This window comes from Schistocerca cancellata, chromosome 9, assembly GCF_023864275.1.
Source record: "Schistocerca cancellata isolate TAMUIC-IGC-003103 chromosome 9, iqSchCanc2.1, whole genome shotgun sequence".
NCBI lineage: Eukaryota > Metazoa > Arthropoda > Insecta > Orthoptera > Acrididae > Schistocerca > Schistocerca cancellata.
In genome coordinates this window covers 31,979,692-32,051,780 of record NC_064634.1, presented here as the reverse complement: position 1 = coordinate 32,051,780, position 72,089 = coordinate 31,979,692, and positions in this window count along the sequence as shown.

Below are 72,089 nucleotides of genomic sequence, written 5' to 3'. Positions count from 1 at the left end.
AATCGATAGCATAAGACAGGACTTTTTCCGATAGCCTCACCTTGTTTCCTCAAAGCAGACAATTAGAAACATTACGTAGCGTTTAGTGTCACGCCTTAATATTTTAAATTACTTTAGAAAGGTACTGTTATCACACTCATATCACAGAACACACGAGTATCTTTGAAGCTATTGTCTAATGATTTCAGTACATTCTAGCTGTATATTCAGATAGTGCTATCAATATCGTAACCCTTTAGATGTGCAACCTGTGACTTTGACAGTGTATTATTTGTAATGAGATGGGTAATAAGACTTTTGTCAGCTGGTCCCGGTGGAGGTTCGAGTCCTCCCTCGGGCATGTGTGTGTATGTGTGTGTTTGTCCTTAGGATAATTTAAGTTAGGTAGTGTGTAAGCTTAGGGACTGATGACCTTAGCAGTTAAGTCCTATAAGATTTTACACACATTTGAACAAGACTTTTATAAATAATCTAAAATTTCGGAGGACGCTGACAAACGTGAAACTACAATGAAATGATCATCTTTAGTTGCTTACAGGCGTTGACATACGTCAACGGGGACAGATGAAAATGTGTGCCCCGACCGGGACTCGAACCCGGGATCTCCTGCTTACATGGCAGACGCTCTATCCATCTTTTTTTTTTAATCTCTTTTTTTCGTTATAGTTTGCGGCAATTGTTCGTGGAGGACGTCCCCAGACGCCCTTTGAAGTTCGTTATTGATCCATTCACTCAGTTTTTTTTATTACAGATGGTTGCTAACCCTTTGACCGAACAGCTAAGCTACCGTGCCGGCATCCATCTGATCCACCGAGGACACAAAGGATTTCGCGACTGCAGGGATTTATCTCTGTCACGCCTCCCGCAAAACCCACATTCTCAACGTATTGTCCCGCACTACATTCGTAGTGCCCCCGCCCTTTATACTCATTACTCGCGGCGCGTTGCCGATTCCCGTAAGAGTTCGGGCACTGTTAGTGTATTCGCACAGAAGCAGAAGATGGTCAAGTGGCCGGTGAGCCTTAACTATATATACTAAGATGGTATCTGTTCTTTCGGACATGTCCGAAACGTGAAACTGGTATAAACGTGAAACTGGTCGGAAGTTTGATGACATTTCTTTATCGATTTCCTTTCGATAGCCACTTCACTCCAGTATATTTTAGCCAATCGGGGAGTGTTCCAGTGACAAACCATTGGGTACCCACATAACTTCGTAAGTTAGTAAGCTCAGAAGAACACACTTCAATATTATAACTGTAGCTTTTTATAGTACCCTGCTAGAATATTACGACTGTGTAGGTTGTACGAAGGAGATTACTTCTCCTGATATAATTAGGTACATTCTTATGCTTCTAAAATTCTTTCCTTTTAGCATTTTATTGACATAAAACGCCTAAAAATCCTTCGGATGACTTATTTTGGCACAAAGTATTGGCAAAGTATTTTGGCAAGGTACTGTGCATTATGATACAACTCTATTGAACTTGCCGCTCGTTAAATAAATTCTAGATCGATGCGACCACTATATCTGTTGAATTGCTTCAGCACCAAACTTCTCGATGTGAGCACTGTATCTGTGGAATTACTTCAGCACCAAACTTACTTGTGTCTGTAAAATATGATCTTCAATGTTTTTCACATTAAAAACACGTTTATTGGCAGTGAATGTTAGATTGATGGAAAGGCTGGATTTCCAGATCTTTTTCGACATAATCACCGTTTGAAAATTTGCATGTCCTGTGGCAGTGTTTGTATACCCTTAGGACATTCCTGCCACGTTGCGCAGGTAGCACTCTACCATGATTTTCAACACATCGTCAGTCTAAAAATGCGACCCACCCAGGTCTGACTTCAACTCTGGAAGCAGTTGAAGTTCACTGTTTTAAGTCTGGGCTGTAGTGGTGACGGACGTGGATGTCCCATCCGAATTGCCCACAAGATCGGCTGTCACACTGGCGGTATGGGGACAAGCGTTGCTGTGATGTAAACGCATTCTCTTGGTCAGCATCCCCATCCTTAGATTTTGAATTGCAAGGCGCAGTTGTCTAAAAGTCTCACAGTACCGAGCTGTGTCGGTAGGCTCAAACGCGCATAGCAACACACTTCTTTTCTTCCAAAACACACAGACCACCACTTGCCGGCAGACAATGTTTGTTTAAATTTTCAAGGATTCAGCGAATTGGAATTCAGACACTAACGAGACTTTTCCTTAGATTCAGGTGTCGTGTAGTGTCACCACCGCTTCGCCATCAGTGACAACTGAATCCAAAAATTAATCGCCCCCACAAAATGTTGGAGGATGCTGTGCTGTATTCTGTAAGCATTTTGGGATCCACATCTCACACATCTTGCGACAGTGCCGATGTGTAGTCAAACTATTGTCACTCATACTCTTACTGACTTTCCGAACTGTCACACACCGATCTTCAAGTATTCATTTCTCTAGTTTCGAAAATGTTTCAGCCAAAACCGAAGGCCAACTCAGGGCCAGTTTCTGTATCATTCATACCGATCGATGCAATAGGTTAGCCTTGTTAGTGACGTCATTTTCCGTTCTTTATCCGAAGTTGCTATTCTGTAAGCTTCTCAGACTTGTTACCGATCGGTCCTCCTAATTTTTGACAACTATACCGAGAGGCGTTTAGGTTGCAGTGTGGCCCATTCGTTCGGTTTGGTGTGACTTATTTACACCTATAATTTGTTATTTTAGACATTGAGTCGCTTTAACTTCGGATGTAGTAAACGTGTTACTGAAGAATCACCAGGACTCATCTGGGCGGAAGGTGAGTTTATATTAGACTTTTTTCCTTTGTTAGGAATAGGGCTTGAAAGTTGTTACTATGAATGACTGTAACATCAAAGAAAACAGTTTCTGTCAATATTCTCACAAAATGATTGTTAATTTTACGTAATTAAGAGTTTAAAAAATCGGCTCTGCTTAAGTATATCACACAAGTGTTAGCTGAAATTACTAGTGACTTCGCGTACTTTTGCCGCAAATGGTTTCCTTATTAACTATTGAAAGACGTTTAAGACTTATAAGTAACAATTAAAAGGAATTTTGTGCAGCCTGGTAGACGAAACCTTCCAAAACTTAATGCATTACGGTTTACGCCCGCATCATTCGGCAGCGGAATCAGCCTGTGTAGCTCTCGACTGGAATTGTGGAATAAAGCACTGAGTGTATGCGAGTTGTAATTGCCAAGAAGGTAAGTCTGCAGTGCCAGAGCACGTAGGTTCGCATACTGCTGGGTACGAAGATATTATACATTTTTCCTCTTAGTGTTTATAACATATTCTGAGGCGTCGTTAATAGTCAAAGTTAAGTATTTTTCTGAAATATTCGTTATTATTTAAACGAAAGAGCGAACTTTCTCAGTAACGAGTATCTTCGATTTCGTAACGTCCGTATGCTTAAGAAATGAAAGATTAAAATGCTGTGGGTTAAACAACTGACAGTGATATTTATATTTCCCTTCTCACAAAATATCACCATTTTTTTCTGAATACGTAGCGATTTCCGACTGCGTGGTCAGAGAGGAATCTAAGAACACAAAATACTGCGAATGAAATTAGCAGCAATCAGCTTTGTACTCTTGTCTGCGGTCGATGCCTTAACAATGACAGACAGAGATGAAAGACCCCACCACAACATTTTTCGATTACACCACCATATATGAAACATACTGATTCATCATACACGTGTTATGAACTACGACGAACTTCGATACCAGCACTCGCCACACGCTCTCGAAAAGGTGTTTTTTAAATTTTAAGAACGAAATCAGTGATGAATTGTATAGGGAATAGGGTAGTTCACTTGGATGTCAAGGAGTGAGTTACAAGCACATTCCTTGCATCTCTTTATTCTTCGACACTCTCTTAATCAATTTTTAGGGTTCACGGAGGTACGTTCCGTCTGTGCAACTAATTGAAGGCAGTTTGTTTATTGCCTACACGCGTTTCGCTTCTTTTATTTGTGAAGCATCTTCACCCATATGCCAATAAACTAACAGCCTTCAATTAGTTTATAGATGGAACTTAACTCCATGAATTTTGAAACAACTAAGAAACGACTGAACAAAGAAAAAAATGAAGAATTTTTACATGTTTTTATAGATGTGTTTATACAATGTGGTACTGCACTCCATTTCTAAATCATATTCCGAAGCGTAAAATCCGAAAGAAGACGCCGATGTGAATGAGAATAAAATGACAATGTGGCATATATGATAGATTCCAGAACACAATCAAATATCCATTCGTAGTTATGCATGTATGGAAGCACGTGGTCAGCGAAATTTGATCTGTACTACATAGTCTAACCACACTTATCGGTACTGTGAAGAATTGTGTACCTGTGTCGACTGCTAGCCGATTGGGTTCGTGCTGTCGTGATGCTGCAGTGCGCATGCGCGAATCTCAGGCAGATTGCTTTTGATTGGTTGGTGAGAGGAGAACTGACAAAAGCGTCTCGGTTCGCTAGAACCATTCGACATCGCTTCCTAAATGCTTACAGAGTAATGTAGGGGCTCTCCTCCAAAACAAACGCCGATCGATGCGCTCGCCTACCGATAAGATCGGCAGAGCGGCTGAAAGATACAGAATAGGGCCCCAGAACGCTGTTCGTCATAGACGTCCGCACGTCCGTCCTGGAATTCTCTGGCCCACTTTCACCCTCATACTGTGGCCATAGACTTCAAGTAACTGACGATGTATGTCAATGGGCGCACTCAAATAACGGATCACTGAACGCAATCGCACCTGCTCTGAGGGGCGATGGAAGATGCATTGCGAACGGATGGCCAGTAAAGACAGCAGGCTCGATTTGTTGGGGATCTTAAGGGTGAAGGGCGAGCCAAGCTACACATCAGTGTTGCCAGATCTTGCGTAAAAGTATTCCACAGGGCTCCAGAGCCTTGGAGCGTTGTTTTATAAACACGGCTCATGAACCTAAAAATCAGCAGAACGGAAGTAACGTTATCTCTCCCCTTATAGACCGACCTTTCTACTTTCATTTGCTTTATCAGCTTTTATCATGGGCTTGAAGTTATGGTGTTTACTGTCTCTTTTGGAATTTACTTCTGGGATTATTAATGTCTATTGGAAGTCAGAACGACCTGTTATTGGCAGTGACACAATACGTTTTCTGGGTAATGGCATCCATAATCTGGTCCTGTGAAGCATTACATGAGAGCACTGCTCACCTTAACTATGGTACTATTCTTCTGCAAAAGGCTTTTCAAGTGCCTGATGTACTCGTATTGCAGTTGAAGATCGAAGTCAAAACGTTTCAAATCTGATAATTTTAATGAAGAGAATAGTTATCAACTAAATGACACACTGATAAGATTAAATCGATTACTATTGAAATACTTCATCTCAACAAAGCCCAGTGTCAGTTCCTTATAATGTGATCGAACTGAGTCCTTCGACACACATCTCGCTGACATTCATTGTAATTTTCATTTTATCATTTTTATATTGATTTTTGCTTGTGTATATTTTAGCTCTTCCACCACCTTTCAAGCAGGTTCATGATAAAGACTGTTAGCACGTGATCGAAACAAGGAGTTTGTGAGAAGCTCCCATTGTCATTTATACGCCCAATCGCGTTAATGTGATCACCACCTATGGTCAACATCAATATGAAACAATCACTAATAGACGGCAAATGGCAGCACTCGCAGTGGACGATGCATGAAGCCTGCTGAGGGGACACAGGGAAGCGTGAAGTGGCTGTCATGGAGCGATTTGTCTGACGACCAGATGGGCATCGTTATTGGCCTTCAGACTAAGAGGGGAAGTATTTCCGAAACGGGTAACTGTATAAAGAGTTCGTGTGCAACCGAGGTTAAGGTATACTGTGGACAGCAAACAGGAACTCTCCAAAAATAACGCCGAGACGACTTCGATGCACTATTTCTTTTTCCTTTATTAAAACAATCATATAAGCACATAAGCACAGAAATAAAATAATGAAGTACTGGAACTGTTTCAACACCAACTGTATCCTACAATAGACTGAAGAACACATTTCAACCCTGTGCTATATAGTGCCATTCGTAAGCTTACAAAACAGAACAAAAATATTAAACTGACAATAGCGTCTTCAGTCCAGACAGAGACATAGAACCAAAACGGAAACATTAAAGAGAATTACAAAAATATTTGACTATCTTAACTAGAATGGCAGTTCTGTCAATTGATTCGCAATCGTCCATAATCTTCACAGAAAATCATTTGGAGCATACAAACGAATAACAAAGACATGCACAGGCAACATAAATTAAGGAAAACCTCAAATGAAGTTAGTAACACCAATGAGAAGACGGGAGTAGTCCTAGGAACAGGTGTAACCCATTATTCGTTGCGTAGTTTGTTCGCTATATAGTCTTTCATGTGATTCGTGTCCTTACCGGTGACGAGAATTAGGCTACGCCTTGTTTTTCAAAAATTATGTCTAACATGTTGCCAAACATCGTCCTGACATTTGGGTATCGTTTCATATTCCAGTGTGCCGTTCTCATATAAGCCTCGAAACTAAGGAGATTATCTTCACTATTGTGGATGATTATATATGTCACAAACTGTTCTAACAGCCACATCACGGCGTTGTTCTTGGTAGCGGGAAAATGTTCCGTGTCCGGCCAGAGCAGGATGTCGGTGCAGTGGCTGGCTGGGCTGCTGCGGGTAATCAGGCCCAGCCTCTGCTGCACCCATTTCCAGTTAATGAGCTGGCTCCCACAAGTGAAGCGATGGCGTAAGGTGTCGACCAGACCACAGGGGACGCATTTATCACTGTCACATGAGCCGATTCTATGCAACCTTTCATTAGTGGGTATAACATCGTTTACCACTTTATACCACCTCAGCAGTTTGGACGGTTAAACTTATGTTGTCCCAAACTGCCTTCCAATGAACACTCGGATATTTAAGTTCAATGGGCCTCCGGACTATGGGCCATAGGTTACAGGAGTGACCGACTGCTCCGGAGATGTTTACGGGCGAATAGACGTGCAGCTATTGAACAACTAACTGGCCAGATGAACGAAACTGCTACCAACATCGTCTCGTCAATGATTCTTCAGCGAACGTAGCTGGGAATGGACCTCCACAGGAGGTACCCATACTTATTGCTGTTCAGTGGCGACGAGGACTGGAATTTGCGTTTCAGTACTGCGTTCACTGAGTGGCGGTAGGTTACCGTTTCAGATGAATTGCGTGTCATGCTCCATAGTACAGGTGACCTTTGGTGGCTACGGCGTGAAACGTCTCAAAGGAGACACCCTGCTACTACGTTATGGTCAGGAGAATATATTCGTGGCAATCACTGGATGATCGCGTCATTCTGGTAAGCACTACGGATCAAGACCCATGCCATATACCATTTCGGAATTGCTTAGAGAATTCACAATACCATGACAGGGCCGACATTTCCAAATTCCAGGCATTACCTCTCACTACGGACAACGCAGTGGCCTTCGCTTAATGACCGAGAGCAGCTCAGACCTGGTAGTCACGGAAGGGAGGACTGTTACCATTGAGGGCGGGGCCGTAATCGGTTACTATCGGTTCCCTTTTGCAATTACACATTTATTTTAAAACAGTAATTCCAGGCTCAGCAATAAATAATCACACATAATTAATTGAGGGAATAAAGAACTGTGTAACTAATAGTGCTTTCAATGCGTTATAATTTACCAAATGAGCATAAAATACAGACACAGCAAATAATGTTTTAGAAACAAGCCAATGTGACGCCAATTAGAATTTTAAGGCGAGTAACCACAGTCACAGTTGAAGGCGTTTAACGCCAGGAACAGTAATTATAAAAAAATTTAACAACCATACCGTAAAACAGCAATGCAATAACAAGATTAATTTAAAAAGACAGGCAACTGATTACCAGACAGGTGAGACAAAATGATGGCCAACTTGGTAGCATTACCATTTAAAAGGGCTGTAACGCCAAGAATGGCAATTATATAAAAAAAAATTAAACGTACAGAAAACAGCAAATACAACAGCAAAGGTTAAATTAAAAGGACAAGCTACTGATCACCAAACAGGTCAGACAAATGATGGTAAACTTGGTAGCACGATCATTTAAACCCGCTGAAGTGCAAAGAATGGCAATTACAGAAAAAGATTAGAAACATACAATAAAACAGCAAATACAATAATGAAACACAAGGGCCAGTCACAGACGATGCACCAAGAATCGACCTCTGAGTAGGTCCACCAAAAAACACTCTTGCGAGCGATGAGATAGGCAGCCTTGAGTTGCATTCACTTCACAAGATGGTATCTCAGACTAGTGGTAGTCTAACGAATGACTAAATATAATCTTGCTGAGGCTACCTGAAGTCCAATAAACCAAAGGGAACGTTGTAAAAATGCGCCAAAGCCGGAACCGGGGGTCTGGACTTCGCCCGCAGAATATTGTGCTTAGAGCGCCCAGATCGAGAAAGGGATCACTAGCGTAGAAGAATCGCCAACCAACCTATAATCAATAAAGCTGTCAAAACTACACGTCTCACCGGACAGCAGCAGCAAGGCGAGGATACGTACACTGCCCTTACATCCACTAACCCCCAGGGCAGGTAACTGGGGCGTTAGCGGCCAAAAGGTAGGAAAAATACCGCTGGTTGAACTCAACAAATAGTAACAAACTGAACGCAATAAATAGTAATTAGAAGTCCAGAAAAGCTAAACAGATCCGCAATCCGGAAGCACTCCACTCGCCTCAGCAACTCCACGAGCAGCGACACGAAGCCAAGTCACTGGAGAATCGCAAGATCTCACACTGGTGGAGGTTTCTCCAGTTGAATGCAAATGCACTCAACTTAAACCTTGCAAGATCCGGTTTAAGACCAGGTCAAGCACCATTGAGACCACAGGCCTTTCATATGGCAGTTCATGCGCGCCGCCAGCGGTCCCTGTGTGTTTTCTTGCACCGTGTGGACCTGGCTCCTCCTAAGTCCCCCTACCGAACTGCACACTGACACGACCAGGAAGATCAACAACGTTGCCCCAAAGATAAGGCCACAATTACCACATATCGATAACCACCTCTGCTGCCACTAGCGGACAGGCAACTATTGCGAAACCAAGTGGCGCCAGTCAAAACGAGAAGAAAACAAACAACCGCAACAATGTCAACTAAACGAAATGGTCTGGCCTTCGACAGAGGACAGAAACCTACTAACAACACCAACGTGAGTCGCAGCACGGCTCAGCAGCGATGTTCAAAAAAACCACAAATATTTGTAGGATGTACGATGAAAGCATCCATTAGGATAATGCGGCGAAATTTGCCGTTAATGGGCTGTGGCGCCAGACGACCGACGGGAGTGTCTTTGCTACCAGCACACATCGCGTGGAACACCTCTCGTGCGGTCGTGACCGTACCGGTTGACCCTATACGACTGGAGAACTGTGACCTGGTCAGGTGAGTCCCAACTTCAGCTGGTCAGAGCTGATCTTAGCTCTCAAGTACGGTGCTGACCCCACGATGCCCTGGACCCAAGTTCTGAACAAGACACTGTGCAAACTGGTGGCGGCAGTGTAATACGTAGTTTCGGCTGCGTTTACACGGAATAGACTGGGTCCTCAAGCTCTACTGACTAATTATTGACTGGAAATGGTTATGTTCGTCTTCCTGAAGATCATCTGCAGCCATCGATCGATTTCGTGTTCCAAAACAAAGATGGAGTTTTAGTGGATGACTATGAGCCATGTGAAAATTGTTCGCGATAGGTTTGAAGAACATTCTGAACTATTCAAGACTATGATCTGGCCACCCATCTGCCCAAAATGCATCCCGGCCTATGTTAATAGGACATAATCGAAAGTTCGGTTCATGCAAAAAATCATGCGGCGGCGAACCATTCGCAATTACGGACGTCTATGGAGGTAGGATGGGTCAATATTTCTGCCGGGGACTTCCAACGATTTCTTGAGCCCATGCCACATCAGGTTGCAGTGCTACACCGGGCAACAGAAGATCCGACCCGATATTGCCAGGTACCACATGACTTCGTCATCTCAGAGTAGCACGCAAGTAAGCTATGCCACATATGAAAGATTTGACGAAACATTTTCGTAACACTTCAGCTCGAAGCTCAATCCAGCGGCTTCCGCCACTCACGAGGCGGACACTACGAACATCTCCTATGATCTTCTACCGAACAGTGAGTTCCTGTGGTGCAAACGGGATTCACGTTCGCCAGAACAGCTGTTCAACGAGACGCTGGTCCATCCACATTTAGGTTTTTAATAGTTTCGCTAAATCGCCTATGTCGCGTACGCTGTACGATTTCTGTCGTGAGGATCGCGTTGGTGTTCAGTCGTGAGACGAAATTTTATGGAGGAAGGGTAATTTATTCAGGGCGTTCGTACCGGCGTCATGATAGTTATGTACAGGGTTATTACAAATGATTGAAGCGATTTCACAGCTCTACAACAACTTTATTATTTGAGATATTTTCACAATGCCTTGCACATACATACAAAAACTCAAATAGTTTTTTTAGGCATTCACAAATGTTCGATATGTGCCCCTTTAGTGATTCGGCAGACAGCAAGCAGATAATCAAGTTCCTTCCACACTCGGCGCAGCATGTCCTCATCAATGAGTTCGAAAGCATCGTTGATGCGAGCCCGCAGTTCTGGCACGTTTCTTGGTGGAGGAGGTTTAAACACTGAATCTTTCACATAACCCCACAGAAAGAAATCGCACGGGGTTAAGTCGGAGAGCGTGGAGGCCATGACATGAATTGCTGATCATGATCTCCATCACGACCGATCCATCGGTTTTCCAGTCTCCTGTTTAAGAAATGCCGAACATCATGATGGAAGTGCGGTGGAGTACCATCCTGTTGAAAGATGAAGTCGGCGCTGTCGGTCTCCAGTTGTGGCATGAGCCAATTTTCCAGCATGTCCAGATACACGTGTCCTGTAACGTTTTTTTTCGCAGAAGAAAAAGGGGCCGTAAACTTTAAACCGTGAGATTACACAAAACAAGTTAACTTTTGGTGACTTGCGAATTTGCTGCACGAATGCGTGAGGATTCTCTACCGCCCAGATTCGTACATTGTGTCTGTTCACTTCACCATTAAGAAAAAAATTTTGCTTCATCACTGAAAACAAGTTTCGCACTGAACGGATCCTCTTCCATGAGCTGTTGCAACCGCGCCGAAAATTCAAAGCGTTTGACTTTGTCATCGGGTGTCAGGGCTTGCAGCAATTGTAAACGGTAAGGCTTCTGCTTTAGCCTTTTCCGTAAGATTTTCCTAACCGTCGGCTGTGGTACGTTTAGCTCCCTGCTTGCTTTATTCGTCGACTTCAGCGGGCTACGCGTGAAACTTGCCCGCACGCGTTCAACCGTTTCTTCGCTCACTGCAGGCCGACCCCTTGATTTCCCCTTACAGAGGCATCCAGAAGCTTTAAACTGCGCATACCATCGCCGAATGGAGTTAGCAATTGGTGGATCTTTGTTGAACTTCGTCCTGAAGTGTCGTTGCACTGTTATGACTGACTGATGTGAGTGCATTTCAAGCACGACGTACGCTATCTCGGCTCCTGTCGCCGTTTTGTCTCACTGCGCTCTCGAGCGCTCTGGCGGCAGAAACCTGAAGTGCGGCTTCAGCCAAACAAAACTTCATGAGTTTTTCTACGTATCTGTAGTGTGTCGTGACCATATGTCAATGAATGGAGCTACAGTGAATTTATGAAATCGCTTCAATCATTTGTAATAGCCCTGTACTCAGGCTACAGACTAACAGGTAAAGGAGAAGCTTTCCGCTTGTTTGGAAGCTCTCTGTGTAATTCTTCGAAGTCCTAGTGAGTTTGGTGGGAGCAGAACCTCTTTATACAAACCTCTACACAGAAGATAAGAATGTGGAAGTTCGTACCGATTTCCTCGGACACGCCGGTAGCACCGCACGGAAGTCCTGAATAGAAATCACTTAGTCTGAGGCAAATATTTCGCCCACACATTGCATGATGAAAATCTGTTGGTCAGCAGAGAGATAATGGCCACGAATGTCCATTTAGGCGTGCATCCTGTGCGCACCACAATCAACTGGTCGTCGGCAGCCCGTGGCGTTTAGCTGGCAATTCCGGATGAAGCCCCAGCGGCCGACCGCAAGCGACACAAGCAGGCGACCACCCGGCTGACCACCAAAGCCACGGGCTCTGACCGCCCACCTCACGGTGCCCTGCCCTTGCCCTACAGGCGACAGGCGAATCCACTGCGTTCAGACCTAACAACAAGTTTACCTCAAATGTCATTTAAGCCAGCCACTAATCCATGACTACATTGGATACAACTATCTTGTGTCTACTGGTTATCCAGAGCTTCACAAATAGAGAACAAAAATTTCGAACAGTATTGTTGGGTGAGATATCAGTAACACGAATTTGAAGCACGGAAAAATACACTGTCTAGTAACGTTGATGTCCTCGCCTGTCAAAAACCTAAATAACCAGCTCTTACAGCGCAGACGGCTGTGAGACGCGCACGTAGAGAGTAAGTGAGGTTCTAGAAGACACACATAGGGATGACGAATGAAGTGCCGTAGCCAGCTGCGCCAGGTTTCTCAGCTGAAGACCAATTGTGTGTACAGCCCTATCGAGGTGGTCCCACAGATTCTCGGTCGGGCTTAAATCCGGAGTGTCTGTCGGCCAGAGGAATACGGTGAACCGAAAAATTACTACTGGTTCACCAAAGGTTATTAATCACAATTAATACACAAAATGTAAAGTGGAAGTAGGTGCCAAGAAATAACTGGCGAAATTACACACAATTTTCAGTAACAAAAATGGTTCAAATGGCTCTGAGGACTATGGGACTTAACTTCTGAGGTCATTAGTCCCCTATAACTTCGAACTACCTAAACCTAACTAACCTAAGGACATCACACACATCCACGCCCGAGGCAGGGTTCGAACCTGCGGCCGTAGCGGTCACGCGGTTCCAGACTGAAGTGCCTAGAACCGCTCAGCCACTCCGGCCGGCCTGTCAGTAACATCCTTTATTCAAATTTGGTGCAAGACATGACGATTTCTTAAAAAAAAAAACAATCATTTAACGAATAACTCACAATTTACGATACGAAAGGCCTTTTCAATTATTAAATTATTATAAAAATTTAACGCCAGTAAAAGGCAAGTACAGGCAAGCAATTTAATATACAAATCGACGCTGTATAATATTTCAAGCTCAGCTAAATTACAGGTGAATTTCACTCCATTAATAAATGAATACGATTTGAATATATGACTCCACTTTTGTGCAGAATTCGATTTTGAGCATGCTACGAATAAAATAATACATTTTCTAGCGGTTGAGATATGCAGAAGAAAACGTAAACGTCAGTGTATATTTTACGGGAAGTCTACCATCACAGATGTTAGCGATGGCATCATGTCATTCCAGCCAACATATAATGCCTCATTACAGAGCCAATCTATGCAGTACGCCAAAACTTTGTCAACCCAACGATCAACAGAATGAAATCAATTTGGTTAAAGTAGCCAAAGAATAGTTATATTCACAGTCGTCATAACAATAAAACTCACTCTGCCAAAGAAGACAAACCTAAACATACTGGGGTCCGATATACAGGGCTTCAATAATACCAAGTAGCAAACTTATTTAAAAAAGAAGAGTAGGAACTTCAGATTGTCTGCTAACATTAAAGTGCTTCAAAAGTTTTCCGTGATACAGGGTATATCATTATGGCATTCACACACTTGAATGTATACCATAGTACAAGCAAAATGTCTCAGTGAACAAATGCCCTAGAATGCATACTTAAGAGCTGTCAGCACTCCATCATCGATATTGGAAAAATAAAACATTCTTCAACTGCCAACTCTTTCCTTTCCATACTTTGAGAGGAGTTCTGGTCCATACTACTAAGTATGAAAGATGGAAAGCAGAGAGCCTGCCACAGAAAAGGTTTGTTTCACAGTATCGAAGATGAATCAATGCCTATAGCTCTTAAGATATGCGTTCTAGAACCCATGTTTACTGAGACCTTCTTGCTTTTAGTATCGTGTACCCTCATATGTGTGTATTTACACCATTAATTATGATTTACTCTATATAAATCTTTCCAGTGCTCAATATAGTAAATCAGAAGTATACAGGCTCCAATGAAATTTGTACCCATTGATTCTACTGTGGTCAGACAGAAGATGTTACAGAAGATATACAATCATCACTGTGACAAGTAATGACGTGGTAGCTCAAAAAAAATCTGTAGTAGCAGCCGACATTGCTTAAGATAGAAACCGCTGAATAGAACAACAAAATATAGCGATTTACTTCTATGGTACTAGAGGTAAGCCGGCCGTGTTGGCCGAGCGGTTCTAGGCGCTACAGTCTGGAACCGCGCGACCACTACGATCGCAGGTTCTAATCCTGCCTCGGGCATGGATGTGTGTGATGTCCTTAGGTTAGTTAGGTTTAAGTAGTTCTAAGTAATCGGGGACTGATGACCTCAGAAGTTAAGTCCCATAGTGCTCAGAGCCATTTGAACCAACTAGAGGTAACATCAGAGTGTCACGATTTTGGAGGAAACATTAGACTTGAAACTATCCTACAACTATTGAGAACATTGGGTTTTAATTGGTACCCTGAAAGACCCAGGTGGTCATATCGAACGAGTCAGAAGAAAAGAGGTAAAAATGTACACCATCGAGAGGTAGAGGTGTATCTTGGATATCTCCTGGAGTAAGCTCCACAGGTTTTCGAGTGAGTTATTGATTTCAGACCAGAGTGGCAACCAACGGTGTCTCGTTGAGTCCGTGGCACGTCGTGCCAGCTACGTCATCAAAACGAGAGGATATTAAAAGGCGCTACACGCAATGAAGTGCGTCTGCGAAATTTATTCTGTATAATGTATTCAGTGATGTTAAAATTTAATTGCAGAACATTTTATTATTATAATAGACAATGTTTCCGAGACGTTATACATAGAATTTTAAGAACCAACTGCAACTTTTCTTTCGGGTCATGTTTGTTAAGCAGAGGAACAAAATGCGAGTGGAGCCTCCGGAATTTAATCTGCGTTGCTAGCAGAGATAACGACCCCTTTGTTCTTGCGAAATTGCAAGATCGATTTCTGGCGTCGTGCGGCAGTTCTTCCGAGCCTCGGCTGCGGCGCTTCTGGCGACTGCCTGCGGGTGTCCATTGTCCTCGAGTGGGCGGTCTCCGTCTCTGGAATATGCCTCCGCTAACGCAGGCGTTAAAGGAATTTGAATATCGCTGCACGGAAAATCTGTCGTCGCAGGCCCCACTTCGCTCGGCTTCCTCTCCCGAGCCCACTCTCTCCCTTTCCCTCTGTGTCTCTCTTCCACCCTCTACTCCCCCCACCTCCGTTGCTCCCTCCTAACACACACACTCAGCTCTCTTTCTCGCCCAAATACACTCTGCCACACACGCCCCGGGTCGGCGGTGGGGGATGTGAATGAGTGAACTCTGAATTTTTGCGGTGCGTGCGCGCCAAAGTGGTACGGAATGGGTTTATGCAAATCCTGAATGGAGCTCAAGCGAGAGCTGATAGCGTTATTATACGCGTCGCCATTGCCGGGGTCATAACGCCACATCTCTTAAGTTAATTCAATAGCTAACCTGCGGGAGCGTTCGGCAAACGGCTACGCCCAGCTGTTGCCTCCCCTCTTCAGTGTTCCGTAATAAAGTCGTTTAGCGCCCCTTTAGTGTAGGCAACCTCGCTGTACAGTAAACACGAGGGGTACACACAAACTTTTGTGAAGTTGGCGCCGTAATAGTCAGTAACTGCTCGAATACTGGATTAGTTCAACCGTACACAACTGACATCACAAACTGTAATTTATATAATAATACTCAGGCTCTTACAAGTTCTAGAAAACATTACCCATTGATATCAGAGGGGTTTTGCACGTATAATATGTAAGTAGGCTGTTTATGTTTTCTTTATGTAAGTTTGATGTTTATGTTTTCTTATTGGCAACGTTACGTAGCGCTCTCTGTATGAAAATCACTGGCTGTGCTGTGTGCAGTATGTGGCTAGTTTGCATTGTTGCCTGCCATTGTTGTCATGAACTGCTATAGCTGGATGTGAACAGCAGATTGCGTTGGGCACTTGGAGATGAGCCGCCAGCAGTGGTGGAGAGAGATGGCGGAGTTTTGTAATACTGGATGTCAGTTATGAATATTAAGGTAAATACATTGTTTGTTCTCTATTAATATCTTTCATTTGCTAACTATCCCTATCAGTAGTTAGTGCCTTCAGTAGTTTGAATCTTTTATTTAGCTGGCAGTAGTGGCGCTCGCTGTATTGCAGTAGTTCGAGCAACGAAGATTTTTGTGAGGTAAGTGATTTCTGAAAGGTATAGTTTAATGTTACTCAGGGCCATTCTTTTGCAGGGATTTTTGATAGTCAGATTGCGTTGCGCTAAAATTATTGTGTGTCAGGTTAAGCACAGTCGTGTATAAATTGTTCTAAGGGGACGTTTCATATGTCGACCCTTAGCCTAGGATACCTCACTGGAATCTTCTGATTTTTTCTTGTAGTTTGTGTATTTAGTGTAGCTTTAGCGCGTAATTGTAGAGAGAATCTCCTTGGTAGTTGCAGTCTTTCATTGTTGTACAGTAAAACAGTTGTGGCATGCATGTAGCTTTGCGCCAAGTATTTCGCTGCTGCAATTAACTAGATATTATTTTCAGTGCTATGTTAATGTGTTCTCTTGTTTTTGCTATTCAAGTTGTGCTTTTCTGTGTTGTCGTGTGAAATATTGTGACAATAATGGCGTGTGAAAAACGTAACACTAGGCTCCAAGCTAAATTGAGAAATAATAGTGACGACGAGCGTAGCTTATCAGTGCCGCCGAGTAATGAATTTACTAATGTTCAAAGTAGTAATTTGGTAACTGTGCATAGGGAAATGGAGCGGGCGTCAAACAATGGCGTAGGCAGTGAAACAGGTAGTGAACAGGGAAGCATTATCGATCGATCGGTCGGCAACAGCTCGCCTCAGGAATCCGAAATGATAGGACACAATTTTGCAAATACTGTAGATTCAGGTTTTGCGTCCTCACCGTTTTCTCAAGTAAGTCAAGACACATTTTCAGCTTGTCAAAATGTGAATGTTGCCGGTGCAAATTCACTGCCGAAAAGCACTGAGGAAAATGTTTCAGACACCAATGCATTGTTATTACAATTAATGCCACAAATGGGAGAAAAGCTTCAGAAGTTAGACACAATGGAACAACACCAGAGACAAACACAGCAACAGTTAGACGCAGTGGAACAAAATCTTAAAAAGTTAGACACGATGGAACAAAATCTTCAAAAGTTAGACTCATTGGAACAAACTCTCGAACAAACACGTGAAGATTTAACTGCTGAGTTACATAACATTGAATCGAAATGTCAAAAGGTCTGTAATGACGTAAAAACACAAATTTGTGAGCATTTTCAGCCTATTTTTTCGCGGCATGAAAATGCATTACAGAATCACGAAGCAGCCATAAAAGAGCTGCAAACCATTGTTCATGAAAATCATGAGACCTTGTGGGCTAAAATTGACTCAGTTGCATCTACCGATTCGGTTACGCAACTGGCAAAAACTCAGGAAAACTTAAAGAACACAGTAGATTCGATTTCAACACAAATGGACACTCTGAAACTTGGTTCAGAAAAACACGCTGAGGAAATGTGTTCACTATCGGAGAAAGTAGCTGAACTTTCGGATCAGGTCACTAACTTATCTACAAAGGTAGATGATGATCTGAATGACACAAGACCCGTAGCCTTCACTGACACAGAAGAGTATGAACAAATTAGAAAATTCAGACAAAATCAAAATCAAATCAATACACAGTACAAAAGAGAAATCCGGGAAGTACAAGATCAGTTGACACAGGTGATACAAAAATTACATATTTCAGAGGACACTCGCGCTCCAACACGGGAAGAGGAACTTAGAAATACGGAAAAGCCACAAAATAATAACACAGGGCATTTCGGTAATTATGAAAGAAATTGGCAAGGTACACCGAATTTTGAGATGGAACCGCCGACACGACGTAACAATGACCGATATGCTACTCGCCGACACGATGACTTTGACTATAAGCTGTTCATTACTACACGTAAATTCAAAACATTCAAGAATTCTGCCAATGACATTCATCCACAAGCGTGGCTCCATCAATTCTCTCATTGTTTTCCTCCCAACTGGTCATTAGAACACAGATTAGAATTTATGTGTGGCTACTTGGAGAATGAACCAGCTGTAAGAATGCGATCGGTCATTCACGATTGTCACAGTGAAGGAGAATTTTACCATGCGTTCCTCTCAGCATATTGGTCACAAGCTACACAAGATCGCGTAAAACATAGCATCATGATGATGAAACACTTTGAACAATCTGAATTTTCCAGTCTTGTCAAATATTTTGAAGACATGTTGCACAAGAATCAGTACCTGTCAAACCCATACAGCCCCTCAGAACTCATCCGCATTTGCTTAATCAAACTGCCTGAACATTTACGACATATTATTTTGGCAGGACGTTGCAAAGACGACATTGAAGCTTTTCAGGGACTGTTACAAGAACTGGAAATTGACACAGACAGTCGCGGGATGCGAAAACAGGAAAACAATCACTACAGGTCACATCCGTCACAATTCCGTGACGACAGAAACGATAACTGGACACGACAAGGCTATTCTTACAACGCAAATCGTGACCAAAAGAGACACCACCCGTATGACGACCACTGGCAGAGTAATAGTTACAGAAAAAGATCGCATTTCCGTAGTAATGAATATGACAGAGATTACCATAGAAACAGACAATATGGAAACCAAAACAATTATTATCAAGGGAGACAGAATAACTTCAGACGCAACAGTTCAGCACGCAGTTACGATTCCGGGAGAAATTCTCTACCACATGACCGACAAACAAGAAACTATGTAAACTACAGACATGACGACAGACGATATGATCGTAACGACAGACCTGAACTGCATCAGAACTGGCGAGTTTTAAACAGAGCTGGGCCCTCTCGGCAAGGCGAATTTGTGGAAGTTAGGCCTCCTAATCCCAGTAACGATGCGCGCCAACAAAGGAACAGACAATGTTTCCCACCGCAGGCAGCCGAGGCAGCCGCGTGCGCCCGCTGGCTCAGGGAAAAATAACATTGACGCTAACCTTGAGCAAAGTTCCAGTATTCTTTACGGACGAATACCGCATGATAATTGTATTCAAGTTGAAACTCTGCGTACTAGGAAGAGTAAAGGTTTACACCACATTTCTCATGTAAAACCATTTATTGACAGATAATCTGCTTTTTAACTTAGTCTTTGCAATTTTCGCTTCACGCTACTTGTACAATTTGTCACACTTAGAAACTGTTAACATGCAACAGTGTTTAAAGTGAAATATCCAGTCAAGAACCAAGAGAACTTATTTAAACAGAAATTACGAATGCATTGTTATTGTGAACAGGCGATACAGTGTTATTGTGTGTGTGCATTCTTGCTTGTTAGTTGCACGATTACGTAACGAATATACGGCTTACATACTTAGAACATATACCAGCACTGCTAATGAAATTTTCATGCAACATTTTGGTTTGCTTGAGAGTGGATTCTGGATTTGAGGTGCTTTCTGTGAAATGCCAGATGACACAGTGGTTAGTTTATGTGACAGCTACACGATTTTATCACGACGCTGCTAATGCGTGACAATTTACAATGTTGCTTTTGCGGTGTATCTGTTTTATATCTGCACAGTTTTTTCTGAATTCTTCTATAAAGTGAGACATGTTTTAGTGGTGACTTTTGTGGTATAGCTACAAGGAAACAGACTTTTCTGTAGCACAACAATACGTTACAGCACAGTACTTTCTTCATCACGGCAATAAGCGTAATAAGTATGATATCTATACGCAAAGCATTTCACTTTGTTTATCATGAGGTAAGTACATTGACTTCTGCAGAACTTAGCTTTCGGAGGACAATAACTACGACACTTCCCAGAGATTATCTTACAGCAAGACGCACATTTAGCGCTACAGGACATGTATTTGAGTGATTAATTTTGTACTTAAAACATTTATTTTTAGAGATTTTTGAATTACAAAGAAAGTTTTTCGTGATACATTTCATTCCATTGCTGTAAGCTGTAATACCTGAGGGTACAATTACAATAAACCTCAGGGGGGTACACGCCTACTTTGTGTACCATGTGTTTGGCAAGCACAAGGAGCCCTAGCTAATATGGTATTTGCTTATACAACTTTACACATCGGTACCATATTTCTCTAACACATAAATTACACACCTATCTGATCATTTAACAGAGAAACAAACATCCTTTTACTACGTCAGTGACACATGTTTACGCAATTACAGAGTTGGATTACTTCACACTTAAGAAATTGTACTTTGTCTGTACTTTGTGAACTGTTCATATTTTTTCGGAACCATTGTGATATTATGAAAGCTTTGAATGATGTATTTGGTATGAGATCATGATTTTTAAAGTACGTTTGAGGTAGATGACACTACTGAAATGAGCAGAGAATTTTCTTTAGGTTTTGAAACAATTGCAGAAAGCTACGACGTTTTTGAGATTTGACTGAGGTGTTATGATGTTATTATTACGACGACGATGTGTATTATGCTGTTGAGGTATGTTTATGTCAATAAGATGATGCTACCATATATGAGGAAGGTGATTACCTGTTTATATGTATATGAATAATGAATAGAAGATAGGGACTCTTGACTTGTGAAAAAGGTTGTTGGAAACCAAGAATCGTACTTTAAGAGTTATGAAATGTGTGTGTAAATGCGTGAATGAGACTGTCACTGCAGCAGAAACTGCTGTCGTAAATATTTCCGTAAGAAAGTGACCACCTGCACGTGCGTCGTCGGTACACAGCTGTGTCAGACACCTGGAGAACAAGCCATTAGAGTGAGGGCCTTTCCGGAAGCACAGGTAGAAAAACAAAAAAAGGGGTTAACCATGCTATTGACAATCCTTTGTAGAGGGCATCGCTAATGCGACACGCTCGTTACTTGAAAACATATGATTTTTGTAATGCGTTGTGGGCACACAGCTGCGTCAAACACCTGGAGAACAAGCCATTAGGGTGTGCCTTTCATCGCTAATGCGACACCCTCGTTACTAAAAAAACATATGATTACTCGCACTTTGTGCTAATTATTGAAATGCTTATGAATTGATGGGAAATATTCGTACATCTGCACACCTGATTATGACAAGTGTCTTTCTCCGAGAGTTGAGTGCTACTGACTTACGAAATGCCACATGACTATTGAATGATATTTTTATGCTTTGCTTTTCATAGTTGCTTATTTCATTTAATATCTGGTTTCCAGCTGTGTTGCAGCATTAGTTTTATAAAATAAACTGAGATGCATTTGCTAATGTGAACTCTTTCTGTCAACAGATCTATTAAATAATTATTTTATGATCCACATTCTTTAAAAAAGGAGCACTTGGAAAGGAAAGAACAATAAGAAGTAACTAGTAACAGTAACACATAATTTTCTTTTCAAGTACATGGTAATATTTTTTTACAATAAGTTGTTGTGGTGCACCACTTTAATTACATAGATATTAAGATGACCACTTTAATTACATAGATATTAAGATGTGAATAGACATTTCCCTTTTCTGCATTGTTGTCTTTACTGTAATATTTTTTCTGCTTGCGCTATGTCATGTTTAGGTATAAGTTGCTGCTGTTTGCCAGGCATAGTGTTATTGAATTTGACTTTTGCTAATTTCTTAATGCTGCTTGCTTCGCAAATCTGCGTTTTTTTTCATTGCTGTTTATATTAACTGTGTTATGTGATGCTGCATTGCCTCGTCCCTTGGTATATATATCTGAGCTCAGTAGATTTAAGTTAGCTTAAGAGGGGGTAGACTATATAAGAAACTGACTATGGAGAATAGGTAAAGAATGCAATGCGAAGTGATATGAAAAAGATTGGGCCCAAATGAGTATTGTACAATCAGAAATAATATGAATAGAATACAGGAAGGAGGTATAGATAGGACTTTTTGGGAATAATGATGAATGAAGGGAGATCTCCGAGAAGTAAATAAAGTTTTGAAAATACTGCAGTAAAACAAACCCTGTCCTTTCCTTCTATTATTCCGCTATATGTTTGGGTACCCGTGTGTATTTGTGTTTTTCCTGTCTTTATGTGTTTAGCTGATGAGAGCTATGTTGTAGAATTTTTCTAATACTCTGTTATTTTCTTTGTAATGATGCTTAGACATTATTTATTCTGTTTTGTTTTAATGCTCATGTGTGAAATTGATGTTTCGAAAGTGATTCTGATCTTTTATTTTTGTACTCATGTCATCATTCCTGTAACACTGATGTATATGTTTATTTCTATTCTTTTGTAAAGCCCCTATTACTACAAATGTTATCTGTATTGTTATGTTTTTAATGATGTATTTTGTACCTTTGTAATTGTATTCTTACGTCATAAAATTGTAATTGACACCAGTTCATCATATTATTAACTTGTAAGCATTCATTTCACTGCACACTTTTCTGTTGGTCATACTATATGGACACTATGTGAGAAGTTGGGACTGTTAGTGTTTGCACGTGTGTTACTAATTCAGCAAGGGACTGGATAACAGCATTGCTGGTTCTAAGGACAATTCCAAAAACTTTGTGAGTGCACAAGTGGTGGTTATGGACTTGCTCTATTATCCACAAGACTCTTCAATGGTGATTGTGCACCTGCACAGTCGCAACAGATGGCTGCTGGCCATCTCTACAAGGACTACAGTGGGTCTGCACCTCTGGAGGCCCACCAATACCACAATCTCTACAAGGACTACAGTGGGTCTACACCTCTGGTGGCCCACAACTACCACAATCTCTACCAGGACTACAGTGGGTCTACTCTTTGATGACCTATCTACCAATCTTCTTCAAAACGTCAAATGACTCTGCTGTGGGTTTGCTCTGTTGTGGCCCATTACCTGTCAGCATGTCAAGAGTCAGCACTGTCTTTCTGTTGGAAGGACAACACTACTTCTTCAAGACTGCATGGAAATCCACTACTTCCGTGTGCATTGCCTTTTATTGCTCAGACTTTGATAAAAGAAATGGCAGTTTTACTGTGGTGAATCATCAGGACTGTCTTTATGGACTGTGAGAAAATTTTAGCTTTTGACCAACATTGTATCAATAAGTGTGTGCATTGGATATCTTTGTTAGTGTAATTATGAAAAATTTTATCAAATCATTATTGGCCACTGGCCAAAAACATTTGTAAAATTTTTTGTGGGGAGCATGGGGGCTATGTAAGTAGGCTGTTTATGTTTTCTTTATGTAAGTTTGATGTTTATGTTTTCTTATTGGCAACGTTACGTAGCGCTCTCTGTATGAAAATCACTGGCTGTGCTGTGTGCAGTATGTGGCTAGTTTGCATTGTTGCCTGCCATTGTTGTCATGAACTGCTATAGCTGGATGTGAACAGCAGATTGCGTTGGGCACTTGGAGGTGAGCCGCCAGCAGTGGTGGAGAGAGATGGCGGAGTTTTGTAATACTGGATGTCAGTTATGAATATTAAGGTAAATACATTGTTTGTTCTCTATTAATATCTTTCATTTGCTAACTATCCCTATCAGTAGTTAGTGCCTTCAGTAGTTTGAATCTTTTATTTAGCTGGCAGTAGTGGCGCTCGCTGTATTGCAGTAGTTCGAGCAACGAAGATTTTTGTGAGGTAAGTGATTTCTGAAAGGTATAGTTTAATGTTACTCAGGGCCATTCTTTTGCAGGGATTTTTGATAGTCAGATTGCGTTGCGCTAAAATTATTGTGTGTCAGGTTAAGCACAGTCGTGTATAAATTGTTCTAAGGGGACGTTTCAAATACGCATAGCGCAGAACACGCTTCCCTCCCACTGCCACTCTGCCTTGTCTTATTGAGGAAAATCACCCGCTTGAATTTTCAATGAAAGAATTAGTACGGTTTATGCACATTTGTGGTGTACTGTTTTTAAAACTTCGAAAAATTATACGCTATTAAAGAAACTTCTTATATATATTCAACGTTCGTAGAATATGTTAGACCTATACGCTTTTTTAATGAACTGCATTATCAAATTGTCACAGGAATTTTACTTACAAGATTTCATTGTTTATTACTACTAACTTGCAACTAAATGTTCAACAGTTCTTTTCTTTACATTGTTAAAAGAAACCTAACGATCTTCTGTTGATAAACTCACACCAAACGAGGTACGCCGTTCGAGGGAAGAGTCGGACAATCAGACATCCTACTGAGTTAACAACAATGGTAATGTAGCTGATTTGGTCTTTCTTCACTGTGGTTTGTGATCTTTTCACTAGTTTTGAATTCGGACATCGCGCTTTTACAGAATTTCTCTCTGCATCTACATCTAGATCATACTCTGCAAGCCACCTAAAAGCGTGTGGCGGAAAGTAGACTGGTTTTGGTACCACTAACTGATGCTCCCTTCCCTGATCCACTCGCTAATGGTACGAGGAAAATTGATTGTCGGTAGGACTCTGTTTCCTCTCTAATTTCTTGAATTTTCTCATCTTGCTTATTAGATGTATGTGGGAGGAAGTAACAAGTTACTCTACCCTGTCCGGAAACTGCTCACTAGTAATTTCAATAGCTATCTTCTTTGTGATGCACTACTGCCTCTCCGCAACGCTCTCCTGAAGAGTAAACGAACCCGTGACGAAAGGCACCACTTTTTGTTGGATTTTCTCGATTCCTTCTAGCAGCCCTCCCTGGTACGGAAACCATACTGATGAACAATACTCAATCAACCAAACAACAGCATTGTAAGCAACTTCCTTTGTAGATGGGTTAAAAAAATGGTTCAAATGGCTCTGAGCACTATGGGACTTAACTTCCATGGTCATCAGTCCCCTAGAACTCAGAACTACTTAAACCTAACTAACCTAAGGACATCACACACATCCAAGCCCGGGGCAGGATTCGAACCGGCGATCGTAGCGGTCGCGCGGTTCCAGACTGTTGAGCATAGAACCGCTCGGCCACCCCAGCCGGCGTAGATGGCTTACATTTCCTTAAGATTCTTACTGTGAATCTCAGTCTGTCATCTGTTTCTCGTACCCTTTGTTGTTGCGCTAATTTCACTTAATGTCCCTCTGGGTAGTTATTCCTAGCTATTTTGCGATAGTTGCTGTTCCCAGCCATATGTCGTGAAGAGTGTAGTTCCAGAGTAGTGGATTTCTTTTCCTATGTATGCATAATAAATCAGACTTATTTACAAAGGGTATCTGGTCACCAGTTAAGCTAACCATGAATAACAATGTCGACCCTGCGCTGTCAAGTTATAGCGAAATAGCGAGTTAGCCGTGCATGGCTCGCTGTCCCACCATTTGGTATTTCACACGCTGTTTTAACGTATTTCCATCTCACCACGTTGATTTAAATTACTGGATTTAATATAATCCATTATGGAGTCGAGGTAGCAGTTGTCGTTATACTGGTTATCACTGTTAGCATTCATCAGCGATTCTTATACATATATTTTAACAACGCGTTCCAAGAGAATGCTCTCATAATCAGATTGTAAAGTCTATGTCACGAAATTAAACGGACTAAAAAGACAAAATACCATCACAAATAGTTGGGAAGTCCATAGAGTAAAACAGAATTAAAAGTATATTGGACTGTGGGTCCTCGTCTTACATTGAAGTTGTTGACACAAGTCAATGGCCGTCCCATAGTTACCAGATATGCTGTCGCACTGCGCCGGCTCGGGAGCTGTTGTGGACTGACGTGCCTAGGTGTTGTGGCGTGGTTACAGCCGTGTACTTGACGGTAACGCTATGCTATTGGGCGCCTGATTTCCTAATTGCATTGGTCTGCCATCGTTAGCCTCTCGCAACTCCGTCAGTGACATGCTACAAGTTTAAAGTCGCATACCTGCGCTAAAATAATTCTAAAAACCCGCTAAAAAATCTCTTTTCTTTAAAATTATCTTGTACATTTAGAATATTGCTTTGTTTCTTTTCATGGATAGCTATCTCGAATTCCTCTAGTAAATCAAGTTTCCTCCCTTTCTTTTCTACATGCAATATTTCTACGTTGTCTTCTATGCTATTAAGGGGATGGCCTGTTTGATACATATGGTTCGCAACAGCTGATTTGTCATAATTTCCTAACCTGAACGCATCTTTATGTTCTTTATACCGGATCGCGAATGATCTTCCTGTGTGCCCTATATATTTTGCATCACAAGTTCTGCACTGTATCTTATAAACTCCCGATCTTTAAACTTATTTCTCTTCTCGCCAATATCATGCTTAAGGCTATACCTCACTAGGTTATTAGTCTGAAAAGCTATTTTGACATCGTATGGCTTAAAAATATTCGCTATCTTTTGTGAGACTTTTCCGTAGTATGGCATCGTGATAATTTTCACTTTCTCTCCATCAGGTTTATTCTTTTTGCGCTTATTACTTTTCCGTAACAGTTTTTTAACCATCTCTATTCTGTAACCGTTATTCATCGCTATTCTCTTAACGGTATTAATTTCAGTCTCCCTATCTTTTTCGCTCATAGGTATATTGACTGCCCTATGCACGAGACTACGGAAAGCAGCTTCTTTATAAGCCTGCGGATGGCATGAATCATTCGGGATCACGGCATCAGTCGTAGTTTCTTTTCTATAAACGGAGAACGCGTGTTTGTTGCCCTGCTTTTTTATGTTCAGGTCCAGGAACTGTAAACAGTTGTCAGTTTCATACTCCACGGTAAATTATATTTTATTATGTGCGTCGTTGAACTTTTTTACTATTTCCTCAATGTCCTCACGGGAACCATCGACTAGTAACAGAGTGTCGTCTACATAACGTTTGTAATAAATTTTATCCATAATGTTATCGTCAGAATTTAGAACCTTATCTTCAAGGTCATTGATAAAAATGTCCTCCATAATTCCTGAAATACTGGACCCCATGGCTAACCCATCGTCCTGAATATAAAATTTGTTATTAAACGTAAAATAATTAAATCTTGTAATGAGCTGTAGGAGTTCAGTAAATTCAATTGTCTCTTGCGTTGAAATTTTACCGTATTTAAGGAAATTTCTCTGAATTATTTCTATAGTTTCGTTGACCGGAACACTGGAGTATAAGTTCTTAACATCCAACGAAACCAAACGGGAAGGCCGGCCGAGGTGGCCGAGCGGTTCTAGGCGCTACAGTCTGGAGCCGCGCGACCACTACGGTCGCAGGTTCGAATCCTGCCTCGGGCTTGGATGTGTGTGATGTCCTTAGGTTAGTTAGGTTTAAGTAGTTCTAAGTTCTAGGGGACTGATGACCTGAGCAGTTAAGTCCCATAGTGCTCAGAGCCATTTGAACCAAACGGGAAGTGTCAGTGACTGGCGTATCTTTAATTTCACCTATCATGGTCATACTATCACGCACCGAATATTTATTTTTATACACGTAAGTCTTTTTCAAAATTTGGTCCAACATTTTCGTTATTTTATATGCCACAGTCCAATATACTTTTAATTCTGTTTTACTCTATGGACTTCCCAACTATTTGTGATGGTATTTTGTCTTTTTAGTCCGTTTACTTTCATGACAGGCTTTACAACCCGATGATGAGAGCATTGTCTCTTGAAACGCGTTGTTAAAATATATGTATAAGAATCGCGGTTGAATGCCAACAGTGCTAACTAGTAAATTACTGGGGATGCTGAGATCCTGTTTTGCCTGACCGTCATCGGCGCTAGTAGCGCGTATCGATATACCCCCTCTGATAGGCTCTTTGCTCGGCTGCTTTTACTTCCCAGTTGTCTTCTGTCATGGAGTCAGCCGGAAGCCCGCCCGACCGTTGCCGCCACGCATATCTTAAGCCGCGCCTGACCTTTGGTGGATTGTTGGTCGGTCGCTTCGTTCGCGGCGTAGGCGACTGGGCCCGCTGGCGGTCTCTGCGCAGTGTCGGTGTTTGTCTGGGGCTGTCTGATCAGATCGAGCATCGTCGCTCGCCGACCCAGGATGTGAAAGTTGAGTGGTTTTGAGTATTACGTTTTTGATTCCGGAGTTGCTATTGTGTGGGTTTTCCTGTGAGCATGTAACGCTGGAGATGCATATCCTCCTATTTCCATCCATTGCACTGCAAATTTTTTCCTTATTTTGTTATCTGAAGATATAACATTTCTGTGTCTTTGTATATTGTAACTGTTTTACTATTTGTGTATATATATATATATATATATATATATATATATATATATATATATATATATGCATTTATGTCTATGTATAATTGGTTTGTTTTGTGAATATTATTTGTATTTATACGCTGGGTCTGGCCTAGCGAAACTATACTATCGAACGAATACATCGATAGGTCGTGTGAAGAATCAAAGTGTGTAGGATCTTTGGTAGTGTTAACTCTGCCGCGTGGAGCGCGGGCTGAGCAGAGAGAGAGTGGCTGGGGTAGCGAGTGGAGCAGGTGTGTTGTGTGACGCTCCCGCGAGTTGCCGCGCTTTCGGGGTTTGGCAGAATGTAATTGCGCTCGACTTGCGATGATAGTTTCTGACATGGTGTCGCGGACGGGAAGCATTAGCTGGCGCACATCAAGAGCCCGTTGCGCCTGGTGACCGTGTCGAGAAGGAGGCGCGCCAACATCCAGCTTCTGCAACAGCGACGGCCGACAATGACTGATTGTCGCCACCTCCTCGATCGACGGCTTCAAACCTTCAATCAACCAACAAGGAAGACTGGAAGCACGTAAAGTTTTAGAACAGTATGGCAGATCTCAGCTTTTAAAATTGTTCCATTTGCCTCGCAAAATTACAGCAACTTAGCATGAACCTTTGTTGCTCATTGTCCCAGTTGAATTACCAAGCAGGGTCTCTTCCTTTTCCGGAATGAACCCGAGTGTCGTTGAAATTCAAACACCAGCATTAAAGCAGCATCATCCGATTTCATTGCTTTCATTTCAAAGTTCAGTTAAGGTATTCATAGCTGGCTACAATATTTAGATTACACAAGCACGAATTAAGAGTGCGAGTTTTGTTACCGTATTTTAGCTTACCTGTGACTGCAGCTCAGCTTGGTACGTACTAAATTTTACTATTGTTAATTGTTCAGAATCATTTAATTCAAGTTCAAAGTTAAATCTCTTATTTCTAAATTGCGTAGATTCAAGTAGCTTTTGAAATGATTGTTGAGGTAGTCCAAGACTAACCGTATTTTACTGAATTTCGATGTGCTTCAGAAAGAAAGCTCACTATTAACTTCAGTCACTAAATTAACTTTCGATGTTCGGTTTTATTAATTCTTTTGCTAAATTAAGTTAGAGTGTAGCGAAATTTATGGCTTCTGACAAACTTTCAGTTTTCACACTGCACGTGTCAACCTTCAGTTGCCACGCTTCTAGTGCTAATTATATGTGTAATAACCTTTCTTTTTCAGTTACTATAGTAATTGTCCTTAGGACTGGCGACCGTAATTTCCCCCAGATCTCAAATATCTAATTACCGCTAGTGAATTGTTAACGTAACGGCCGCACATTTACTTTCTTTATTAACTTTACCCCTTTTCAAAATTAATTTCCACCTGTTTCATTAGCATTTTTCCTTTCATTTAGATGTAACCCTTTCCTCCCTCTTTACCGACAGTTTAACTTCAGTGACGATTGCTTTTCCCAAATTTCCATTAGGTACACGCGGTTTAATTTTTCACTGTCATTAAGGTCGATAAGTGAGGGGGAGGTTACAAGCAACAATGAGTGAAGTGTTCGAGATAGCCGCCGTCAGGTGGAATTGATCAAATTAATTTATCCATAGTCAAGAGCACCAGCGGAATTTTCTGCCTTGTGGCCGTTAGTGTTTTAGTTACCTGCCCTGGCCACTAATGTAGCTTTTAGTCAGTGTCTCTTCCTCACGTGTTGTTGTTGCTGCCTAACATGGTGTGTAGTTTTGACAGCTCAGTTCAGATACGCGATTGCTTGGGGATAGTGATGGTTGTAAATTTTTTTTGGGGCCTTGAATTCTCGTGTACTCCGTCGTGGCAAGCAAGCGGTTTGTTCGGTCGGTCCGTGACTGTCCCTTGGTTGGGTTCACAGGAATTAAGTGTAGCTGGACTCACCACCAGTCTCACCTTAGTGAACGAGAGCAGACCGATCCACTGGAGACTCCTGAGAGCCGTTCTCTTAATTATCCTTTTGGCCGTGTTAATGTTGTTGTAATTCAATTTTAATTCGGCAAGGTTAGTTGTTGGCCTTCAGCCCTGGAAACATGTTCTCAGAGTTTCCTTCAAGTCCACAGATTATTGCCTTCTGCTCTTGAAAGGTTATTGTAATTTCCTCTGTTATTGTGGGCCTTCCGCCGCTGGTGTTGCAAAAAGGATATTTTTAAACTTAATGTATTGATTTACGGGTTTTTGCAATATATATTTCCTTCATTTGCAGAATTTAACTTTGCGGCCTTCAGCCTTTTTTTTTTTTTTTTTTGTCATCAGTCTATCAGTCTACTGACTGGTTTGATGCGGCCTGCCACGAATTCCTTTCCTGTGCTAACCTCTTCATCTCAGAGTAGCACTTGCAGCACTTGCAACCTACGTCCTCAATTATTTGCTTGACGTATTCCAATCTCTGTCTTCCACTACAGTTTTTGCCCTCTACAGCTCCCTCTAGTACTATGGAAGTCATTCCCTCATGTCTTAGCAGATGTCCTATCATCCTGTCCCTTCTCCTTACCAGTGTTTTCCACATATTCCTTTCCTCTCCGATTCTGCGTAGCACCTACTCATTCCTTACCTTATCAGTCCACCTAATTTTCAACATTCGTCTATAGCACCACATCTCAAATGCTTCGATTCTCTTCTGTTCCGGTTTTCCCACAGTCCAGGTTTCACTACCATACAATGCTGTACTCCAGACGTACATCCTCAGAAATTTTTTCCTCAAATTAAGGCCGGTATTTGATACTAATAGACTTCTCTTGGCCAGAAATGCCTTTTTTGCCATAGCGAGTCTGCTTTTGATGTCCTCCTTGCTCCGTCCGTCATTGGTTATTTTACTGCCTAGGTAGCAGAATTCCTGAACTTCATTGACTTCGTGACCATCGATCCTGATGTTAAGTTTCTCGCTGTTCTCATTTCTACTACTTCTCATTATCTTCGTCTTTCTCCGATTTACTCTCAAACCATACTGTGTACTCAGCATCTTCGTCTTTCTCCGATTTACTCTCAAACCATACTGTGTACTTCAGCAGATCATTTAAATCTTCTTCACTTTCACTCAGGACAACAATGTCATCAGCGAATTGTATCATTGATATCCTCTCACCTTGTATTTTAATTCCACTCCTGAACCTTTGTCTTATTTCCATCGTTGCTTCCTCGATGTACAGCTTGAAGAGTAGGGGCGAAAGGGCACAGCCTTCTTAATACGAGCACTTCGTTCTTGATTGTCCGCTCTTATTATTCTCTCTTGGTTGTTGTACATTTTGTATATGACCCGTCTCTCCCTATAGCTTACCCCTACTTTTTTCAGAATCTCGAAAAGCTTGCACCATTTTATATTGTCGAACGCTTTTTCCAGGTCGACAAATTCTATGAAAGTGTCTTGATTTTTCATTAGCCTTGCTTTCATTATTAGCCGTAACGTCAGAATTTCCTCAGCCATCTTACTTGTTTGTTTATCTCTTTCTGTGCACCTTGTGGGACATCAGCCCTGTCAGCATCTTAAAACATTGTGGCCTTCTGCCTTCAGTAATCATCATAGTACATTTGGAATTTTGAAGATTTAATCCGGCGGCCTTCAACCGCTCCGCATGCTGATCTCGTATGTATACGATTTATCTTATTCGTAAATTTAACTGTGTGTCATGTCTTTTCAAAATTGAACTTATTCTAAAGCATCTGTTGGGAGGCATTCAGCCGCAAAGCAAATTTAATTCTTTCAAAAGTGTATTTGTGAAATAAATGGTAATACATCACAATTGTGAAATGAGTCCGACCGCAACTCCCTTGGCCTTTTCCACAATCCTAATTACCTGTTAGCCTTGAGTGATGTAGCGGGCGTTTCAGCGAGAGGGTTCATACACAGTTTCATATTCAAACCATTCATTGCTCATTGTTACAGCAATAGGTTGAGCCGTGCTGAGGCTCGCGTTGGTGATGTTTGTCGGTTTCCGTCCTCTGTTGGGGGCAAGTCCGTATCGCTTAGCTGACATGGTCGTTGTTGTTTGTCTTTTTCTTTTGGTGACTGGCCCCCCTTGGTTTCGCAAGCGTTGCCTGTCCGCTAGTGGTAGCAGCGGCGGTTATCGATATACAGGATGTCCCAGCTATCTTGTCCACCCAAAATATCTTTGGAACAATAACAGCGATTGGAATACGACTTTCACCGGTATCAATGTAGGGCTGGGGCCCATGAATGTACATATTTGGAAACATTCTAAAACGAAAGCATATGTGTTATAGAACACAAACTTATGTTTTTTTTTAAATGGACCTATATTTTTTCAGCAATCCATAGCATGACAAAGCACATACACAATGGCGTTGATTGCATCGCAATATTCCCATTACATCCTGAGATATTAAGACGCGAAATTGACGCATGAAACACCCGACATGTGCTGCTAGCGCACGTCCTGAGGCTCAGGCGTGAACCACATGCTGCCCTAATCGCGATGTGATTGACATGCGTAATCACACTTCCATACTTTTCAAGAGGTCCGAAACGAATAATACGGTCTGCTGCCATCCTGCATTAACGTCGTACATTCCAGCAGGCATTTATTCCATAGTCTAGGGGTGATGCGGTTCTGTAACATAACTGTGTACCGCAACGTTAGTCACAAAGTTAACTTCGCTTATCGTTAATCCGTTACTAAAATGGTAATGCCGTTCAACGTTAAAACTTTACTGTACATCTAGCGAAAGTGACAATCATTCACTCGTAATAGTAAAATTCATGATGGTTTTAGTAAAACGAGCAAGTGGACTAAAAGTTTTATCGTTGTTTAGGTAAAACTTTTTTATTTGGTAAGTTGAGGTAGGACATAGAAGATGAATGTAAACATTTTTACCAATTAGTCTTATCATCACATAATTACCAATGATACGTTCATCTAATGCGTTAAATGACAAATTGTTGCAAACAAATGTTTCTTAACATCACTGGGTAAAATGGTCCTTTGTAGAAACTTCCACTGTGATACCAGCACTACATACTAAACATAGCGTTCACATCTCATGCTCAAAGTGATGCCCATTGGCTCGCATACATAGGGTCACTCTGCGGATGAAGAATGCCCTAATTCGTGCTACTGTTTCCTCTTTGATGGCTGTACAAGCACCAATAACGCGTTCCTTCATGTCCTCTGGTGTTGTTGGTTCACGTTGGTAAACAGCAGCCCTCACTGCTCCCCAAAGAAAATAATCCAGCGGTGGGAGGTCCGGAGATCGGGCAGGCCACCTAACTGGGCCACCTCGTCCAATCCACCTACCAGGGAACTTGCGGTTCAGGAGTCGTCGTGCTCGTAAGGCGTTATGTGCAGGGCATCCGTCATGCTGATACCACATGACCATTCTCCGGTTCAGAGGTACGGTGTCCAAGAGAACAGGACGATTGTGTCGTATAAATCTGGAGTATTGTCTGCCATTTTCTATGCCATTTATAAAGAAAGGTCTGATAATGGTATCTCCAATAATCCCACACCAAACATTAACTTTCCACGGACGTTGTTGCTCTACCTGACGGAGCCATTTTGGATTGTCTGCGGACCAATAATGCATATTCCTCATACTGACAATTCCTTTGTTGGAGAATGATGCCTCGTCGGTAGAGAGAACATCTGAAAAAAATTTGGATTGGTCAGAAGTTTTTGCTGAGCCCACCGACAAAATGTTACCCCATTGAGGAAGTCATTTCCATGAAGATCCTGGTGTAAATGAACGTGGTAGGGATGAAATTTATGACGTTTAAGAATACGCTGTGCACTTTATTTCGACACACCATGTTCACGTTCAATTTGACGTGTGCTGATTTGAGGATTCACAGCTATGGTAGCGAGCACAGCAACTTGAGCACGTTCATCTGTGCGTGTTCTAGGACGATGACGAGGTCATGGATTTAGGCTTCCCGTTTCACGTAGACGAGATGTGAGACGACCAAACATCCGGCGCGAAGGCGACGGCTTGTCAGGGAATCGTCTTCTGTACAGTCATTCTGCCTGAACAGCATTTCGTCCACCTACAACAGGGTACAGTACAGGTATGTAGAGTAGGGTAGAAAACAGACATATTAACTTAATGATCATAATGTTCGGAAACAGTACTATCAGCAAACAATCAATCTCATAACGTATTTCCCGTCAACGTACATTATCCATAGGTCAGCAGCATTTCTACCATATCTTCATGTGTGTACATTATACTGTACAGTGTAAGTTCTACAACACAACGTTTATTCACAATGTGTACTATCTCCGTGCCGTCACTAGATTACTCTGATGCACGACTACACTGGCATGCGATGTACTACACGCCAAAGCAACAACAAATGGGATGCTCGGAGAGTGGTGGAGTACAGGAGTTTGCATGGGTCGCAAATCATAGACAAGGCGAGGTGGTAACTGTGTCAGTAGTGGGAACTACGTTGGACACTTTACTAGGGAGAGCCAGGCCCTGCGCGGCAGGCACAATGGGTCATATAACGCATTACATAAACCTTATTATAGGTGTGCAGGATAAATAAGACAACCTGACGGGTGTACACCGATCGGTACTGGTTCATATTGTGTACGTAGATACGTAAAACGTGCAAGAGGGAAACCATTATGTGCTTATGAGATTTGATGGCAGCAGACCGTATTATTCGTTTTGGACCTCTTGATAAGTATGGAGGTATGATTACACATGTCAATCACATCGCGATTACGGGCAGCATGGGGTTCACGCATGAGCCTCAGGACGTGCGCTAGCAGCGCATGTCGGGTGTTTCACGCGTCAACTTCGCGTCTTAATATCTCGGGATGTAATGGGAATATTACGATGCAATCAACGCCATTGTGTATGTGCTTTGTCATGCTATGGATTGCTGAAGAAAAAATATAGGAGGTCCATTTAAAAAAAACAAGTTTGTGTTAAAAACACTTGCTTTCGTTTTAGAATGTTTCCAAATATGTACATTCATGGGCCCCAGCCCTACATTGATACCGGTGAAAGTCGTTTTCCAGTAGTTGTTATTGTTCCAGAGATATTTTGGGTGGACAAGATAGCTGGGACCCCCTGTATATACACTCCTGGAAATGGAAAAAAGAACACATTGACACCGGTGTGTCAGACCCACCATACTTGCTCCGGACACTGCGAGAGGGCTGTACAAGCAATGATCACACGCACGGCACAGCGGACACACCAGGAACCGCGGTGTTGGCCGTCGAATGGCGCTAGCTGCGCAGCATTTGTGCACCGCCGCCGTCAGTGTCAGCCAGTTTGCCGTGGCATACGGAGCTCCATCGCAGTCTTTAACACTGGTAGCATGCCGCGACAGCGTGGACGTGAACCGTATGTGCAGTTGACGGACTTTGAGCGAGGGCGTATAGTGTGCATGCGGGAGGCCGGGTGGACGTACCGCCAAATTGCTCAACACGTGGGGCGTGAGGTCTCCACAGTACATCGAAGTTGTCGCCTGTGGTCGGCGGAAGGTGCACGTGCCCGTCGACCTGGGACAGGACCGCAGCGACGCACGGATGCACGCCAAGACCGTAGGATCCTACGCAGTGCCGTAGGGGACCGCACCGCCACTTCCCAGCAAATTAGGGACACTGTTGCTCCTGGGGTATCGGCGAGGACCATTCGCAACCGTCTCCATGAAGCTGGGCTACGGTCCCGCACACCGTTAGGCCCTCTTCCGCTCACGCCCCAACATCGTGCAGCCCGCCTCCAGTGGTGTCGCGACAGGCGTGAATGGAGGGACGAATGGAGACGTGTCGTCTTCAGCGATGAGAGTCGCTTCTGCCTTGGTGCCAATGATGGTCGTATGCGTGTTTGGCGCCGTGCAGGTGAGCGCCACAATCAGGACTGAATACGACCGAGGCACACAGGGCCAACACCCGGCATCATAGTGTGGGGAGCGATCTCCTACACTGGCCGTACACCACTGGTGATCGTCGAGGGGACACTGAATAGTGCACGGTACATCCAAACCGTCATCGAATCCATCGTTCTACCATTCCTAGACCGGCAAGGGAACTTGCTGTTCCAACAGGACAATGCACGTCCGCATGTATCCCGTGCCACCCAACGTGCTCTAGAAGGTGTAAGTCAACTACCCTGGCCAGCAAGATCTCCGGATCTGTCCCCCATTGAGCATGTTTGGGACTGGATGAAGTGTCGTCTCACGCGGTCTGTACGTCCAGCACGAACGCTGGTCCAACTGAGGCGCCAGGTGGAAATGGCATGGCATGCCGTTCCACAGGACTACATCCAGCATCTCTACGATCGTCTCCATGGGAGAATAGCAGCCTGCATTGCTGCGAAAGGTGAATATACACTGTACTAGTGCCGACATTGTGCATGCTCTGTTGCCTGTGACTATGTGCCTGTGGTTCTGTCAGTGTGATCATGTGATGTATCTGACCCCAGGAATGTGTCAATAAAGTTTCCCCTTCCTGGGACAATAAATTCACGGTGTTCTTTTTCCCATTTCCAGGAGTATATATATATATATATATATATATATATATATATATATATATATATATATATATATACTGTGGCCCTATCTTAGGTCCGACGTCGTTGTTCTTCCGGATCACGTCAGAGTGCAGTTCAGTTGGGAAATCAGGAGGAGCGAGGTCTGCGCAGTGTGGGAACAATCCGGAACCACTGGTGGCGCACATGGACTGCCGGATAGAAGGCCTGTGGCCACGAGGGTGTGCGACAACGTCGTAAACTGTATCCTGCAAGCTTTAAGTTTAGTACGTTAGGATTCAAGTAGAGGAACCTCCACCATTGCGAGATCTTGCGATTCTCCAGTGACCTGGATTCGTGCTGCTGCTCATAGGGTTGCCGAGGCAAAGAGCAGCGAGTGGAGTGCTTGGGGAAGGTGCATGTGATTAGCTTTCCTGGAATTCGAATTACTATTTATTGCATTCAGTTTGTAACTATTTGTTAAGTTCAACCATCGGTATTTTTCCTGCCTCATGGCCGCTAACACCCCAGTGACTTGCCCTGGGGGTCAGTGTACGTAACGGCAGATTTGGTTTCCTCGCCTTGCCGCTGCTGTCCGGTGAGGCGTGTAGTTTAGACATCTTTCTAGGTTGTAGGTTAGTTGGCGATTCTTCTACTCCGGTGTTAGTGATTTCTTTCTCGTTCTGGGCGCTCTAAGCACAGTATTCTGCGGGCAGAGTCCAGATCTCCGGTTCCAGCTTTGGGGTATTTTTAAATATTTGCATATGGTTTATTGGACGACAGGTAGCCTCAGCAACATCATCATTAGTCACTCGTTAGACTAGCAATTGTCTGAGTTACCATCTTGTGAAGTGAATGCAACTCTTAGCTGCCTATCTCATCGCTCGCGAAAGTGTTTTTTTGCCGGACCTACGCAGAGGTCGATCCGTGGAGCACAGTCTGTGACTGGCGCTTGTGTTTTATTATTATACGTTTCTGAATATTTTTTATATATGATTGCCATTCTTGGTGTTACAGCAGATTTAAGTGGTTGTGCTGCCAAGTTTACCATCATTTTGTCTCACCCGTTTGGTGATCAGTTCTCTGTCTTTTTAAATTAACCTTTGCTATCGTATTGCTGTTTTACAGTATGTTAAATTTCTTATAATTGCCGCTCTTGACGTTAAGTGTCTTCAGCCGTGACTGTGGTTACTTGCCTTAAAATTCTAATTGGGACCACAATGGCTTGTTTTTAAAACATTATTTGCTGTGTCTGTATTTTATGCTGATGAGGTAAATTGTAACGCACTGAAAGCACCATTAATTAGAAAGTTGTGTATTCCTTAATTAATAGCGTGTAATATCTTTATTGCTGAGCTTGTAATTAAAGTTTTAAAAATAAATGTTTAATTGCAAAAGGGAACCAATAGTAACTGATTACGGCCCCGTCCACAATTGTAACCGAATCCTGCCTTCCTTGACCGCCATTTTTCATAGTTTTCCAGTTTCCACCACATAGCATAACCTACATGAATGTATCTCTATCAGTTTCTAGTGATATATTTTACTTTATTGCACAGGACTATGGAGTGCGTCGTGAATATTTTCTGTATCGGAAAATCTATATTTAGTTAAATTCATAAAAGGATACGTTGCACATTCTAACATTCGCATTTATTCGTAATTAGTTTCGAGACATTTTGTCCAAGTCATCTGTTGCAACTATGGGTAACACTCTAGTTTCTAGATGGGGCAAAAATCTGAGGACACGTCTGCGTTACACTGTTTAATTAGTGCAGAAAAGGGTTGGGGAACCTCGTGTCTCTAAGTGAATTTCAGTGTAATTATGGCCTACATATGTAGCAATCCAAATGGTGATTCATTTTTGTGATGGAGGGTCACACTACACACAAATAGTAAATGTTCATTGCAGTGTGACTGAATCTAATAAGAATGAACTTTGACGGGATCCTTTAGTGACAGCATTAATGCTGATAACGTTGCCAGATAATGGGTCACAAATCAATCTTGATAGCGTCCATAAATTATAAATTAAAATTGTATGACATTACCTTCACATTTCGGATAAAGGTAAAGAAATCAAATTTGAAAAGGAAGTACAGATTGTAAAACAGGAGCATCCCAGTTCATCAGTGCTACGTGTACGGCGCCACCTTTAACCGCCCCTGATCGATGCACCTCTAGCGTTTCATACATTTTTAACACGCAGGAATAGGGATATTCTTCGAATAACAGTCCTGTTAATCTTCTGATAATATCATTCCGTTTAATCTTCGCTTTCGATCCAGTTTTAGATTGAAATCAGTAACCTCTGCACTTACGTACTCGCTGTTGTCTTCTATATCTCGGGTTTTATTTGCGACCATAATATCCTACTAACAGTGCCACAGTTTCCTTGAATGTTACCAAGTGGACTCGTACATATATTTCGTGTACACCGCGGGTTGTTATAAATATATTTCAGATCACACTAGTACATCTCCCAACGGACACTGTTCGGTATTTAATCCGATACCTCTTGTGTAAATGTGCAGCGTCCTTATACTGCAAAGATCCTCACGGTGGCCACATCATCCTGGTCTGCTATTTAACTAATGAAATTTAAGATCTTAACATATCTTTGTCCCACTTTTAAACAGTTCGCAATTAGTGTGTAACCGACACGCAATTATTATATTAACGTATTATCTCACGTCATATGTTACAGGTATAGGTAAAATGTCCTAAAAGAAACTGTTGCGATTATACTAAGACGAGATTTTTTTTGATGTCTTACATAAAATGATGTACAGGTTAATAATTACACTGTCCCACTTTGGGCGCCAAAACTGTAGTGAATCCCTCAAAATTCTGTCATATGACATACTATGCATGTTACCAAAGGTCTTCCCATCCTGGCAGTCGATAATTAAGTGACATCAATAACTAAGTGAACTCGAACATGAGATTAAGATGTTGATGTAAGAATGGGGGAGACTGAGAAGATCATTAAAAAATGAAATACTTGTAAATGTATTCTGACTAGGCTTCGAAACGCATCACTTACTAAGGGGAACGAGGGGGAGATGAATCATCTCACCATTCTTCGTCGTCATTTGTCGTATGTCGGCAAGCATTGGGTCGGCTCGGAGTGTCGCCTTTGAGCTGTGCGGCGCGAATCGGCAGCTCCCCTCGGTATCCCGTGTCTGTGCAGTGAGGGCCCGGTCCGGCCACCACGTCGACAGGTCACTGTGGGTTTCGTGGCCGAAGCAGCGTTATCGCACTATAGGAAGGCGGATGTGGGGGAAGGAAGATCTGTGCTCAGTCCTGTGCTTCATATTGAAGCAGACTAATTGCACGATGAATGGAAGAGCCCCCCAGTCCTTTCCCTGCTGCACTGTCACAACGACTATCTCTCCACTCAGTTAAGTTTTTCCTCCTCTCCGCGTTTTCATTTTCTGTCCATGCTCACAGTGCCCGTAGGCCCACAGCATTCTGCACGTACCACATTGTGTGCCAGGCGCCTCGCAAGGTTTCCACCTTCAGCGAGGCGAGGACATTCACGATCGTACTCCCTATGTGGCTGCGGAAAGCCTCCAAGTACATGACTACTGGCACGAGAACGTACGTCACAAGGAGACCGGTTTACGGACCACCACGTAGCACTACCGAAAGGGAAGAGCATCATCTTCAGTGTATGATTCTGGAGCATCTTAAGGCCGTTGCAGCAGCGATTTCAGCCGCGTTTCACACCAGAATGACGCAACGAACTGTTACAAATCGATTACTTTTGAATACATTATTGAAGTGACAGTGTTCAATGTATTAAAAATATTTACTATCAAAAACAGTCTTGATAACAATTCATTTATTATGGTGACTGGTTTCGACCGCTACTGTCGTCATCTTCAGACCAATGAGTACTAGCCTCCTGCTGCTGTAAGAAGTGAGTCTCCAGCAGGAGGAGGTTCTTACCCATTGGTCTGAAGATGGCCACAGTAGTGGTCGAAATCGGTCACCATAATAAATAAATTGTGATCAAGGCTGTTTTTGATAAATATTTGTTACAAATCGGTTACTTCAAGGACGGCTCCGAGCCAGAGGCCCTGTAGCATGTATTCCAGCGACCCCAGGTCACCATTGTTGGCCACTTCATTGATATCAAGCGAGTGGTCGTTGGAGGACAGAGGGGTGGTCTGAAGAGTTTTCTGATGAAAGCTGGTTCTGCAACGGTGCCAGTGACGGCCGAGTGTTGGTTAGAAAGAGGCTACGTGAGGGCCTGCTACCAACCTGTCTTCAAGCTAGAGACACTGGACCTACACCTCAAATTTTGGTCTGGGGTGTGATTTCGTATAACAGCGGGATTACTCTCGTGGTGATCCCACACACCCTGTCTGAGAGTCTGTACGTCAGTCTGGTGGTTCCACGTGTTGTGCTGCCGTTCACGAACAGCATTCCAGTTTGCAGCAAGTGTGGCCACCGGTAGAAGTAGACGCAAAACGAGAAGTTACATAACCAAAAAATAATTAATGTAATGTAATGAAATTTCAGGAATATGGTTGTGTAGGTAATATATTGAAGCGATTGTCATTACATGATTACAGTTTAATCTAAGGCCGAGATATGCCGCTGAAAATGTGAAATGCTGATGCATTAATAGCCTGTGTAACCACCAGCATGTTCAATGCAAGCGTTCAGACGTGCTTCCATTGAGTCATACAGATGTCGGATGTCAGTTTGTCGGTTGGATTTCCGTGTCTGTTGCAGTTGGGCGGTCAATACAGGGACGGTTAATGCTGGTTGTGTACGACGATGGTACCATCTGACTTTCGGAAAAGCATCATCCACACAGTTCCGAAGACAGCAAGAGCTGACAAGTGCAAGAATTATCGCACAATCAGCTTAACAGCTCATGCATCGAAGCTGGTTACAAGAATAATATACAGAAGAATGGAAAAGAAAATTGAGAATGCGCTAGGTGACGATCAGTTTGGCTTTAGGAAAAGTAAAGGGACGAGAGAGGCAATTCTGACGTTACGGCTAATAATGGAAGCAAGGCTAAAGAAAAATCAAGACACTTTCATAGGATTTGTCGACCTGGAAAAAGCGTTCGACAATATAAAATGGTGCAAGCTTTTCGAGATTCTGAAAAAAGTAGGGGTAAGCTATAGGGAGAGACGGGTCATATACAATATGTACAACAACCAAGAGGGAATAATAAGAGTGGACGATCAAGAACGAAGTGCTCGTATTAAGAAGGGTGTAAGACAAAGCTGTAGCCTTTCGCCCCTACTCTTCAATCTGTACATCGAGGAAGCAATGATGGAAATAAAAGAAAGGTTCAGGACTGGAATTAAAATACAAGGTGAAAGGATATCAATGATACGATTCGCTGATGACATTACTATCCTGAGTGAAAGTGAGGAAGATTTAAATGATCTGCTGAATGGAATGAACAGTCTAATGAGTACACAGTATGGTTTGAGAGTAAATCGGAGAAAGACGAAGGTAATGAGAAGTAGTAGAAATGGGAACAGCGAGAAACTTAACATCTGGATCGATGGTCACGAAGTCAATGAAGTTAAGGGATTCTGCTACCTAGGCAGTAAAATAACCAATGACGGACGGAGCAAGGAGGACATCAAAAGCAGACTCACTATGGCAAAAAAAGGCATTTCTGGCCAAGAGAAGTCTACTAATATCAAATACCGGCCTTAATTTGAGGAAGAATTTTCTGAGGATGTACGTCTGCAGTACAGCATTGTATGGTAGTGAAACATGGACTGTGGGAAAACCGGAACAGAAGAGAATCGAAGCATTTGAGATGTGGCGCTATAGACGAATGTTGAAAATTAGGTGGACTGATTAGGTAAGGAACGAGGAGGTTCTACGCAGAATCGGAGAGGAAAGGAATATGTGGAGAACATTGGAAAGGAGAAGGGACAGACTGATAGGACCTCTACTAAGACATGAGAGAGTGACTTCCATGGTAATAGAGGGAGCTGTAGAGGGCAAAAACTGTAGAGGAAGACAGAGATTGGAATACGTCAAGCAAATAATTGAGGATGTAGGTTGCAAGTGCTACTCTGAGGATGTTCCATACGTGCTCGATTGGAGACAGAACTGGTGATAGAGCAGGCGAAGGCAACATGTCGACAATCCGTGGAATATGTGTTACAACAGCGCTGTGTGGGAGAGGGTTATCCTGTTAGAAATCACCCCCTGGAATGCTGTTCGTGAACGGCAGCACAACAGGTCGAACCAGCAGACTGACGTACAGACTCTCAGACAGGGTGTGTGGGATCACTACGAGAGTGATCCCGCTGTTATACGAAATCACACCCCAGACCAAAAATTGAGGTGTAGGTCCAGTGTGTCTCTAGCTTGAAGACAGGTTGGTAGCAGGCCCTCACGTAGCCTCTTTCTAAACACTCGGCCGTCACTGGCACCGTTGCAGAACCAGCTTTCATCAGAAAACTCTTCAGACCACCACTCTGTCCTCCAACGACCACTCGCTTGATATCAATGAAGTGGCCAATAATGGTGACCTGGGGTCGGTGGATTACATGCTACAGGGCCTCTGGCTCGGAGCCGTCCTTTAAGTAACCGATTTGTAACAAATATTTATCAAAAACAGCGTTGATCACAATTTATTTATTATGGTGATCGGTTTCGACCACTGCTGTGGTAATCTACAGACCAATGAGTAAGAAACTCCTTCTGCTGGAGACTCACTTCTTACAGCAGGAGGTGGTTAGTACTCATTGGTCTGAAGATGACCACAGTAGCGGTCGGAACCGGTCACCATAATAAATTGTTATCAAGACTGTTTTTGATAGTAAATATTTGTAACACATTGATCACTGTCACTCCCATAATGTATTCAAAAGTAATCGATTTGTAACAGTTCGTTGCGTCATTCTGGTGTCAAACGCGGCTGAAATCGCTGCTGCAACTGCCTTACGATGCTCCAGAATCATACACTGAAAATGATGCTCTTCTCTCTCGGTAGTGCTACGTGGCGGTCCGTAACCCGGTCTTCTTGTGACGTACATTCTCGCGCCAGTAGTCATGTACAAGGGCTACATTCCTGCCCCGTCTCCTTGCAGTATCCCACAAGAAACATCTATCTGCTCGTAGCCCTGTTACAAGACTTCGTTCAAACTCAGTGAGGTGTTGATAATTGAGTCTTTGTCATCTTGAAGGCATTCTCGACTAACGTCAACACGCTACGTCCAACATCGATGGTAACTAACGCTCACCAGCGTGACAGCGTGTATTTAAAGCAAGCAGCATCCACATAGTAGCGCTACCAGCGCAGCTCTTATACTACTGGCGCGAAATTTGAATGCCATCTTTAATCTAAGTCGCACAACTCCTTCCTGGAGTTACGAATTTTTTCCGTCAGTGTATCACAGTATGCACTAACGTTTGAAGAGACATCAAAATTTCAAGAGTAGTGTCCAAGTAATCATTTTCTGAATGTAACTTAGTGGCTGAGTGGGCAACTATCATATTACAAACTTGGTGTTCCAAGTTTGCTGGTTTGTTTCGGTGACGATTCTAGAAAACTTCCCGGATCTTTCACACTTGTGAGTTCGTTGCGTAGTACAAAACCGTAATTCGAATACATGACAATCTACATGTTTTCTGTATTTGACTGTATAAGTCGACAGTTACGTAACCAACGCATATTGTAGTCAAAGTTGAGTATTTGTGTTGAGTGATTAAAAATAAAACACAGCCTATGCAGGAACAATATTTTCTTAAAAGTTATTCGCAATTTTGTGGGACAAAACCTGTGAGCTGATTCTGCTACAGTTCCAAAAATTACTTATTAGGGAAACGACTTCCGAATGCTACTGAACTCAGACGCTGACAATGAGGACGATCTGAAAAATTTCAGAGAAAGGTTGTCGCTGAATGATGTTAAAAGTTAAGTAGAGATATGAAGTAAAGACATGATAAAGTATTAGGAAGTACTCTAGAGGGAAGTCTCTGTAAGCTCGTCCCTGAAGAGAGGTCAGCTTAGTGAGGCAATGGTTAAACAATACAGGAACGCTTAATGTTGCAATCAGAAGAGCGTCTGGTAAGTATTGTTAGGAAAAATCAAATGCAGTGCATAGTTTTAGGGAGCAGAAGGTAGATGGATGAACTAGGAAAAAGGATTAACTGTTGGAGACAATAATGAAACAGTCGCCGACTGAATGTGGAAGAAGACTGATAATTTCATTTTAAAATTATTTAATACCCAAATGTGTGTATCTGACAAAAATGGTATTACAATAAGGACTCTGAATGAAGAAGAAATGAGACAAAATCCAAAAACTTCTGAAGCTGAGGACATAATACTGTCATATTGCTTAATGGCAAATTTTGTTGATTACATTTTATTTTTCCTGCCTAAGCCTCATTTTATTTGTAATCATTCTTAACGATCAACTGATTTCGACTCATTGGCCAACGTGCAGCAAATGAAATTATACCGCTCGTGTACAACCATCAACATGACAAACACATTCTTATCAAGGCAAAACTACACATCAGAAACATAAGTTAGCAACAAATTTAATGAAGTGTAGTCTCTGAGAGACGACAACAGCCTGTATACATATCTCATTGCATTCTCTGAAGTGTATCTTGTCACTGACGCACATAACGCATGTAAATGCAAACATTTCTCATTTCTGAATCGGGTAGCTTCTCTTTTATAAGAGGTGCTGATTCTCATGAAGTACCCTTAAAAATTTTGCCCCGATACCAATGTGGCATTTTGTAGTGAAACGCTACCTGATGCTTCGTGTAATGCTATGCATGGAATGCTGTACATCGTCTAATTGATTTTATTTGTTTAGAGTGACGAAAGGAGACGAAGTTAGCTAACTAATATGAGCGATTAAAAATGAAATACAGGAAATATGCAGAAAACATTTTCCTAAACATGATCTGCACTTTTCGAATAGAAAGCCTTCGAGTGGATTCTCCTACAATGAAACAAGGCTGAGGTGCGTGGAAGTTTAGTGTGGTATGGATAATTTTCAAAATGGTTTTTGTTTTTAATATTCAATTTCTCAGTAGTCATATACAGGTGAAATCTCTGGCCAGTACATTTTGCAAATTGGCGGTAAGTTTCTCAGAACAAGCATCGTTGGAGATTTATCCTTTTATTGTGTTTTTAGAAGGATCATCATCTTCTGAACCCTACATTTTTCCCAAACAGAATTTCATACTTTGATAACAGATTGATAAATATTCAAAATAAAGTTTATCAATAAATGCCCACTGGTATCCGAGAACAAGAGAAAGAAAAATATAGTAATCGAAACTTGACTAATACCTACTATAAATTTATAGTGTTTAAAATCGGAGAAATTGTTGTAACACTTGAATACGAAAGAAAGTTCGCATTTCGTCAGATTAGACATACTGGAAGGTAATATCGGTAACATCCTTGCATAGGAGTGATGAATGATGTAATGCGTGTACGTCATTAATCGTCCAAGCTTTAAAATGCACAGAGACTGTTACGTCTCAAATAACTTCGCCTTTTGTCGCAGGTGTAACACCGATACTTGTAGCCACTGGCTGAATTATTCGTCTGAAAACAACCTGCGGCAGTTTGGAAACGTGGGCGTAGAGAGCCGTTTTGAGATGTGTTCAGTCGATCGAGCAGAAAATAAATTCCAACTCTGCTTGGCGGAAAATGACGACCTTTCATCCTCTCTAAAATTCTGCAAAAGTTCCTGTAATGTCTACCGCTCGGCTGCTACGTATTGTAAACCAGTACCTATGTGAGCGTGTGGGTGCTATTCTGTCATTCTGCGCAACGGATTAATCTGAGATGTACCCTTTACCCTGTGGCTCCAGCAAGATCCAATTTCCACCCCCACACTACTACAGAAGTCAGACTGTTGCTCCTAACGTTCTAAAGAGAAATGCCGGAAAAACTTTCAGTAATTAACATCTTCTGGAGTTAACCGCTGTAAGGAAATGGTACAAATATTCACAAAATTTCTTACGTAACTAGTGGGATACTTGGGTACTGGAGCAGTGCTAGTTAGTGTAAGAAAAACATGAAACTAACGAAAATAGTTATTTTATTTTGCTAAAATTCTGAGAAATCACAATTGCAACTTTCTTTATGAACTCCTCTTCGCCCCTAGTCTGACTATTGGCGTGGTACACCGGTCAGATAACCAGTCCACTGTGATGCCACTCAAAACTTTGCTCACAGGCGTTTAACTATAACTGTCCGTTCACACCGCACAATAAGTGTGGCGGCCAACACAGTGAACAACGCTTAATCGCAAGGACTCAATATAGAGTCGCACTTCGATTCGCTCTCGACAGAGCTGCTCTCCCAGTGAAGTACTGAGGAGAGACTTGCTCTCGCTCTTTGAGTACACGTACGAGCGCGCACGCTCTTGTTATGTGTTCTCGCTCAAAGAGCGACAACAGAAAAGCCTCTCTCCATGCCAGACATGAAGAGGTATATGTTTCAGTCTCTTCCATTACTCCTTCAGCTCAAGGCATCAGAAATATCGTCTGCTAATCAGCATTGCTCTTCTAAATCGGGAGAATGACGTTTCGTTTAAGGCGACCAATCCGAAATCTGTAGCATCAGCGTTTGGTGTTTGCTGTCTCCCTGTGAAAATCTCGGAAACTGCTTGCTGTATTTGTAATGAATGCGTAGACTGGGCCATCCCACACAATGTAGCGGAATTTGCTTTTAAGCCAAACATGGGGTCGTTTTGCCTTTCACTTGGGCAAACGCTGTCTGCTCCATGGGCGGTCACCTTGGCATTTGGCGTTTGGCATTGACTACTCCTCTGAAGGGACCAGCTCCCCAGCGCGCGGTTTACGTCTCCCAAACTAAAAGCCCCTGTGACTGTCATGTCTGGAATGTGTGTGTGTATGCCAGCCTCGAGTATTTCAATCTCAGAGCGCATTTGCGATTTACTAGTTATCTGCATATCGTCCATCAGCGATGTTGGCAGTTCCTCAATGATCACTGGTGCATGTGGACTTGCTGGAATACGTCTCACCAAGGCGTCCCACACGTTCTCTGTGGCATTTAACTCGTGCAATGGGCAGGCAATGCATTTGCTGGACATCCCATCGTCCCAAGAGCTGCTCCACCTGCAAATTTTGATACGATCACGCATTGTCACCCGTGAAAACGAATTCTGGCACGAATATTCACTTGGAAGAATACACACTGGGAAGGAGTATTGTGTCATAACAACGTTTACCGGTGAATGTACCGTTTTCAAAGATCTGGAGGTCTGTATGGCCCAAGTAATGTTATGCTTCCTCACTCCACAATACTTGGACTCCATTTTTGAGCACTATCTTATTGGTGGTTCAGTTGTGATGATGATCTGAGGCATAATGTTGCATGGGTATACTGACTGAGCTCCAAAGCTTTTAAGGCGCTAGAATCACTGGTAAACTATTCTTTTCCCTCATAGGTGTTTTCGGAAGTGCATTCTGCCCTGGATTACTTTTTATGGAAGACATTATGTGACCGAATGGAACAGAGCACGTGGAGGAATTCTAGGAACGAGAGGATATTCAGCGAATGAACTGACATATCCGTTTCCCCAACTTAAATCCCACCGAAAACTTGTGAGATGCGTTGGGACGACAGAGTGCAGGATGTCTACAAGAACCAATAACCATCCAGCAGATGTCACCCGCGCTGGTGGACGAAGTTACGAGGGCTGTTCGGAAAGTAATGAACGATTGGTCGCGAAATCGAAACCACAGTGGGAAACAAAAGTGTTTTATTTGCAACGGTTAGCTGCACCTTCCAGCTACTTCTCTACACAGTCGCCGCTCCGACTTAGACATCTGTCGTAGCGTTGTACCAACTTTTCAATTCCCTCGTTACAGGAGACAGCCGCCAGTGCTTTTCGACAATTTTCTAGTCTGGACTCCAGCTTGTTGTCTGTGTCAAAATATTGTCTTCATAGCCAGCGGTTCATTTGAGCAGAGATGAACCTCAGGGGTAGCCAATTACGGGCTGTATTCTGGTGATCAAACACTTCCTATCGGAAACGCTGCAGGAGGGCTTTATTTCCCCTGCAGAGTGCGGCCGAGAATTGTCGTGTAGAGGGAACCGCATGACAGTTTTGTTATGTGCATTGCATACCTTCAGGCGAAATCTTTCGCCAGGCCCTCATACTTGGTGGGAGACGCTAATTTCTAGCCATCTTTACGTTATCACTGTGAGCTCAGAACTGAAAAGAGCGACACGATACGATCCATGGGTGTGCTAGAGAAAGTGCCCAACGCATCTGTGCAAAGCTTCATCAGATTTTCACTGTATTTTGCATTTCGCAAGAGATCGTTCCTTACTTTCGGATAATCCTCGCACATTCTGTACTGTACTATACTGTAGCAGTTCTCTGAATTTATTGCCCACGTTTCGTCAAGCTATTTTACTTCGCAATAATACATAATGCAAAACTCATTTTTGTCCTCAAGTTTTGCACACTAGTGTACCATCAAATATAGTGAAACTATTGTCGCTCCACAGCCTATACTCTGTCATTTGATAAGCTCTTGGGAACAATTCTTTTGTCCCATAGTGTAATATGAACTATACTGAGCGAATAATCCGTTGTCCTCGTATGTATCATTTATGAGCATGTGAGATATGCAGCTTGTGAGGCTAACAAGGCAAACTTGCCATCGCTGCCCCCTCAGATTTAGTGGTAAGATGGACCAGTCTATAGTCCGTCAAAACTGAACACAGATCAAGCATGAAAACAGGAAGAGGGTCTACTGAACTGTGAAGAAAAGCAAATTAGAAACAGTGAGCGGTCAAAGAACAAGAAGTGCGGTTCAGAGCAGCAGCCGTGCTTGGTAGCCGCGCGGTCTTGGACGCCTTACCATGGTTCGTGCGGCTAACCCCGTCGAAGGTTCTAGTCCGTCCTTCAGCATGGGTGTGTGTGTTGTCCTTAGCGTAACTTAGTTTAAGTTAGTCTAAGTAGTGTGTAAGCCTAGGGACCGATGACCTTACCAGTTTGGTCCCATGGAACTTACCACGAATTTCCAAATTTTTTCACAGAAGCCTGAAACAACAACGGCGTCCTGGATAAGTAGCCTGCCAAGCGAGCGAACCGTGTTCGAAACTCCCTCATGCCCATTGTTCAGTTTTTTTTTTCCACAACGGCCATTGAAATGTTTGTTGTCTTTCTGTATTCTTGGCAGTTGTTATACTATACACTGCTCTTGTCATGTGTTTAGAATACGTTACCATCTGAAATAAATGTGATGAATACTGAGAAAAGGCGAGATATCACATAGACGTCTCACAGAAATGAAAACAACAAGTTACGTTACAACAACGGAATTCGGGAGTCAAGACTTCCAAAACGCAACAAAACCTCAAAAACAGTGAAACTTATTTTGAAATCGTTGCCTTCATTTGTTGCAGTTTATGTGATAAACTACTATGTTTTCATCATTTCCTTGGGAGTCATCACCTTCACATTCATACGGATACTTATATCGGGCAATGACGCATATCTCATTCACTCACCAGTAGTATACCGTCTAAAGCATAGCTTTTTATTTACAGATAATCCGTTTCAGTCTTCTCTGCAGATCATCTTTATGTCTGGGCTGGAACGAAATGGAAACACAATAATGATTTTACAAAAGAGTGATTTACGAAAGGTTGTGTCACTTGTAGCACAAATAGCAGCGGATTACTACGAATTCATTCACATCTGGAGCCACGAAGTGCAGCTCGTCAACGTTGAGCGAAACTAACAAAAAAAGAAGGCTGTGGGGAGGAGAAAATTTCTCACACACTTACGTGACATGTGCGTAGGCCGTAAAGAGTATATTAAAACTATTTCTTCCTTTATAATTTGTGGTGTCAACAGCCAGACACCACACTTGCTAGGTGGTAGCTTTTAAATCGGCCGCGGTCCGCTAGTATACGTCGGACCCGCTTGTCGCCACTGTCAGTGATAGCAGACCGAGCGCCGCCACACGGCAGGTCTAGAGAGACGTCCTAGCACTCGCCCCAGTTGTACAGCCGGCTTTGCTAGCGATGGTTCACTGACAAATAGCGCTCTCATTTGCCGAGACGATAGTTAGCATAGCCTTCAGCTACGTCAATTGCTACGACCTAGCAAGGCGCCATTACCAGTATCATTTAATATTTATCTATGGATGCCTGTATCATCAAGACCGATGTTCTCCAATTATGGAATAAAGTTAAGTATTCCAAGAGCTTCGTACTTTATTTTTTAGACTCAACTACTTCACTGTTCCAGACCTCACGCCAGTCTGCGTGAGCTTAACGCGTGCCTTTCGGCTTCCTCTAACTACAAGGTGTTGGCTCTTCTGCCAACACTTCATAATTTAGAAAAGTTAAGAAAATGTCAGGCTTAACTGACACGACATAGATAAAAAACAGATGTTATGAACAGACTGACAGCAACTACGCATCATACACTTTCGCTCTTGTTTTCCTGTTTTAGAAACAGTGCAAAACTACCAAATTTATACGACACTGTGAGGAACTGCCTTCATTTTAATGAATAAGATTACAAATACACATATTTAATTACATACGGAGATCAGCTTTACACTGTTTCACTGTCCTCATCTATGACTTACGCACATGTCCGTGACTATGCGGAAGTTTTTCTCCTCACCACACACAGCTTTGACAAATTGCACATTCTGCCGCCAGCTATGTTTTGTCATTTCTACTATCCATGAAACAAGTCTTCGTAGTATCACACTTACGTAAAGTCATTAATGGTTTTCCTTTTTCCTCCCAACATGGACCTGTGGATGATCTGCAGCACATATCAGACCCAGTTGTCGTAAATGAAATGCTGTGATCCCGATAGTGTGTACTACCTCATTATGAAATGGTTCAAATGGCTCTAAGCACTATGGGACGTAACATCTGAGGTCATCAGTCCCCTAGACTTAGAACTACTGAAGTCTAAATGCGACATAATGCGCTCTTTCACACATCGACGGCAGTTCTGCAACATTAATTGTCCACTTACCTCGATACTGCTGCAGATCTGCACACGTAACTCCTGACTGCAGCTACTTAAGAGATCTCAGAAAAGCAGTGTTGAAGAGACTGGGATTTCGTAACTACACGTCGGAGGCCGCTGTAAGTACAATAAGCTAAAAATAGTCTTGTGAACTCTAAAGAATAAATCGGAAACGGGTTGCTGTTCAAATTTCTAAGTTCAAAGGTCCTTTTAAACTTGCATTATGATTTTTATTGCTATAAAGCAAGATCAACAGCCCTCATGTGTTCAAATCATTAAAGTTCCTGTTCACAGTCCTCGTCACACTCAAACAGCCAGAAACATTTACGAGAGTAACACAGTCAATAAACTGCTATTTACCTTTGCACTCGGCATTCAGTGGTTGTCTTTAAATAAAGTGTTTGCTCGCCATAAATACCCAGTAAAAAAATTTACTTATTTCCGCCACGCTTTTAGTTCGAAGTTTACACACGCGATTTTCTCCAGAACAAAATATCTTTGGACACTTAAAATTTCACAAATAGTTAATGATAACACCAGCTACCTTTATCACTGTACCGAAACACGGAAGTCACAACATCACTTCATTTTACACATAATGCGTTCGGACACTTTCAGCATGACCGGCTCCTTCGAAAGCTACTCCACCACCTCCTTCTCTCTGCCTCTACAAGGCCCTCTATCACATGCGTTAGGTGGCAAACCGTCTCACTTCTTATTGGCTGTACAGAATTACGGCCAATGGGAACTGACTTACAGGGCGTGGCTCATGCCAAAATCTAGCAAGAACCAACCACTGCTCTCAGCTCATTGACGTCAATAAAATAAGCAACTAAAAAATCTCTTGTTAAACAAATAAAATGAAATAAACTTTATGCTGTACTTTACGTCTGAAATTGAACTATATAGTCGCGAACGTTCTAGCTGTCTCTTACAGATTCAAACATTCTTGGACATCCGTCAACCACTAGTAGGGGAATCACTGGTGGATTCGTTCTCACGATACAAAGCTGGAACACTTGCAATTTCCTATAGAGAATTACAAACTGAAAATTTAATATTGGTGAATGTCCCACATACACTCACACAAGTACTCTCTTTCACACTCACTCTAACACAAAACATAAATATCTACTTGAAATTCTTAAAGTTATTACTACGGCAAAATTACGGAAGGTTTTCTAAAATGAGAACTTTCCAAATTTGAGTCAAACCACTGAATGTGTTATCATATCTTTTCAAATAGGCAGAGTTGGTGAACTATGAACACACACACACACACACACACACACACACACACACACACACACACTTTAAGTATCGGATAATTACGTTTTCTACTGACTTTTCTTTTTTTAACTTCCAGATTATGACAGTTATTGACTTCAGATTTTGACAGATTGTTCCTTTACACAACAGAAGGTTATGCATCTAATATTAAGTTCCTCAGGCAATTTCTAGATCAGTTACTAATTTTTATTGTTCCAGAGAACGTAACTACTCTGTAAGCGCCTCTCCGCTACTTTCACACGCTGCTGTCACGCCATATGGCCATGGCGCACGTCTGCACGACACAGCTCGCCCGTTGCAGATCGTGTAAGATTCTGACTGCTTACACTGGAGCCCACGTACATTCATACAAGAAAGCTCTAATAGACAAACTGGCGATCGCGCCCTAGCTGCGACGCCTGATAACCTATGGACATCACACACAGCAATGCCCGAGGCAGGATTCGAACCTGCGACCGTAGCAACAGCGCGGTTCCGGCTATTCTTTATGACAAAAGGGTGACAACTATGACATAATGGAAATTATGTAATAACTGTGTTATCGACAGTGGCAAAGTGATGCTTAAATATCAAATTGGGCTAGAATTCGGAGACAGGAGATAAAAGGATTGACAATAGTTAATCTGATACATTTATTCATCCACTCAACCACAGGCCTACACAATGCTATAAGACTTACTCCACAATAATGATTCTTTTTTTCTATATGTTCTTTTTCCTTTTAAGTAGTAATTTTGTTTTTCCTACAACAATGGAGGGAACATTATCGATTGTTACTCCAAGTAAAGCTAATACGTTAAGCTACACACAGGCGTCACAAAACACTGTTAGAGATTTAGCTTTCGGCCAAAGTCGTCTTCAGGAAAAGAAACACACACACACACACACACACACACACACACACACAAGCAGACATGGCCGCCATATACAGCATCTCAGTCCCACAGCTCTTCCGTTGTGCCTTTCTACTATACAACATGTTATCTTCACGGTGAGTAGCAGTCTGTCTTTTTCCTTTTATTGTTGATATTCCAGCCTTTACTTTCCATTGTTCGTTTTCGCTAAATGTTCTTTGCACTAGTGATCACTAGAGATATTCTTCAGTAACTGTTTTATTTGGACATTTACATTTACGTTCAATATTTAGTCAAAGACTTCCACAGACTCATGTTCGGAAATGGTGTTTTGTTTCATTACTAGACAATGTCACAGGTTCCCCTAAAGTTGTCGCTCTACACAAACGGGTCATAGTAAAACCAATGAATCCACCTGGTGATGTCTGTTTAAACCTTTGAAACGCGCTGTGTAAATAAATTAAACAGTGACTGGTAATAGGAAGCTTGTTGTTAAACTTAATCTCAATGCTATTGGTCAACGATAGTTGAGGCGATTAGCTATTGGGGTCATACCTCAACTGATGAACTGCTCAGAAGAGTGGTCTACGAACCGATCATAAAAAAGTTCCTAAAAGATGACTGAAGCTTGCGGGGTGTATTCTATCCATAAAAGATGCAAGAATGTGTGGAAACCGACGTACGGATTCAGAAGTATAAGAGGGCCTCTGTAGTGGGACGCGAAATTGAAGCGTCACCCATCCACTAGTGTCAGCCCAGTTGGCAGGTGAATATAAATTTAATTTAGTGTTTTGTTTATGTATTTTTGTAATATTTGTAATAGTTGTGAATTATCTAAAGTTCTGTATTTATTTTTTTATGTTTCATGTACGGAGAGGGCGGCGAAACGAACGGAGACAGCACTTCACTGCCGGGGCCAGAGTGAAAATTGCTGCCACTATACGTCACGGGTCGACAGCCTGAGAGCAACAGAAGACCCTGAAACCGAGTTGTTGCGTCGTGCTTCTAAAAACTGAAAAAATAAGATTATGTAATTTTGTAAAACAATGATGTCATAGAAAGTTTAATCATATTGTAAATGGTCAGGCCTCTCTTGTCAAGGCTCAGGTTCACGTCTATATGTAGGAAGATAATAAACTAGTGGATACTGCTAAAGTTCAAATACGTGTTCCGAGAATTTATTTATGAAGAATTATGTGAATGAATTATTAATTTATTTGACAAGATTATTAATTGTGACAACGTTCATCGCGAGTTTGAATCCGGAAAGTTTATTCAATGTAGTTCTAATATTTGTTAAATCAGATAACTTGCATTAATATAATTTCTAAGAAGAAACAAAACGACATCCACATTGAAAAAAAGTTTGCACAAACAAATTGGACTGAGTGACGTAATTCTGCGCATACGACTCAAGTGATGATGTTTTACAGTTTCGTTCAAGGACCATTCAGAGACAATTTAAAAAGAATTTAAATAATTTTGAAGTGTGTTGTAACTGACGTAGGTGACGAAGTCTGCACATGGTCATAAGTCAAAAGAAAATCATTTATAAAAAACTTGCGTCGTTACACTACACCTCGTAACACATGGAATCGAACTTTTCCAAAGTATCTTCTATGTCTGGACGTAACTGCGAGGAAGTTGAAAATCTGGAACCAAATCGAGCTCGCTGGAGAGAACTTGTTGTCTGCTATGCTATCTAGCAGTGGAGGAACTACGTAAGTAGGTAACCGCCCACCGTCTAGGCACCTCTTCTGTTATTTTCTATGGTGTGGTGTGTCCACCGGACAATATACGTCGTTATTGTTATTTGTATCCTAACATTCCGAAAAGATTTCACTTATGTCACGAAAAATAATAAAGAAAAATGTTCGAATATGTGTGAATTCCTAAGGCACCAAACTGCTGAGGTCACCGGTCCCTAGACTTACACACCAGTGAAACTAACCTTAAACTTACGCTAAGAACAGCACACACACACGCATGCCCGAGTTGGGACTCGAACCCCCGGCGATAGGGGCCGCGCAAATCCGTGACACAGCGCCTCAAACCGGGCGGCCACTCCGCGCGGCACGAAAAATCGTGTGGTATTTTAAAGAACCCAAAAATCCTTTGCACGAGTTTTCTGACAGAACTCAACGTATGTCCCACGGCTCGCGACATGCTCTATGATATATCGTCGAGCACCTGGACCTCAGCGCACGCGTCAGAACCGAAGAGAGAAACACCTAGAGCCGCAAGGTAGAAGGGTCGCTTGCGAAAGAGAACACGACGCCAAGCGGTAGCCGAGCAAAGCACTACTGGCACATTCCGGACACCACAAATGCAGGACCAAAGCAACCCAAGCAACGAAGCGCAAAGCGAAAACCCGCGCCACAGCGAGGTTAACAGAGAGCAAAGAGAGACAGAGTCCGAAACGAGACAAGAGAGTAAGACGAAGTGCCGAAAAGCGTTGTTATTGGATAGTTCGTAGTAAGGCGATTATTGCAACCTACAATATCAGACGCGAGTACAGAATTGCCTGACCGCTCGCTGGGCGGACGTATTTACACCGTCCGCGAGGAGCGCTATTCGCTGGCGAGTTCACTCGGCGAGACGAGTGTCAAGCTGACGGTGAGAGCGCAGCGTTGCGGCTGTGGCAATACGGTGCCCTCTAGCGGCCATCTAGGTCAGTTTCCCCGTATTCAGCTTCCGTGGAGCCGGGTGGCCAGACTACTCAGGGGAATACAAGGTACACTGACAAAGGAATACCCTTCCAGGCGAGCAGCCTGGGTGTGTCGTCAACAGTCGCCATCTCAACCGACAGAACCTTGCTCTAATACTGCAGCGTTCTCTCGCACCGCACTTACAAGTGAATCGCAGACCCTTTATATTTAGTGGTAAGAGGCAGAGGACCACGCCATGCACTCCGCCTCACCTTCCGCATCCGCCTTCCGTCCCCCACGCGCATCCTCTATGACCTCATCCCCTTCCCCCACCTTCTCGTTTGCCTTGAACACATCCGCACACTATATATTGTCCGCCGCCTTGAACCCCCTCACCCCCTGTTGTCTCCCTTCCTGTCCACACCCAGCCAGTTGCCACGCCTTTACCGTTGTGTCCCTCCGTCTCTCCATCTCCACACCCTCCATCTCCTTTCCCAACACAACTTCCACTGTCTACCCCTCCCGGATGATGAGCTTCGCCCTGACATCTACCTTTCCTACCAACTCTAACCCCCTCTTCCTGCCTCCTCCTCAGGGCTCCTTCTCCCCCCCCCCCTCCCTCCTTCTGAGCGGATTTCCCCTCCTACTCCCCCTCCATCTATTGAGCCTTCTTTCAGTGTCTCTGCTCCCTCTCCTGCCCTGTCTTCCATTTTCCTCTCCCGCCCCATGTGTCTCCTGCCTCTTCGTGAACCCACGGTTGCCCCTCCTCTCTTCATCCCGCCGCTTTCCCAGCTGCCCCATGCTCTCCCCTCCTTTTCCATTCTCTCTGACCTTTCCCTCGGCAGATCCCACCTGGTAGTTTTATTCTTCGTCGTGCGTGCTCCAAGTGGGTTTTAAGTGTGTTGTTTCGGAGCGTTTTTAATACTGTGGCCAACTTTTTACCTGTGCATGCGCATGCAGTGTCTTCTGTGTTTTAAGAATCGCCAACTGTGTTTTTTAACTTTCTGGTGACTTTTTTAACTGTCCCCAATGAACGTCTACATGTCAGTGTATTTTTACCTCCACTTTCTCCCCTTACTCTGTTTTATGTTCCCCTTTTTTATCTCCTTATGTATGTATTATTTTATTGTTGCTTTAGTTGTCGTGTCACTCGGCTGAAGAGGGGCAGATTGTGCTGCTGACAGCCCTCCCCTGCCCATACGGGGCAGGGGAATGAAATCACAATAAAGAAATAAAAAAGAAAAGGCAGAGGACCCAGTGGACAGCCAATCAAATACTGAAAACAGACGAAGCATTAAAACGGGAAAAGGTGTCTGGACTTTGGGGGAAAAAAAGAGCAAAGTAGAAACAGTGAACGGTCTAAGAACAAGTGCAATACGGAGCAGCTGAGAAGAGAAATGGAGTCGTGGATAAGTGGTTGTGGTGCTGAGCGAGAAAGCTCGCTAGCCGTTTTAAAACCTTTTTTTGCCATTTTTTTCTTTTCACTTTAAATAAATTTATGTCTGTGTTGTGGCGTAGCGTCCGTTTGCAAAAGCTATATGTAAGGTGGGGATCTATTACAGTTGATTTTGTTCAACTATTCTTTTAGCAGCCGAAAGGAAGTGGCTTTCGAATGAAAACCGCAAACGTTTGATCACAAGGCGAAAAGTCAAACGAATCCTCAACCGGAAGAACCTCTGCTGTGTCATACACGGCATTAGTGGCTGTACGCGTGTCATGTGATAGGAACCCCTTACTGAGGTACTACGGTATTCGTTATTGCACTTAATGATTTCAAAATATTACCTGGCTACGTAAATGAGTACACAGCTATATAAACCTGAAAGAAAAGAATTCGTGTACCATTTGCAATAACTGACATCTACTCATCTACTCAATCAAAGACCCCCACAATGCTTTAAGACTTACTGCGAAATAATGATTTTGATTGCTAGATGTTCTTTGTACATCGACATAGATTGCTAGATGTTCTTTGCACTTTTAAGTTCTTGGAAACCATCTTTCCTTACAAAGAGTGGCGGCTTGTATGTGATACAGGGAAAGGAGCATGTGACCACTGGAGATTAACTATTGTAATTTCTTTGTTTGAGCATTTAAATTTACTTTCAGTTTTTAGTCGAAGTCCTCCATCGAACCACGATGCGAAAAAGTGTTTTGTTTCACTGCTACACAGGGTCACAGGTTTCTTTAAAGTTGTAACACGACCTACACATTTCATATTAAAACACGTAAAGCCACTTGTTTAAAGGTGTTTAAACATATGAAATGCGTTATGGAAATAAACAGTGACCGTAACAGCATACTTGTTGTTTCATTCGATATCAATGACAATGACTGTAAAGCCTAACCTACAATGTTCACATTTAAAATTGTAAATAATGGGATTATGTGCTTATTTTTCTGACATTTTTCAGGCGTCAAATGCGTATATGGGCATCAGTAGGATGATAGAGCAGTGCAGTGTAATTTCAAGACGGATCACATTCGCTGGAAGACTGCTGAAGCTGTAACGATTCTGCTGGTGATACGTGTATTTATGTTCCCGTTATTACAGATATCACCATGTTGTTGTGACTTCCGTTGCACTCTTAACTGAGTACATAGATTTCCACTTATTATGGACATTGTTATTGTTTTATCACTATTTATTTTAGCTTTACAGAGCTCGCCATTCCATTCCGCTTGGTAGTCAATAGTTGCAATTGTGCTGTTTCTGAACATAATGTCCAGTTTTCCTCGCTATGAAATGTAAGAGTAATATGTTAAGAATTGGTAGCGAAACACATCCCTGTCTGACGCCTATCAATTTTAAGAAAGTGGTATTCCCATCTTCATTTCTTAAATATCAACTCGAAACTAGACAGAGGTTTCCGGAAACATCACTAAGATTATCAAGAGTTGAGTATAGGCTTACAAAATTGTACACTGGTTCTCTGTGTGTGCGGCTGGTCCCGGCATGTGTGTGTGTGTGTGTGTGTGTGTGTGTGTGTGTGTGTGTGTGTGTGTGTGTGTGTGTGTGTTTGTCCTTAGGGTAATTTAGGTTAAGGAGTGTGTAAGCTTAGGGACTGACGACCTTAGCAGTTAAGTCCCACAAGATTTCATACACATTTGAAAATTTTTTTGGTTCTCTGTGTAAACTGAGAAAGCCTTTTTGAAAATCAACGAATTTTAGTTGCAGTCCGCACTTTAATTCTATGCATTTCTGTAATACATTTACCAGAGCAAATATTTGTCCGTAGCAGGATCTCCCAAATCGAAAGTCAGCCTGCTTCCTCGTGGTCGACAATCATTTGCTTTTTGTATGCTTTTGAGAGGAACGATTCAAAAGTCTTTGCCTGGTACGAAGAGAAGAGTGTTACCTGTCCAGTTTGTGCATTCAGATAGACTTAGTTTCTTCGATAGTTCAATGATGATGCCACGGCTCCAGTCTTGTGGAACTTGCATAGTTTGCCAACAATTATTGCACAGCTTATTAAGGTGGTGAATTAAGTAAGGACGGCCTCATTTCAGAATTTCAACTGAGATGTCATTAAAACTATCTGCTTCATTGTGTTTGAGTGTTATTAATCCTCGGTATACGCCTGCTTCTCTGACATCACGTCTTTTTACGAATACCTCTTACGCTTTTGGCTCCTTTCAGAAGTTGTAGACATTAAGAGGGTGGGGCTGGTTAAAGGGTTCTCTGATGTACACATCCTATCAGCTGGCTTGTTAACGTTTCGTGGTAAGAAGTTGCGATTTTAATTGTTGTGGGGATGTCTGAGAAAGTGTGGGGTCTAGTAAGTTCTCTACCGCTACGGCACAATGCCCTGCAGTCATTTCGCAAGGCGGCATTTTGCGACTATGTACGTTTCCGTTCAAAACCCTCTTTTTTGTCAGCTCTCACTCACTCACTCACTCACTCACTCACTCACTCACTCACTCACTCACCCCCTCTCTCTCACTCATTCACTCATTCACTCACTCCCTCTCATTCACTCACTCAGTCATTCTTCCCTTCTCTGCCATGCATGTCACTCAGGCGAAAAGCGTGTATAATACCCTGACTGATAAAAACTGTGTGCCAGACCAGCGCTCAGACCCGAGAGTCCTGCCTTTAAAGTAGGAGAGCACTTGCCAGCGAAAGGCAAAGGTCCCAGGTTTGTGTCCGTGCTGGGTACACAGTTTTAACTTTCCAGAAACTTCAAATCAGCGCATATTCTGCTGCATAGTGGTAGCAAATTCTGTAAACATCAGTTTGGAAGAATCATGTTGCTTGGCTAAAAGAATGAATACCAAAAATTCTTGGTCACTGCTCTCGACACGAAACTTACAAGAGGTAAGTTGTCAACCGTTTTGAAAGCTGAGGGCACGTTTTTTACTCTGCCGGGCCCAGTAATAATTACATCTTGACACAAAATGGTTTTAGGCAGTACTCATTGGTAAAGAAGAGTTCGCAATTTAGTGCGCGATGCATTTCTTCTCAGTGGCTGATGCCAGTAGTTCATGAATGGGCAGAGGCGCTACTGGTCAACGGGATGGACGTATGTGTTTTGCAAATGTGAAAATAAATCGTATTGCTGTAATGAGAACTACGGTTTGAGCTTGTGAGTGATTGGTTCTCATGTTCCTTAACGCCAGGTAGGTTTTACAACGTAAGTCGTTAGAAGCTATAGCTCACTGTGCAGTGTGAAGACTGCATAGGCCGTCCCAGATAAGAATGTGTAGCTGGGTCGCCGACGCAGTAATGCATGTGCCAAGAGTATACCTTTGAACTATGAGGAATATAGAAGTGCGCACGACCTATGTTAGATTGGACAGTACTGCACAAATGCTGGATAGGTCACTCAGAGAAATGCCATCACCTGGTGGACACATGACTATTATAACAGGTTCCGGGTTTACCAATCATCAGGGTGTCACCACGGGCAAATTAGTACCCCCTATCGGTCGTTTTTGTTTCGTGGTGATGCCACCTTACTAGCAATACCAATCTGCATCTGAAAGTTAAGTACTGAACATGCACTTTTAGTACATTTGAACAACGTGGTGTACTTGGTATGTGTTCATATTGTTGAAACCAGTGTTTGGAAAGAAATGGCTCTAAGCACTATGGAACTTAACTACTGAGGTCCCCTAGACTCACAACTACTAACTAACCTAAGGGACATCACACACATCCATGCCTGAGGCAAGATTGGAACCTGCGACCGTAGAAGGCGCGCGGTTGCGGTCTGAAGCTCCCAGAACCGCTTGGCTACAGCGGCCGGCCCAGTGTTTGATCTTCTTCATACGATATGTCAATGCTGTAAAATATTTTACTTCACGACACAGCATCCTTGATTTTCAGAATATCCGATGATGGGTAAACTTTAAATGCGTAATAATAAAATCATGCGTTCACGAACTGATGACATTTCATTCAGTGACGTAGCCAGCATTTGTGCAATACTGTCTAACTTATCGCCGGCCGGAGTGGCCGTGCGCTTCTAGGCGCTTCAGTATGGAAGCGCGTGACCGCTACGGTCGCAGGTTCGAATCCTGCCTCGGGAATGGATATGTGTGATGTCCTTAGGTTAGTTAGCTTTAAGTAGTTGTAAGTTCTAGGGGACAGATGAACTTAGATGTTAAGTCCCATAGTGCTCAGAGCCATTTGAACCATTTTGTCTAACTTATCGTCTCATGCTTCCTGTACGACTTTGTCGCACATTCATCCTTTGCGTTATCTCTAGAATATTCCTTCCTGAGATCCCGCGAGACGCTAATTCGGCGAAATTAATAGCTTCGCCAAATATCCAGTTATGTCAGTATGTCTTTTGCTTAGAGAAACGGAAAATGTTTATCCTGATACATCTGATATGGAATCGTTACATCGTATTGCGAGAGGCCTTGCGTTGTGCATCCTCTGGAGCTCGCGATAAAAGTAACGGACACTGAATTGTCACGTTGTAACATGTACAGTTCCGAAATCCCCTCAAGTAATTCGCCTTGTGTAGGAACGGTTACGTTTTTGGATGTGGTAGTGAGTTGGTTAATGTCCACCGCCTCCACGGTTGTCGCATTTTTGTCTGTGGTTGGTAAACCGGTTAATTGTAAATTAGTGAACATGAGCATTTTTAAAATGTGATGGCTATTTCAGGACGATTACTGTTCTAGATATAACCGAAGACCCATATGCTACCGACAGCACTGGAGCACTAACGGAGTAGGAACGACAATATACTGCGTATTCGATTTTAACGGATGTGGTGAAGGGGTTCTCTCAAAATGCCTCAAAATGATAAATTAAGTTGTTTTGGCAATCAGAGCGTGTTTTAACAATTACTATGAATGTATTGGCTGTGCTGCCTGCCATCGTGTTCCCCCTACAGGGCAGGCAGCACCGCATAACAGCCACGCTATGAGGGAAGCAAACCAACAGCCAAACAGGCGAAGACATCAGTTAAACACGCCGAAGATTCCCGTCGATTAATAGGAACCTTCCCTTGCAGAGGTCACCGCGTTTCTATTGGCTCCTGCTCACTGTATAGGCCCGGCCGGTCGAAGGCAGACCACTCTTCTTCCGCTGCTAATGGCAACCGTTATAGCAGAGTCTCCGAGAAGATATCACCGAAGCCGCTGTAGTGCACCGCCTATCGAAGTACCAGCCGACCGAGAGGAGCCACATCTCCGGCTAGATCGACGGACGTTTACATCTGTTGGACAGCCAACTATTGTATTGTGGATGAAGTTACTTTCAATAAACTGTTGGAGAATACAACAGAGGCCAATGCCATTAGAGGCTTTTGTCTATAGTGGTAAGGATCGTAATTGAGAAAAAAATTGAAGAATAAGATCACGTATCAGTTTAGACTGTATCTGCCTCTTTTCCAATTCGGAAATTTCACGGTATTTGGAGAAGTTACAACACTACGTTTCGCTTGGTGTGGGTGGAATAGAGATCTAATCAGAAGGATCTAGGTAACTATGTAGCACCATTGAATAGCTGCCGGTAACTGGACACTGCACGGCATACATGGCCGGTTGACTACCTCATTTGCGCGACGGTTTGGGCGGGTGCTATTCTGGCACGCAGCGTAATATCGCCGGCTGCCCCTTGGGTATCCTACCCCTACCCCCAACCCTGTACCCTGCCGTCCGTAACCCATACACATCACCGACCTGCCAGACGCACACGGCTTGCTTACACGTACCGTGGACGGGTCTGTGCAGATTGGCAGAAGCGGAGGTGAATTGACAAGGGTGCTACAGGCGGGACGCAGGTGCTTGTGTGTTTGCGCCCGTGCTTGTGTAAGTGTGTGTGTGTGTGTTAGGGGGGGGGGGGAGCCGGACCGCTGTTGCCCTGATTGCGTCCGCTAGCTCGCTGTCAGGAGAATATTAATTATGCGTCCCACCAACGAGCTACAGACCTCTTTGAGCTACGTGTCCCTCAGACAACTTGCAGTACGTATTTGCCTATTTCCTGGGGGTTTGCATCAGCTATAGCTTCACAAATCTCATACTGAAAACTCTTCCGTGTTATGTTCATCGGCAACTGGACAGAGTGCGTCCGCACGATAGATACAGCAATGGATTCAAGTTGTTGAAGAGAGGCACTCCACAACATTAAACTTTTATATCCTTTACGAGAACAATTGAGAAATTGTTTATTGTATGAAAACAGGGAAACGGAGACTTACTTCAACCTCCAATATCTTTCAAATTACCTGGTGTTCTATTTGAATTTATAGCAATGTCGATAATATACAATACTGGCCATTAAAATTGCTACACCACGAATATGACGCGCTACAGAGGCGATATTTAACTGACAGGAAGAAGATACTGTGATATGCAAATGATTAGCTTTTCAGAGCATTCACACAAGGTTGGCGCCGGTGGCGATACCTACAACGTGCTGACATGAGGACCGTTTCCAACCGATTTCTCATACACAAACAGCAGTTGACCGGAGTTGCCTAGTGAAACGTTGTTGTGTAAGGAGGAGAATTGCGTACCATCACGTTTCCGACTTTGATAAATGTCGGGTTCAAGCCTACCGCGATTGCAGTTTATCGTATCGCGACATTGCTGCTCGCGTTGGTCGAGATCCAATCACTGTTCGCAGAATATGGAATCGGTGGGCGCAGGACGGTAATACAAAATGCCATTCTGGATCCCAACGGCACCGTATCACTAGCAGTCGAGATGAGAGGCATCTTATCCGCATGGCTGTAAAGGATCGTGCAGCCACGTCTCGATCCCTGAGTAAACACATGCGGACGTCTGCAAGACAGCCCGCATCTCGTGGTCGTGCGGTAGCGTTCTCGCTTCCCACGCCCGGGTTCCCGGGTTCGATTCCCGGCGGGGTCAGGGATTTTCTCTGCCTCGTGATGGCTGGGTGTTGTGTGCTGTCCTTAGGTTAATTAGGTTTAAGTAGATCTAAGTTCTAGGGGACTGATGACCATAGCTGTTAAGTCCCATAGTGCTCAGAGCCATTTGAACCATTTTTGTTTGCAAGACAACAACCATCTGCATGAACAGTTCGATGACGTTTGTAGCAGCAGGGAATACCAGCTCTGAGAGCATGGCTGCGGTTACCCTTGATGCTGTATCACAGACAGGAGCGCCATCGATGGTGTACTCAACGACGAACCTGGGTGCACGAATGGCAAAACTTCATTTTTTCGTATGAATCCAGGTTCTGTTTACAGCATCATTATGGTCGCATCCGTGTCTGACGACATCGCGGTGAACGCACATTGGAAGCGTGTATCCGTCATCGCCATACTGGCGTATCACCCAGCGTGATGGTTTGAGTTGCACTGGTTACACGTCTCGGTCACCTCTTGTTCGCATTGACGGCACTTCGGACAGTGGACGTTACATTTCAGATGGGTTACGACCCGTGGGTCTACCCTTCTTTCGGTCCCTGCGAAACCCTAAATTTCAGCAGGATAGTGCACGACTGCATGTTGCAGGTCCTGTACGAGCTTTTCTGGATACAGGAAGTGTTCGACTGCTGTCCTGGCCAGCACATTCTCCAGATCTCTCACCAATTGGAAACGTCTGGTCAATGGTGGCCAAGCATCTGGCTCGTCACAATACGCCGTAACTACTCTTGATGAACTGTGGTATCCTGTTGAAGCTGTATGGACAGCTGTACCTGTACCCGTCATCCAAGCTCTGTTAGACTCAATGCCTAGGCGTATCAAAGCTGTTATTACGGCCAGAGGTGGTTGTTCCGGGTACTGATTTTTCAGCATCTATGCACCCAAATTGCGTGCAAATGTAATCACATGTCAGTTCTAGTATATTTGCCCAATGAATACCCGTTTATCATCTGTATTTCTTCTAGGTGTACCAATTTTAGTGGCCAGTAGTGTAATTACCATCGTTCGGCCGTAGTTTAACACACCTATTTACCACTTGGCTATGAAACAGTTACCACATCAGTCACGGAAAACTTGTGGTAGTCTAAATACGTCTTTGAATGGTTGTATCTAGTATATCTAGAAGTAGATATGGAACTAGGGTAACCAGAAAAGGCCGGATGGGAAGAGAGCAACTGCAGATTACGGAGAACCAGTGTGGAAGCAAGATGGAGTATAAGAATGCAGCGACACCTGAGGTTTTAGAAAAAATTGGCGGCGCTACGTTGCGACTATAAAGTAAGCAGTCAGCGAAATTTCCCCAGAGGCTAACCTCTTCCACTTCACTGTATAGCCTTCATGAGAACAGGAGCACTTTTTCTCCCGTCTTTTCTTCTCTGACAATCTGTCCACTCGTCGCTCAGTTCACTGTAAGGCGAAAAGATTTTGGCGCTCTAGTGCTTATGCAAGAGTTGCTATCCTCATTTATAGCAAACATATCTGTATATAGATTTCTTGAAATATGCCGCAGTTTCGTAAATAGGGCTAAACATTTAATAATTCAAATTCGAAGTCCATCCCGACACTCACCTTTGTGATATTTACTCTTGAGATAAAATGTATACCCTTATCCTCGATCCAAATTAATGATCTGGAAACGCAGTTCCGTTTATTACTGACATTTGTAGCGCCATTTGGATTGCAAGTATAACCAGCGGGTATTATTTATTGCATATTCAGCTCGATATTGGTAACTGGGGTCTTATGCAAAACCTATACGGTCACGTTCACGTAAGCGTCACATCAGATACATGGAAACTATAACTGATAACAGCAAATGATAAAGCGAAGTCTATTGTATCAAGAATTCTACGGTTACATTCACTCAATCGATATCCAAATCATTTACTTACATGAAAAATATTCGTAAGTTGGAGAAGCATATGGAAGATTTTGTTAAAGAAATGTTGTAAGTGTAATTAAATCCACATTGTGTACAATTTTATTGCGAATGTTGGCTAAAGCCATCTGCTACTTCTGCTGCTGGATTCTCAACAGATGGTTTCAGAGTGGTCGAGGTAATTACAGGTCTCTTGATGGGGAATGTTCATCCCGTTTCCAGCAGAAACTGCACAGAGATTGGCTAGGAAACTGACTTACTAGTAATGAACCACCATCAGTCAGTCACTACATCACACGAAATACCAAAGACACTAACTTCAGTCTAAGAGACCGAGTGAAGTGAAGCAGTGACTAGGCAGAGGTTTCTTACCCCTGAAGACAATGACTCAATTACGATATAGGTTTTGCAGTACTTTTCCCAAACTGATCAAGGCTAGTGGCAGGATGGTTTCCTCGAAATGACTCATCCGCTTTCCTTCTCTGTTCTCGCCCATTACTAGTCTGCGATCCGGTTTTAATGACTTCACCGTCGGCGGGACGTTAAATCGTAATCAGGCTAAGAATCACGATACCCACGTTTCGAAGAGAAATTTCCTACTTTTCGTCGTATTGTTTCCCTTGAACTACATTGTCAGTTCCGTGTCTGTAAACCAGTGATCGCCAAAGACTCGATCGCGGACAAGCCGTAGCTCCCGGAATCTGTTCCGGTAGATCACGGTAACGCTCATGTTGGCTGAACTGGATTGCTCCACTGTTCACAGACCGCACTCACAATAAACAACTGCTTGTTTACCCAGCGCAACTGCCACTTTCAATGAACAACACCAAATCGTCAGAATAATACGCTACTAGTAGTTTATTATATACGCAGGAGGTTGTGCATGCTGAGTTTTTAGTGTGTATGTATAAATTATTTGCTAATGTGCGTTTTTTGCGCATTGATACTAAGGTGAAATAAGGGATGAAATGTTTTTTTGAAGAAACGACGCTACTAAGGGAATTCTTAAGCTAAACCTACGAAAATTGGTATTTAGTTTCTCGGTAAGTAATAAAAAACGTGTTTCAGCATTTTTTTTTTTAATTTAACGTATATGGGATGAAATGGTGGACGAATTTTTTAAAAATTAAATTATTAAGGAACTACTACAGTATTTTTAAATCTACATACATGAAAATTGCTGTTGAAATTAGCGGTCACAAATAAAAACATACGTCGTACAGTATTTTGGAAATTCGACTCCTAAGGGGGAGAAATAGAGAATGCTTTTAGAAAATATTTCATTAGGAAAGCATTTTTAAAGCTTTAAAATCGGTATTTGGCTTCACGGTTGGAAATTAAAAAATACGTTTCACGGTTTTTGGAAATTGAACCACTAATGGGGTGAAATAGGGCCAGATTGATTCACTGACTCCTCATCGCCCAGCCGAAACTGCTTAAGGAGACACACGTAAAAATTTGAAGACGGTGTGGATCTTGTACTGCAGGCAGCATTAAAGACCCGCGCGGTCTAGGGCGCCTTGCCACAGTTCGCGCGGCTTCCTCCCGTCGGAGGTTCGAGTCCTCCCTCGAGCATGGGTGTGTGTGTTGTTCGAAACTCCACTTCTAAGTGGATGACATACGGGATGAAAGTCTTTTTGTAAATATGTCACTATTAAGGCAATTTTGGAGCTAAAAGTACAAAAATTGGTAATATGTTTTGAATCAGAAATTAAAACAATCGTGCTTCAGTATTTTTGGAAGTTCAGGCACTGAGGAAGGTAATAGCCGGAGAATTTTTTTTTAAATCAGTCATTGTTGAAGACTAAGGCATAAATTCTTCGTCCCACACGTAAAGAAATGCGAATAAAAAATATAGACGCTCCATTTGAGTGTAATGTCAGAATAATTCAACCATTAAATCTATATCTATGAAAACTGGTACCTGACTCTTGTTAGAAACCAAAAGAGTCCAGTGCCATGAAGTGAGTGAAATAGCGGATGAAAAGTTTTATGAAATTATTTCATAACCAAAGCATTTTCAAAGATAAGTCCATAAAACTTGTATTTCGCTTCTCCGTCAGAAATGAAAACAAAAATACGTGTTTCACTATTTTTCGATATTCAACCCATAGGTTGGTGAAATGGGAAGTGAAAAATTTTAAGAAATTATTTTCTTATACTAAAAACTTTTTGAAGCTAAATCTATGAAAAACGTTATTTCATTTCGGGATTACACATAAAGAAACATGTATTACGTGATGAGAGTATCCATGGAAATACCACCACAAGAACACAAAAAGCATGATGTACAAGAACTATGATATCTTCTACCAGAATCACTTTTTGGTCAGAAGTCTACTTTGGAAACACAATATTTCTCTGGCCTTAAATTAAGCGAAAAGTTTATAAAATGTAGCAATTTGGGAACAACATCAAAGTTCAATTCCAGAAAAGGAAAAAAAAGGCTATGGCGACCATACAGTCTACACATGCGAAGCAGCGGGCGCTAAGGTAGTAAAAAAAAAGGGAAGAGCTAGTAAAGATTTATTATTATTATGAGTATTATTTTGAGCTTTTCCTCATTACAGAGGTTTATCTCCAACATAATAATTTACTTGGAAATTACAATACAAACAATAAACGTTCTTAAACTATATTTTCAAAATATTCTTCCAGGTGTTTCGATCTTGTGTGTCCTCTTTCTCTGCGCCCATTCTCCTCATTGCGTGCTGTACATTTTTCTTCTTCTTCTTCTTCTTCTTCTTCTTCTTCTTCTTCCCTCCGGTTCCCACTCCAGTATCGATTTTGGTATTCTGGTTTTTTCCAGTAGTCGTACATGCCCGTACCACTAATTTCTTCCTATCCATTACGTCATATATTCTTTCCTTTGCTTCCATTCTTATTATTTCGGTGTTCCTTATCTTTTCTTTCCTGGAGATTCTTGCCGATCTTCTCCAGAAGTCCATCTCTAGAGCTTGTACTTTTTAATGTGCTTAATGTTAATTGTCCAGGTCTCCCTTCCATACAGAACCACACTCTCTAATATGGATTTGTACATTAATTTTTTAGTTCTGCTCATTACCTTCCTGCTCCATAAGACTGAGTTAAGCATCCCAATGACCCTCCGTCCGCTACTAGTAAAGATTATTCCAGTAACAGAACGCGCTACAGAACAAATCTACTTTGCAAATACTTCTGTAAAGAAGTTGACGGATTTAGCAACTGCTGGAGCTCCTGCTCCGGTACACAAAGAAAAAGGAATCATAGCTATGTATCATAGAGACCACAGCTTCCCAATATTTATGTCCTACTATTGTGTAATACACCAGCAGTCATTGTTCGGAGAGTTTTTAAGTATGTAGAAAATAAGGAAAAACGTGATGAACGTTCAAAGACGGGTGTTTAGAGCATTGATTGAGGAAGAAGATCCGCAATGTTGTTATCTAATGCTTCATACGGAAGTTTGTTGGCTTCCTAGAGGCAGCGTTTGGCAATACTTTAAGAAGTTCTTTCCCAGCTTAGTAGAACCTTTTAATTCTGATTCTTCCGAACCGGCTTGCGGCTTGTGCAAGGTGCTGATTGCAGCGTTCTTCGGCAGTCCTGAGTCTTCCTCTGGTTTCAGCAGGACTATTTAATTGTGCATTATTGCGCGTCGGGATCCTCATTCTAAATCCTGAGTAAAAAGTAGGGGTTTCCAGCCCGACAGTGGGCGACCACTACTGTAGAGAGAACCGTCGAATGCATGCGCTCGACGCGGCTGATTGTTAACTCAGACCACTTCAGTATCAGGTCCTTACTTCACTTTTCCGCGCCTTTACCCCTGAACTACTGCGTGGAGGCAACATACAGACATTTCCGCTCCATTTGGACAACGTGGACACGGGGCCTGACGGTAGTATGTCGTGGCCAGAACCACCTGAATCAACAATCCAACCATCAGCACAATAATCACGGTGCCCGAGCGGTCTCACTTCACAAATAGCCCGAGGCGCTACTCCAGGCGGGTGAAAAACGAATGTGAGCAACGGAAAATAACAAACGCTAAAATTAAGTTTTGGCCCTGTATGACTACCCTCTGAAGCAGATCGTAGGATCTCTTAATTCTATAAATTACAATCTAAACATAAATGAATCATGAAGGCAACTAACCTGCTAAATGATAAACGTTGTTCCTGCTTATACATTTATTGTAGAATAATAAAAAAACCTTTATAATACGTTTACATTTCCTAAGTAAAACTACTAATCAGTTACCCAACTCTGCCCCCTATTATGACTGCACGATCTAATAGCAATAACGCGAAATGACTGACACCATTTACGTACCAAACACTAGAAGACACTACTTTCAAAGATGATCTATTGTGGTGTGGAACCTCAGTTGAAATAAGCTAACGTGATCACAGCTGTTTAGCTTTTATAGCCCTAATAAGCCGAAGCAATTTGCGATATCACCGTATGTACTGCGTCCGGTTCGCCGAAGTGATGGTTCTCGTATTCGTCTGCGACGATGGAAGAACTCCAGCCACAAATAAACTCTTTCAAACAGTAGTACGGCAGAAGGCGGTCCTCTGATTAATATACTCTAACACTGTCTTATCCTCTCTGTGTTCTACGGACGAGAAAAGCGAACTCCCAGCCACAAGGACGGAGTTCAGATAACGTCTCAACGTAAGTATAGGCAGAGGAAGTGCTCTAAATTACTGAACGCTGCGTACTCAACGACTTCCAACCTGGAGGTGAAGTCCAGAGTAGTATAGGTTCGCAATAGTACATTGCCTAATTGTTCTAACTATAAACTCTCCTGAGAGCAAGGACAGCAAATCCGTCTGTACCAACAAATCTGATATCGAGCGATCGTCACACACGGGCGCTTACAATGGAAGACCTCGTCTCCACCGCTGGCCTCCCAGCGAGGCTCGGCTCCTTGCCCTCGTATTTCCAAAAACGAATCATATTCCCGAAAGCAAGGAATATTATCCCTCTCTACAGATTCTTCTCAACGCCGACCAATCATATATTAGTCTTTTGTCGTCCAGCGCGGAAAGTTTGCGAGGAAAAACCTATACTCTTACAATGGTACGCTTCTGAGTAAAAATCCTATGAAACAACCCAGCCTGCGTGGTTCCCGAGGTGTCCCAACGTCCGTCTCACTTCTTCCTGCGTTTAAGCAGGGCCAACACACCTGTGTGGGCCTTCCACCCAGGGCTTGAGTTCCGCCTGCCGTTTCATTTCCACTGTCGCTCCAGCTTCTACTAGAATGACAATAAAAACATTCCGTCACCTTTCATGGAATAAGCGTTAACAATTATTTACAAGGCG